The following is a 72,089-nucleotide window of genomic DNA, read 5'->3' on the forward strand; positions in this document are numbered from 1 at the left end:
GGGATTGAGACCTTGAATGTTTCCAAAATGTAGTCATCCAGCATCCATAACATTGTTGACTATTATGACCTGATATTAAGAAAACTCGTCACGACAACTATACACAATAGACGAAACAAAAAAATCAATTAATTCAGTAAACCTGAAAAAAAAGGATCCACGAAACTGCTACTTACCCTTTAGCCTTTGGGTTCTAGGTTCTTCATCAATTTCCTTTCCCATTGTTCTACCTACATACACAACAATAGCCTATGTTAAATATAAGTATATAAATTCAAAGAAATACATCACATGGACCAACCATCCATTAGTCGGATTCTTTTAATAGCTCTACTGCATGCACCCAAACACCATCCGGGACACTTGTATTCTAAATTAGAAAAAAGAAGCATTTTTTTTTACCTCTAGACGGATATCTTCCATGGGAAAAATGAATCGGTACAGCAGCACAAGTGCCTAAGTTAGTTTGGGAATGGTACTTCTCGTTTTCACCATCTTCCTGAACTCTTGGGGGAGAAGCAACGTCATCTGTTCCCTTTGCGCATCCTCGTCGTGCATTGAGATGAGATATCGTTAGTTAATATTTTGCTTTTTTCTCCCGTGCAGAAGTTTGTGGAAAAGGTACCGCGGTCGTAAGTACAACCGTTCGTGAAACATAGACGGATTTCCGCTACGTATGAAAATTATGAATTACTCAAGACAAAACCCAAGGCAATATTATCGAGGTCTGTAGCCGATGACATGTTGTCGAACTTTAATTTAGTGTGTCAAGCCGACTACAGAAGGCGTTCCTTGTTCGGCTAAGTGGGAAGGAGTATCAACTCCAATTTTGTCGGAGCTACCAACGGGTGACGGAATAAAAGTCAGAAAACGGAGGAAGGTAGATGATAGTGTTTGGTTAAATGAAGGTTGGTATGCACTTCCTGAGTTCTTAAGACTAAAGCATGGATATTTTGTGGTTTTCAAGTACATGCTGAATCCGTATACGAATTAATTGTGATCCACTTTGACTGATGCAAAGAATGACTAGTCAAGTTTGAAATGTTTTCATAACGACCAGCAGGAAGTGATACGGAAAATCATTTCCCACATCCCGGTGCTCGTGATGGAAACGGATCAACCTTGAAAATTCAATCATCTATTCACTCAGTAGGATCACAAGGAATTCATCATGGATTTACCAGTGCACAAAAAATAACAAAATACCCATGCCTTAGCGCTAAGAAACCAACAACTCCATACCAACTTTCATTCAAACAGACACAAGCATCAATAATTTTTCTCAGTCAAACCTTTTTCCCATCACCCGCTGGTACCTCCGACAATATTGTGTTAAAAGAGCCTAACCAAGTAACTCTGAAAATTTTATTCACATTACAACCATCACGCCATTGTCTTACCTTCATAGTCAGATTTGTTGGCTGCTTTGGGTTCGGTTATTGAGTGGCTTCACCTGTGAGTTCAGTTTCCAGCATCCGAACGGCGACGGCAACCACATGGCTGTCAATTTCATCGACCAACGTGCATCTTGGATCACAAAATTCCACCCAGCAACAATTGGAATGAACACTGCTTCCCGAACACAATCTAAAATCCCAGACAAACACATCAGGTATAAAACACTCAATAAGTCATTCATCAAATCAATTATATACATTAACAACCATGTTCCAACAAAATCATGTCCAAATACACAACCTAATATAATGACTTCACAAATTATTCCATAAACCGAGAAGAACTTACCATCGTATCGACGATAGAGCCACTTTGATTTAGCGAGAAATAAGTCATCATGTGAGACGATACAGGGCATCCACGATACTACCACTAATTGTGACGATTTGTGGAATTAGGGAAAACCTCACCCGAATGAGCGTTGATGGGGTTGAAGACAATCTGCCCATTTGTAGAACCCTCGCTTGGTGTTGGATAGAGTGATCTTGGATGTGGATAAAGTCTTATCTCATTAGGATCGGCAATTTGTGGTTCTCGTTCTTCTCTTCCAGATCCACCTCTTCTTATCTATGCTCAGGACCTGCAAAATGAAACCACATGACCCCCACTGCAAAGTGAATAAGCCCACACCACCCATTGGCCCAACTACCTTAAACAAGTCCACCTCTGAAGACCAAGACCAAAAACCACAATGCAATAACCCAGCCCACGTACCACGTCCCATTCAATCTGTATCCTTTAATCTGTACCATATAATTTCCCCCTTAAGAAATTAAAAAAAAAGGCACACAAAATAACGCTAGACCAGTGGCCCAGCTGAGATCCAAGCCCAACCACAATAAATTACCCACCCTTGAGTCATTCAAAGAAACTACGGTTGGGCTATTTTACTCATTGATTAGGCCGAATTAAGTTTTTACTATTCTGTTCATGTATCAAAAAAAAATTTTTTCATTAAACCAGATTAAAAAAAAAACAAAAAAAACTGGTGACATACGGCTTCATTTAAATATTACCGGTGTTTTCATCTTTCTCGATTTACTTTTTTTCTTTAACATTTTAAGGTCAAACCAAACCAATTTTTAAAAAGAATCCCCCCCTTAAATTGTCAATTTAAAACCCAACATATAAAGAGAGTTCCACCTACAAAAATATGAGGTTTTGTTGTCTTCCTCACCTATTGGGCCAGATTTTTTTTTTAATTTTTTGTAAAGGCCAACAAAGTAATCAATTTATCCTGGCTATACTTCAGAAAAAAAAATTAAGGCAACTCTGCCATTTGTACTTGGAAAACTAATTTTTCTCCAATCAAGTTAAAATGGAAAAGTCAATTAAAAAACGAGCAGAAACCAATAATATTTGCGAATGCGATTCTGTTTTAGTTAATACCAAAAGTTGTTTTCAACTAAATAACACCCAAAAAAGTCAATGTAATTGTTCAACAAACAAGAAACATATAATACTTTCTAATTTACATAAAAAGTCTTAGCATGATATATTATGACAAAGAGGTCAAACACAGGGGCTAAGCGCCTTCAGCCACTCATCGTTATGCATCCTATCTGCATCGAACCTGGATGATCGTCACTGGCTCCTTTGATATCACCTCGAAGACCCCCACACCACCTGGCTTGAAGTTGCACATTGAAGCAAAGTTCTCCCATCCTCCAGAAATAACGCCGAAGCTACCATCCCTTTTTCCACTGTACCTTGTATATGTAGCTTCGACCTGTATGTGGCCATGTGTGAGGATGATAGGGTGCCTCTGACCAGTGAAGTGACTGAGATGAGGGACGTTCGGCTGATTATAACGCAAGAAATTTTAGTTATTATTAGCTAATTTAATGCTTACTTCAGCAAAACAATATTTCAACCAAATTGTTGCAACAACTTAACGCTTACCAACAATCGCGACGACATCATGCGAGCAGTTAGGTCCATCACAAAAAAAGGCCACTTACTTTTGACCTTTGCGGCAACCGCTCTAGCACTGGCTGAAGGAGGGATGTTGATACACTTTGCAATTTCATAATTATCAGTCCTTACATATGGTGGTTCTTCAGGATCACGGAGTTGGTATGAATTCTCAATGCCACCAAAATAAAAAATTCGGACTTGGAAATTGGAGTTTCCTTTGTGTGTGAAATATAGTATGGAGTCCAGATTGATTTTGTACATCTGATAGAACTCCTCCCAGCCTCGAGTCAATGCAATTTTGCCACTTTGGAGTTGTGTCCAAAAGCACCTACAGGGGTTATTCCTTCTGTCAGGCACAACCAGGTCCAGGTAGGGGGTACGATTTGGTAGCTCATCGGGAGTTATAGGTAATGACTGTTACAAATAGGTCAGGTTCTGTCAAAACATCGATAGCATTGCAAAAACCTTAAAATTAAGAGGTGTTAAGGAAACAGATGTTAATTACCAGTTTGAACATTAAAGGCCTTATTACTGGCTTAAGAAACCTCATCTTGTAGTTCTGTGTCGTACCGTTATCAATCGCTTGAACTCTCTTACCCTTGTCCTTCGAAGACGTCATCTATGGCAAGTGTCACACAGTTGCCAAGTTCAAAAAGGAACAGAATCAGATTTCATTTAAAAAACCTCATACAGTCGAATCTTTTGATTTAAAATCAACACACATGCATATTTTTGGAATTGAAAACAAAGTGGTTCAATTTTTCCACAAACAGTGCAACTATATTTTGTTGAACTGGTTTACTGTAGTGATCTATTAAATCTTTAACAGAACAATCTTAATCAAACCTAAATGCATAAAGTCCTTTTCAGACGAACAAATCAGAAACCCAAATCAGTCACCCATTCATTTAAAAAATGCTTAACTATCTTATTTTGATTTTACAACGATTACATTTTTTATTACATTGACACTACATGCAGATGATGATTAACAACCGATCACTATCAGGAGAAGAGTTAGGATAGAGTTTCACCTTGTTTGACATTTTCTCCGATACGAAGCTGTTGTAGTCGATACCTTCAGCAGCAAATTCTGTGTTAGGTTGGGGTTACTATGCGAAGTGTTTTGTGAAGGAAGATGGAAGGTGAATAGTGATTACTGAAGGATACTTATGTTACACGCTTGTGAATGAAAAGAAAATATAAAGTAAAAAATGAGGGGTTAAAAACGCGGCGTTTAAAAAAAATTTAGTGAGTAATTTAGCTACTTAAACCTTGCGGTTTTCGATAATCTCTAACAAATATTCTGTTCTATCCCAATAACTCCCCGTAAATCCCTCTCCATCGAATTTCGTTTTCAAAGAAAAACTTAATAAAATTTAATTTACCTCCCAAAAAAAAAAAGAAATCCTAGGAAAATGAAATTATTAATTGTTTGCTATTAACAGCATTAATGTTTGCAAAGTTGTTGGAACACATTTTAAGACTTAAATAAAATAATTAATTTGATTAGTCGGTTTATACGTAACTACTACTATTTCCTTTAAAAATTAAATTCTGCAACAATTGTTACTATCTTATTTAATGCTAGATTAAAATAAAATCGCTAGAAACTCGAAACAAACGTTTTAATATTTTTAAATTTAAATTCAATTTTTTAAATAATTTGATTACTGGGTATCTTTTTTTGCAATTTTAAAATGCCTGTGACTACCTATTTTGATAACTATTATTGTTTACATTTAATTTTTTCAATGAAAATTATTAAACAACATAAAACTAAAAAAATCTTTGCACATTTATAAACGACACATTTCCAAAACATTTTGATAATCAATGAATTAAAGGATATTTTACGTTTTTCAAACATTAGGATAACACAGAGTTGGCTAATAATAAAGTACCCTCTACCACTGATTCGACGTTTTGATTAACTTTACATTAAAAGGTTTAATAAATTCTCAACTAACATAGTAACATAGCAAAATAACTGATAAGGAAAAAAGTTACACTCATTAATCAACAATTCTTCGTCTGAAAACTTCCTTGGCATCTCCCTCCTTTCAACCACAGCCATCGTCGAAGTAATTAACCAAGAATGGAGTCTGGATTCCGGTAAGCATCTTCTTTAATTTTTACTACCTCCTTTGATAGCAGCCGTATCTGTAAAGAATAAAATCGAGCATATTTAAATAACTGCATGCATAGAATAAGTAAATAAAGAGTCACAAAATGTTTGTCTCCTCCCTTCTTTTAAGTTTCGGGCCACTGTGTTTTATTTGTTGTTGTTTCTACATGTTGGTTAGGTATGTTAACGCATTAAGGAACATTCAACAATCTTACAACCAGTTCTATGTCTTCGGGCTCTTTGCAACAGATGTACTTATATCCACAATTTTGACTTCTTTCGTTGTTATGATTCTGTTAAAAAACATTTGGAAAACTAAGTTGCCATGGTTTTGTCTTGTTCCGGCACAGGATGATGTTGAATTCCCACCTAATATCGTGAATCTCTTCAAGTGGTACAGTACCACTGATCTTTATTTGGCTGACACTCAAGACAATTGCCTCCACATCACCCCCAAGAGAGACGATAACAGGTTCTGGATAAAGGGAGCTGATTTAGGGAGGATATGGCGCATGTACAGACGAAGTTCTTTGCTGAGTGTGGAGCTTAGGTACGTTGGCTGGGGAGTATTCTACATGCTCGTCTAGGACATTAACCGGAAAGATGAAACTCCGTGTGTTGTTGATGAACTGTATGCGGCGAAGGTTTTGACTGACCAAATCGTTCAACGCTTAGCTTCGGTGTGCGGTGCTTACTTCAACAAAGAAGCCCAACTTAGAGTCTACCAGACCGAGATGTTCCTTAGGAATCACCGCCGGAGCCAACAACAGCAATATTTCGATACTCAGCAGTCAGGGTTAGTAACATCGGACCATTATTTTCTGGTCTAATTTCTCACGTTTTCATGTTTTATGCCTAAATTTTTTTAACTCAACTACAGTGTAAACAAGAGGCAACATGGTGGGGGGGCTGAGGCAGGTCCTAGTAAGCGACAGCGACCCAAGACCTCTCCTGACTCGTCCGTCAACCAGGGGTCAAATTAACAGATTTTTGCAGACCTATAAATTTTCCTGTGTAGTGTAACTAATCAAAATGTTATCCTGAAGGTGTTATTTTGTATGTGATGTAATGTGTTTGACATTTGGTGACCAGTTGAGATATACTATAGTTTGTATTTATGGTGCATATGTTGCTTTCTATTTTATTGCAACTACGTTTGGTTATCAACAGTGTATCGACCAGATAGTGACTGCTACTGCATGCAAATACAATGCTACTGAATGCAAATGATACTGTTTGCACATATCATATATGATAACAATAGTATGTGGGAAAACAATGGATTATGTTAAGCATTACACAGGAAAAAAACTTTTGTGTTAACTGTTAAACAATCAGTTTTACCATGAAAATAATTTTAGAGGTTTAGCTATTCTTCTTGTTTAAGATTTGTTTGTGGCCATAACAAAATCATTGTCACAATATTGTATTACCCCAAGAATGCTGGGTTTATTTGATTTCTTAACTTTGTTATTTGTTAGTCGGAGCACTCTCCCGGTTTTGGGTATTAAAAAAGTTAAGAAAAAAAAGAAACGTACTAGATTTCCAAAACAAGTACATTGTCACTGGCCCACTCAAATGTAATTTGAAATTTTTGGTTATAGTGTATAATCCTTGACGTTTTAGAAAGATTTTTTTTCATAACAACAGCTTTAGGGCCCACGAAAAAAATTAAAACTTATATACAAAGTGTCTGCCACATACACCAGTCCGAATTTAAAATGTCCAACTAAAAAAGGTGAAATTCAAGTAATATATTTCCAAAATAACATTCCTGGTATGTCTCCTACGTTAGTCCCAACAAGTTCAAGTACATAATAATATCATATGTTTGGGAGGTGGATGGTGAAGGACTCCAAACGACATTAACTTAATTAATGGTCATAGGGTTTGTTATTTCCAATTTAAACTTCATGACCACAGCCGAATAAGGAACCGGATTGATCAAGATTCTATCAACAGAATCAAGTAACATGGAAAGATAATCTAACTTGGATATTAAAAATAAGCCTATAACGTATATTTCAGCTCCCTTAACAAGTCAAGATTCTGTTGTAACTAGATTATTTTGAAAAAAAGACACTAACCTTTATCGTATATTGTATGACTAATTCACACAGCGATAATGTGTTTCTGTCCACCATCTGATCCAACATTTCATGCCCTGTATGGTATGATGAACGACATTTTTCCCCCATGATAATGCGCGGGATTGATGCGTCGTTGAAAAGAACGAAAGAAAAATCACCCGAGTCTTTGTCCCTCTGAGGCATGACTGTCACCCTTTGAACCACATGACCAAACATGTTGCAGAAAAACTCAGCAATGCCATCTGCAGTGGGCATGGACTCTCGACCGAAGCATACGGTCAGTGTCTTTGGACGTTCCGCGTCATCCAGCTCCTTGCAGACGTACTTCTGCTTTCCCTTATCTTGCTCAGTTTGCCTTCCTCCTTGTTGCATATGCAATCCTCGGCCATTGTTATGTCTACTTAATGCCTCTGGTGCAACCGATATGCACTGGTCCTGTGTGTTGAAACCCACTAGTTCTTTAGGATTCCTCTGGTACTCCAACCACACGGCATCCATCGTTATGTCGCCTAGAATTCTAGAGCAAATGGTTGATAGGGTATCGGGAATTAGCATTAGAAGGACGGATCTCATCCTATGAACCTGGTATAACGTGAGCTCAGTTTTCAGCACGTGTCCGAGGGTTTCGAGTTTTCTGGACTTCTCCACAACCTCAGAGAACTCCTGAGATAGTAGGCATTGCAAACAGATGACACATTCATCGGCAAGACTGTTCATAAACCAGCCTTCATTTTTTATGGCTGTTTGCACAATACCATTCAGTCCCATTGTCTCCATTGACAGTAGAAATGTCATGACCATCAGGGACTGTTTAACTTCACGGTGAAGGACTTGCGTCAGCATCCTGAATGCAGTTCGATCAATTCCATGGAACATTTCCAAACATTCGATTGCCATGGTTGAGGGCTTCCTTCTAATATCCATGTTGTATAGGTTAGAATTTGTAAGCATATAGTTTGTAGTTGTAGTTTTTTATGCTTAGACCACCAACTCGTTTCCTCCTTCTTGTAGTCATGCAGTATGGTCTCCACTTTATTGCACCATGTTCTTGCTCGTAGTCCTAAACTAACCATCACCTACCTAATTGGAATATTATTTAATGGCCTTAATTATGTTGTATACATGTATATGATTTTATTGATACCACTAGGTACGGTTTATAGTTTCTTCTTGAAAAAGAACACGTGTTAACTTTATCTAGTAAGGCGAAATTGAAATTAAATTGGGTAAACCTCGCCATATTCTATGAATCATAACAGGTTATTTAGCATAAGCAGTAATAATTTTTGTATACCATATTATCATTTTAATTTACATAATTGAATAGATCTTACTAATTAATTCTATAATAAAATTAATGTTTATAGACTAAAATAAAAATAAAATATAAAAAGTCGGAAAATATATTTTTAATTAAAACTAATAAAACATAAATTTTAGAGAGAAATGAGAATCATTAAAAAAAGTTAAATATTTATGTTGGTAGTAATTGAAATAAATGAAAAAAAATTTTCTGATAGGGTTAATGGATGAGGGTCTTATAGTGAATGGTTCTGTGCCTATGGTTTATCGTTTGGCGGTTTCCGATTCAATGTTTACGGTTTAGGGTTCACATTTTGATCGCTAGGTCTTTTAGTGAACGGCTTCGTGTATATATTGTTTTTTTGTTGCCGGTTTCCGGTTGAATGCGCACGGTCCAATGTGTACGGTTTAGTGAATAGGTCTTAGAGTGAATGGTTTTATGCTAATGGTTTATTGTATGGCGGTTTCTGGTTCAACGTGTACGGTTTAGGGTTCGCGGTTTGGTCGTTAGGTCTTATAGTGAATGGTTCTGTGCCTCTGGTTTATCGTTTAGAGGTTTACGGTTCAATACGTACGGTTCAATATGTACGAGTTAGCCAGTAGGTCTTATCATGAATGGTTCTGTGTCTATGGTTTATCGTTTGGCGGTTTCCGGTTCATCGTGTACGGTTTAGGGTTCGCGGTTTGATCGCTAGGTCTTTTAGTGAACGGCTTTGTGTATATATTGTTTATTGATTGCCGGTTTCCGATTCAATTCGCAAGGTCCAGTGTGTACGGTTTTAGTGAATAGGTCTTAGAGTGAATGGTTTCGTGCTACTGGTTTATTGTTTGGCGGTTTCTGGTTCAACGTGTACGGTTTAGGGTTCGCGGTTTGGTCGTTAGGTCTTATGGTGAATGGTTTTGTGCCTCTGGTTTATCGTTTAGAGGTTTACGGTTCAATACGTACGGTTCAATATGTACGAGTTAGCCAGTAGGTCTTATCATGAATGGTTCTATGTCAATGGTTTATCAATTGGCGGTTTCCGGTTCATCGTGTACGGTTTAGGTTTCACGGTTTGATCGCTAGGTCTTTTAGTGAACGGCTTCGTGTATATATTGTTTATTGATTGCCGGTTTCCGGTTCAATTCGCAAGGTCCAGTGTGTATGGTTTTAGTGAATATGTCTTAGAGTGAATGGTTTCGTGCTACTGGTTTATTGTTTGGCGGTTTCTGGTTCAACGTGTACGGTTTAGGGTTCGCGGTTTGGTCGTTAGGTCTTATGGTGAATGGTTTCGTGGCCATGGTTTATTGTTTGGCGGTTTATGGTTCAATACGTACGGTTCAATGTGGAAGATTTAGTCAGTAGGTCTTATAATGGATGATTCTGTGCCTATGGTTTATTATTTGGCGGTTTTCGGTTCAATGTGTCAGGTTTAGGGTTCACGGTTTGGTCGTTAGGTCTTATAGTGAATGGCTTCGTGTATATATTGTTTATTGATTGCCGGTTTCCGGTTCAATTCGCAAGGTCCAGTGTGTACGGTTTTAGTGAATAGGTCTTAGAGTGAATGGTTTCGTGCTACAGGTTTATTGTTTGGCGGTTTCTGGTTCAACGTGTACGGTTTAGGGTTCGCGGTTTGGTCATTAGGTCTTATGGTGAATGGTTTCGTGGCCATGGTTTATTGTTTGGCAGTTTATGGTTCAATGCGTACGGTTCAATGTGTACGATTTAGTCAGTAGGTCTTATAATGGATGGTTCTGTGCCTGTGGTTTATTGTTTGGCGGTTTCCGGTTCAATGTGTTAGGTTTAGGGTTCATGGATTGGTCGTTAGGTCTTATAGTGAATGGCTTCGTGCATATGGGTTAAGGTTTGCCAATTTCCGGTTCAATGCGTACAGTACAATGTGTACGGTCTAGTGACCAAGTCTCAGAGTGAAGGGTCTTCGTGCCCAAGGTTTATTGTTTGCGGTTTCCCATTCGATGTGTACGGTTTAGGGTTCACGGGTTGGTCGTTAGGTCTTATCATGAATGGTTATGTGCCTATGGTTTATCGTTTGGTGATTTCTGGTTCAATGTTTACGGTTTACGGATCAAGGTTTGATCGCTAGGTCTTTTAGTGAACGGCTTCGTGTATATTGTTTATTGTTTGCCGGTTTCTGGTTCAATGCGCACGGTTCAATGTGTACGGTTTAGTGACTAGATCTCAGAGTGAATGGTTTCGTGCTAATGGTTTATTGTTTGGCAGTTTCTGCTTCAATGTGTACGGTTTTGGGTTCACGGGTTGGTCGTTAGGTCTTATAGTGAATGGTTCTGTGCATATGGTTTATCGTTTGGCGGTTTCCAGTTCAATGTTTACGGTTTAGGGTTCACGGTTTGATCGCTAGGTCTTTGAGTGAAAGGCTTATTGTATATTGTTTATTGTTTGCCAGTTTCCGGTTCAATGCGCACGGTTCAATGTGTACAGTTTAGTGACTAGATCTTAGAGTGACATGTTTCGTTGCGTACGGGCTAGAGTTCACGGACTAGTTACTATGTTTTATATTCAATCGTTTCGTGCATATGGTTTATGGTTTGTCGATTACCGCTTCAATGCGTACGGTTCAACATGTACTGTTTAGCCTAAGGGTGTGTTTGGCAAACGCGTTACAAGAGAAGAAGCACCTTTAGCCTTCTTGAAAGCTTCAATTTTTGGTTTGGCAAATTTTTTATTCATGAACGCAGAAGTGATTTTGCTTTCAAAACCATGGTTTTCAAGAAGCTACAATTTTAAGCTTCTGCGTTTCACCAACGGGCTTCTAGCCATCAATACTCCATATTTATTTACCTTTTACAAACTTTATCCTTTATGCATGTTATTATGTTATTTATGGAATTCTTATTATTTTTGTTTACATTAACTCTCTTTTTTTATTATTTATTTTTTTTTTTAATTATTTATTTGATATTATACACTTTTATAATTGTAATTTTTTTGTATTATTTTTATTATTTTTTTATAATATGATTTATTGATTCTATTAGGTAAAGTAAATTAAACAAAAAATTATTTGTAAATAATAATAATAATAAATTATAGCATACTAAAAAAGAGTACTAAGAGTACTAAAAATATACTATATAAAAAATATCATAAAAATTTGTTTGATTTATTTCAATTACTACCAAGATAGATATTTAATTTTTTTTTATTATTTTTAGTACTCTCTAAAATTTATATTTTGTTAGTTTAAATTAAAAATATATTTTGCCAATTTTTATATATTATTTTTATTTTAGTGTATAAATATTAATTTTATTATAAAATTAATTAATAAGATCTATTCAATTATCTAAATTAAATTAATAATATACAAAAATTATTTAAGGTGGTGTCAATTTTAGTAATTTTTTATCTAAAAGTGATTTTGAGTAGTATAATCCAAACAACATTTATTTTACTATGATTCATTTTGATGCGAAGATTGCCAAACATAAATCACTTTAACACAAACTTACTTTTCATCAAGATCAAGTTTACAGAATCAATTTTATTCAAACTCCCGTTTGTAAACTATAATCCAAACACACACTAGTGACTAGCTATAATGTCTTCGAGTTAATGGTTCCAGTTTTATAGTGAGTATATTATGCTACTACTAAAAAAGTTCCAAACACATTACTAATAGTTAGTTTTATGTTTCGTTATTATCTTTCGGGGAAGGAAGTGCTTTGCGATGAGGGATGGGAAGTTAAGTCTCCTATAACTGATAGGCAACGGGCCTAAAGGTGGAAAGCAAAAAAGTCATTAGGCGGGTGCACCATAAATTAGATGACGAGTGTCCATGACAAACGAAAAATCAAAGATCTGTGTGGGAGACAGGTAATGTTATACACATAATTAATGAAAAAGAATATAACTCATAGGAAATGGAAAAAAAATTTCCCTTTTCTCGAGCTATCAGCAAATACGTGTATTATTTTCATGCTAACCTTTTCGAGTGTTTAGCCGTCGCATTAAACTTTGTTGCGGACTAAATCTTTGACCGAGTGTGTGATAATAAGAGATAACAACAAACACAATTATGTTATATGAGCATATTACTTTATGAGCAACTTAATGGAGACAAGCATTCATTACGAAAATTAAAACAAATCTTCCAGTAACCGATTGGTTAAAGAAAAAAATAGACGGTTACCAGAAAATGTTTAATAGCTTTGACTACAGCAAAGGAAATTAAACAAATGTATTGATTTGAATAACTTCAAATAGATCCAAAAGATGGATACCTCGACTAAACGAAAATAATTTTAAAAAAAATTTGGTTGGAGCCTTATCTTTTACCAATCAGAAAAAAGATTTTTAAGTAAATTATTTTTTTTCAAAACTTTAGGAATATAAACTGGAAACGTAAACTGCCTCATATATTAGAGGTCTATAGCCAAATATCAATCAGCTGTCAAAACTCCTTTGAATAGTAGGGACAACCTACCATATTTGTTATTCTTTTAAGAAATTGTGCTTGCTAGTGGAGTGCAACTCATTAACTGAACATTTTGCAGTATTTTTCATGTTTTTTTTTAATAAAAAAATTAAACAGCTAAAACACACAATGGCTGCAAGAGGAAAGCGACGCTCAACACAAAAAATAGAAAAGGGAAACGACGAAGCCAAAAAGGAACAAAGTAGAAAAATCTCAAGAAAAGTTGTCGACAAGGAAGTGATAGAACTGTCATCAAGGTTAGAATTAAATTACATTTCGACAAACTAGTGTAGTCCTTTTAAAGCGATTCTGAATATAAAGTATTCATATTTTTAAGTTTTGTTTCTCATAGTCTCCGAGGAAGCACCATGCATGACCAGCGACTACATGTAAAATTTAACGGTGGAGCCAGCAAAGAGATAGGCGACGACTTCGGTAAAACTACAGTCGTAGAACCTTCCCTAAAAGAAGTGGTAACGCAAATGTCGACGATGATGAATACACTTTCAAACCTGATTGCTTCCCAGACCAAGATGTGTTATCCTGTGTTTGGAACTATGCCACAAATGATTAATCTTCGGAATGGGCCGCCCGATAACTTCAACCCTACAGTAATGCCTGTGATCATGAGCGGATTCAGCATGCCATCCGGTACTCTTGAGAGGAATCTGGATTCCTCCAAAAAGATTAGATCCAACATGTCCAGCATTCATCAAGCCGCAGATTCAATATCGCATATGGCTACAAAGTGTTGTTCAATGTCTCCGAAGTGTGAACAGACACCGCCAGATGATTATGTTATTCGCCGAAGTTTGTTCAGCGATGATGATACTGGAAATAAGACAACTACAGAACCAGTTATAACGAGTAGCTTAGACAAGGCTGTATATGTTAGCTACTTCAACCCGGCTGACAGAAAATTGCCACTAGCGAAGGAAACCGCAAAGATACCTACGGTGGGTTATATCATGTTAAGTGTTAAAGATTTGTTGTGGTAGTTAACTATTAATAACTAACGGCTTAGTTTTCGTTGTATCAGTGGAAGCCTGTTCTGTTCCGTCCCCCAGCTGATATGGCACTGTGCAAGGACGAAGTTTCACTCGTAACCTACGTCTTTGGTTCAGATCTGGAGGATGAAGAATTGAATTCGGAGATAATCTCACAGACAAACTTGTGGCATGCTAATAGGAGAGTCATGTATACTCTACTGCCAAACAAACCATTGGTGGACGAGGTATGGAATTTTCAGTCATTAGCCTTCGTTAATTTAATAAATGAAATTACTAACATATAAAATAATTTTAACAAGGGAATATATGTTTATATTTTTTCTTATTGGCCGTCAATCAACGAACGCTGAAGCAGATCATAAACCTCACAACAAGCATGCTCATGTGTGATGCACGCAAGGACACCAGTTTTCCCTGCTTGTGGTTTTTACCCACTACATTTTCGGTGAGTGAAAACCATTAAGAGGAGCTCCATCTCCTAGTTTCCATTGATCTTATACATGTTTATGAAAAATCAAATTTCAGCGATTTGCCCTTAATTGGACTCACTCCCCAAAGACTTTGAAACGCTATTACGCTGAGGAATACATGGGAGAGTTTGAGTCGTTATGCAAGGTAACTTTCTAATTTAATTCTCGTAATATATGATAATGTAAATAAAAAATGATTATTCCAGTATAACTTATTTGTGTATATTTTTGTTAGATTTTTGTTCCAATGAATGAGGATAACATGCACTGGTACCTGCTTGTAATTGATATAGAAAAAAGACACCTAATATTACTGGATTCTAAACCATCTGTCTCAAGCAGAACCAGGCGCCGTCGTTGTGCGAAGCTAATGGTAGTGTTTCGAAATTTCTAATATGCGGAAATAAATTCTAAATTGCTAAATTGCTTGAACAGACACTAGAGTTGACACCTGAATTAAATTTTACTTTGATTACAAGCACTGTTTATTGAGGAGATGCTTGATGACTCGACCTTCTATGCTAACCAAACAACACACAGACCAGTAATTTCGGAGTATCCTATAATACACCTGTAAAGATTGGCGAGCAGAACGATGACTCGTAAGAAACCTTATAAGTTATTATTGATTGTTGAGTTCTGAATTACTGAGATACATCAATGAATTTGCTAACGTGTGATGAATACATTTTCCTTCTGCACAAGTAAAAGAGACCGCTAACATATTTATTGACATTGTAATAGTGCTATACATTGATTTTCCGGCCAGCCTTGGTTACGGAAGATAATATTTTTTACAGTACCATTTCGTCTGCTATGATTTTTTTTCCTTAGAAATTAAGTTGGTTATAGACTTCAATAAACTTTTTTTACATATACAAGGAATGATTGTGGAGTTTGGGTGACAACCTAGATGAGGGAGTGCCAATGGAGGAGTAACTACAATATTAAGGTAATTATAAAATAAAATTGGTTTCATGGTTTCATATATTATCTCAAAATTTTAATCTAACCTATGCGTCTGAATTTTTTTGTTTTTCCTCTTAGGTAAATGATAGCACTAGATTACGGCTGGCTATTGATCTGGTCATGAATCCCTTCAATTTGAAATTCCAGGAAGTCCTTGAGGCAGCAAAGAAATACTACAACGAAATATCTAAAAAGGAAGAGCGATTGGTTAAGGGGTTAGGAAGTATGCTCTGAGTTATTTATACCTAAGGCATTAAAATAGTTGTGTCCATTGCATAGACTTTTAATACTATAATGCTTGCAATAAGTTATTCTGGTTATGTTATTTGAAGTACTTTATGTTAACTTTTGATTAACGTTTTGTGTTGCGCTTACTGATTGGGAAAAAGCTATTGGGTCGTAAAAATTATGATTATGTTATTTGAAGTACTTTATGTTAATTTTTTAATGGAACCGCACATTCTGATATGTTAATAAAGAAAGGTTTGCATGATTTCGTATATTTTGTAAAACAACTTAGTAAACATGATTTCAATAATTTACCTAAATATGAACACGATATTAAACTTATTATATTTTTTTAATTTTATTAATTGTAACCTTCGTTATGTTTATTCATCTAGTGATACGTATACCAATGAATGGTTATTAAACTACATTTACCTTTACCAAAACAAGAGTAATACAATTCAAATAGAGTTTATTATGTGTATTTATTATTTAGTTTAGATTTACGAAAAGGTTAGATTAGTGATGAGGTTTGAATCCTAATTGATGGCTTCAATATATCCCTTCAACTTCATTTCCAACCGGTGTGATGTCTGGTTTTACCCTCTTTAAAAGTAAAACTTGACTTCCTAGAGAAAATCATTTGACAACACCATTGTAAACCCTCTCCTAATTCACTCACCGTGCCTATCAACTTCAGAGACTAGTCACTAATATTAGCAAACAAAGATGGAGCCAGAATTTCGGTAAGCAGATAACTATTTTTTTCTTTTTCCTAACTATTTTTTCCACACACATGACCATCTGTCTTTGCATTGTTTGTTCTTTTTAACATTGATTACTTCTCAAGTTTCGGTTCTGTCCTTCCATTGTTTCTTATTTTTAACAATTCTGACTTTTAATCATTTGGTTCGTGGTGGCTACCGGCTAGTTACGTCAGTGCCTTAAGGAACGTGAGAAGATGCCCTGACCAGACTTTCGTCCTAAACCTATTCCCAACAGATGTAAGTTTACTTCCGACGCCGCAGACGCTACTTCTCTTTACGTTTTTTTTATCTAATTTTTTTCAAAATCTGTTTAACGTCTAATTTTATTTCTCTAACTATAGGAAGATGTAAGGATTCCACATCACATTATATGGCACTTTTCGTTCTTCACAACCAGTGATCTGTTCTTAATAGACAGACAAGACAACTGTCTCCATATCCACCCAACTAGAGACGGTGATAAGTACTGGATCAAAGCAGCCGACATGGGGAGGATAAGATCTCTCTTTCGACCAACTCCACGGCTTATGCTGGAACTCAGTTACGTAGGTTGGGGTATCTTCTACATGCTTGCATGGGACCATAGTCGTTCGGTAGAAATGCCCATAGCCGTTGATGAGATATATGCCTCAAACGTATTGCCGGACCAAATCAAACAATGGCTGGCGGACAGATGCAACGTAAGGTTATTACGCTGACAGCATCGGAGGCAACAAGGTTCACCACCGCGTTCTCACGAGTCAAGGTAACAATAACTTGTTTACTTATGAAAGTAAATCTACAGACTTTATTATATTCATTGTTGTATAATAAAATTTCCAAAATTACTGCAGGTTCAACCGCCGTCAACAGGGGAGAGGTGCAGTGGCAGGACCTAGTAGGAGGGCAGTCGCAGGACCTAGTAGGAGGTATGGAAGAAATTCACCATCTGACTCTTTCGACTCGTCTGTGAACCAGATAACACCATCATCGTAGGAGATAAGATGACAAATTAATTTGTTTAAGGTTTATTAGTGAACTAATGTTTTGTAATAGTGTTTCGGTAGCCATGTCTATATATACATGTTTACTTTTGTGGAAATCTTCGATTGGTATTCTTTGTAATAGCTTTGATTATCTGAATGTAAATTATGGTGTTGGACTTCGTTATTTTGTTAATGTATATACATCTATGGGTTTATTTTTGATCAAGTCTCACACAAGTCTACCATTAGAAGTATTTTTTTATCCCGGTCATTATTTGTAAGAAAAATTGGTAACAAATACTTTATCATGTGGAAAACTTGAATGTTGTTTACCCGTGGCTACATGGATGAGGGTGTGGCAGTGGTTACTGGTAACAACCTAATTAGGTATTGGAAATACTTTATGCTGAATCTGCGGAAATGATTAAATTGGGAGTAACATGGTTTTCATTAGGATGAGGGGTTGTAATGTGATAAGGCAAACAAAAGTGGAAATCAAGTAAACAGATTAGTGACTACATTAGCAAATTAAAACCTAATAGGGAAAATTTGCGGCTGCTTCTAATTTCAAACTAAAAAAACAAAAAATCAAAGATAAGCTTATTGGAGTATGTTGGAATTCCAACGGAATTTATTTATTAGGGTAGGCAAAAACTTAGGTAGACGAGACAAATTTAATGGTACTAAACACCTAGTTCAAACAGGTTACGATAACACCGGTAAATACAATATTCTGCCTCATCAATTCTCATTGGATGCAACATCTCACACAATTAATATGTTAGACTAATTTAGGTTCATTACTTAAAAGAGAGTAACAGACTTCAATAATTCAAAAACTACAACGTAAACACAACCGAAAACCAAGAATACGAAACGCGCGTCTAGTAAAATGGCTAAATTCCAACTTCCCTTGCCAATTATTCCGGATGAACTGCTACAAGAAATCTTCCTGCGTAGTAGTGCCAAAACTGTAGGGAGATGTATGTGCTTGAATAAATTCTGGCACCGACAGCTACGCCAACCAGAGACATGCATACACCACATGCGAAGGCAGAAAGTGTTAGATCAACATGTTTTGTTTCATGTTGGATACTCACTACTGTTAATGGGTTCAGATTCACTATATATAGTGAATGCTGCTTCTGGAGAAGAAGTGCATGTTCAGCAACCTTTCGGAGTTGGCGTCCATGGGTGGTTTCGTATTGTTGGAGTGTCAAATGGGAACATATGTTTCAAGTTCTCCCGTGAACAAGACGACACAAGACTTTTGGTATGGAATCCGACAACACAATGCTCTAGAGAAATTTCCGACCCCCACAGGGACCACGGTAGATCGTATTTCCCAGTATATGGTTTCGGTCATGTTCCAAACTCAGATGCATACACAATCATACATATGTGCAAAAGGGACATAGCTGATGCCTACGTTTTTTTTCTCTAGATATTGTTCAAGGCATTCTACATGGTTTCACTGCGTTGATTGTCTCCCTGGTGTAGAAAAAATTGACCCTAACTCTGTTTTTAATAATGGTCATGCGTATTGGATAACTGGTACAGGAGATAGCTATGCTACACCCAAGTCTGTTTTATGTTACAGTGTTGAAGATGAATCATTTAGCGAGGTGTCTATCCCAGTAGGTGCAATATATACCATTCACAATTTACTAACCCACAAGGAAAAAGTTGCACTCCTCGCTCATACACACAACGAATTTGGTTATGTCGCAGCAATTTGGCACTTGAATGAAGACACGGATGGAAACAAAATATTAGAGCAATGCTGTAGGTTTGCGAGTCGAAGCATCAGAGAAAATCCAATACTATTCGTGGATGATAACCTACTTTTGTTGGTGAACAATTCAAAGGAAAGAGAGTTACTCGTCAATTACAGGTACAGAGAGCTTGTGTTGACAGAATATGACATCGAACATGGCACTAGAAATCTATTGGTGAGGAGAGCATGGCGATACCCAGAAATGCCACACCCGATCACAGTAAGGTCTACACTCAAGTATTTTGCAGGGATGTTTCCTGTCTAGAAATAATTGACATTTAGATATACTCCGACTACATGTATTGTGGAACTTGGTTGAAACTCTTTGTTTAGTATTCCGGTTGATGTTAATTATGTTTTTTTTTTTTGTTAATGGAATCCCTAGAACTGTTATGACAATGGTTAATTCCTAGTGTTTTTTCTTTCAGTTTGTCTTTACAATTGTATGTTTTACATTGGTTTGAAAGAGCCAAAATTAAGAGAAATGGTTGCATAACAACCTCAATCTATCTAATTCGATGTGTCATGTAGTGTTCCTCATGTACAGGAGATTTATAATGGTGTTATTCTATTTCTAACCATCCTAGTATAGGGATTATGTGAGAAATAACAGTTAAGCTACTAACATTTTACGCGAATATTCAATCAAGAAATGCTATCCCAAAAAAACATTGATCAAATTAACGGTTAACACATACATGAATGGAATAAATAGTTACCTGGAAAAACTTGGTTTTCTTTTAAAATTCTGGAGAGAGTTGGGCTTAACAGGTTTCAAGCCAGTTGCTGCATTAATCCTCACTTGAATTATCCACTAATTGTTTTTGTAGCTGGCCCAAATTGATAGATAGCCTACTTTATTTTTAGATAGACTTGAACTACCAAAAAATAAATGTCTTTCCAGGTTAGTTGACCGAGCCCAATCCCAAGTATGACAGAAAGACTAAATATTCAGTTAATTAAAGTAACAAACGCTGGGGAAAAAAGATTTCGATGACCTTTGATCATATACTATGTTACACCTTAATACCTAACCAGAACTCATACGGGATAATCGTGAATCGAGACAATTCGACTTATAATTCGACCAAAGTTTTCCTATGTAACACGATTCGACCAAAAAAGACGACATATAAACAGACATATAAACGGGCAATGTTACAAGAGAAACTTACATGCTGGCCCTGGGTTTTAGGAGAACAGTTGTATACACCACTGCTTTGTTGGACGATGGCAGAACCCAGCCCAGTGCACAGTAAAACCTGCAATAAGCCATATACTCGTTGAATATTACTTTATAAGAAGAAAAACAGAGCAACCCAGTACATGGTAACCTGGTAAGACCTGCAATAAGCCATTAGCACTCCATGAACAAACCCCAGGTTGCACTCTACCTCCACGGCCACGTCGCTGAAATAATCAACCCGTTAGCACTCGTTCATTTACTTTGGATTATAGAGTAATAGGAATTCAAACAAGTGCATGAAGGGGTGAATAAAGTCAAACAAATTGAGCAAACAAAGGATTCAGCAATAATGGGAAGTTATGGTTTTTTAAAAAGTCAGATCTTTCAATTGGAGTATTATACATCATGTGCAAGGGTATAAAGATGATGATCTACAACTTCAATACCTAATGAGATGAAGCCTTTAAAATCCATTATGTAAACAGACAGGCTAGCTTATTTCAAGCATCATAGCTTGTTGAACAATTTTAGTGTATTAGAACAAAGCAGTGGCCATTCATCATGATCAAATAAACTACAAGTGTTAAGATTTATTTAGGTTCAAGAGATTAGAAATTTGGAAATCTATGCAGGAAATTTTCTGAAAGGAAAGCAATTAAACTTGACTAACAAGTTGTAATTCAACAAATTTCCAAAGCCTAACATAACATTCTAGTTTACTTTCAGCTTCTTCATTCTCTCACAACTTAAAATTTATGCTGCACACTAGTATATAAGAAGAAAAACAGATCTTGTCAATTATCTATTGTGGTGGCTGCATGATTTGTCATGGAAGTCACCAAATCATCGGTGTATATTGTCATGCCCTTCACCTTACTACTCTTACATAATTGTCGAAGATTGAGTTATAACATGACTGCAATCTTAAGCATTCGTTTCACTAATAAAAAGGTTGCTATTTTCTGGTATTCAGGCTGACTTACTACAACATATTAGCCTTCATATGCTACTGAAATTAGTAGGGAACTTTGATAACTAAGTCACAAAAATAAATACCATAAAACATATACGTATCTATAGGTAAAACAAAAACACGTGACTAGAAACATAAACAAATTCCAACCATGTTGCCCAAATCAAATAAACGTCTTCGACAATTTTTGCTTTTAAAGCTTCAAACATTTGTGTCTCTACATTCTAGTAGCAATTTTCAGCAAAGAAGGAAATTATTCTTAAGTTTCTGAACCTAATCGAGGTGCTTCGGGTTCTGGTTTGCAGCTAATCAATAGACATTGTTGATGAAGCCTCCATGTCTCTTGCAGCTGCTTCTCTAGCCTTTTTCCTCAACTCTGCTTCTCTACTTTTCTTGTTCAGCAACTTCTCTAGTTTTGCTATTCTTTCCTCTACATGGTTTATCAAGTTATCCATTCCCAAATGTTCTCCAACATCATTCTGCTTCCCGTCACCCGATCCCCTTGTAGCCTCCCCCGCTCTGACCCTAACAATGTGGTCATCAACCCAGAGAAAGAATTTGCAATGTGCTTCTGTCACCTACAACGAATAGAACACAATTAATGTAAGGGGTTACAAAATACTCCAATTCAGTCTAATCCATGTACGTCACTGTAATTAATCCCTAAATTCTACATCTATAAAATCCTTTCAAATTTTAGCATCCATTTTTAATATCAGATCAGGTACCATGTCAATTCTTGTCACAATCATGATTTTTAATCTAGGTAGATCTATTTTGAATAAATCAACTTTTTTCCAATTCTCAGTCATTCATCAAAATTAACCAGCACCAATATCAAATCATATACAAAATCAACCCAATTTAACATCAAATCCATAACAAAATCAAATCATTTTCATAACCAATAGGCATGCAATTCCCAACAATTCAAAATCACAACCACAACAACTTGAGCAAGGTGGAGAATAACCAAAATATAGAGTCTAAAGCTCCATTCCAGAAAATTCAAATTTTAATCAAATTTTAGCATAATCTTAGTTCTCATACATAAAGAATTGCGTGGTTACCTTCAATAATGGGCATCCAAAAAATAACCTATTTGGGTTGGTGTCTGTCTTCGACATGTAACTGATGGCATATTTTTCACAGAAGCATTTTGGGGCCACACCATCTATTACATCCTTAGGTTGCAGCGAACTTGAGGTTGCATTTCCAGCTCTCAGTTCCCATTGTTCGCCGGCTCCCCCTATTCCTCGTCTCGTGTTTGAGGAGCATGCATCACTGGCCATCGATCTGATTAACATTTAACACCATCATGGACAACTATCATCATCTATTGCACTCGAAATTGAATCAATCTTCTTCGATGAACGGTGATTACAGAAAGTGATTAACAGAACAAATCACGCAAATTGGCTAAAAAAACAAAAAAACGAACGAATGACCTAGATGAAGAAGCAGTAGGGCTTACAAGGGTTTTCCGAGAGCGTTCTGCACGTGGGTCGCCGGAACCTTGCTAGCAAGGGGATGAGTTACGTTCTTCGACGGTAAATCACAGAAAATGATACCCGCGTAACCCTGGACGAAGACGCAGTAGGCAGGGTCTTCCACGGGGTTCGGAAAAATCTGTCGCTGACGATGACTGACCTTGAAATCAGAGGAACGAGGTAGAAAAAGAGGCTGTGGACATTACAGCGGTATTTGGGGAAGGTTTTGCGAGTGGGTCGTCGGAAAAATCAAACGCTTAAGTTAAGGGGAGGGTAGAAGAAGCACTGAGGTAGACGAAGAAGTTGTGGATACTACAGGAGTATCTGGGGAAGGTTTTAGGAGTGGGTCGCCGGAAAAATCAAACCCATAACCCACAGGAAGGATAGAGAAGAAGAAGAAGTGAGATCGTAGAAGGGTAAAAGAAGCAGTGAGGTTGAAGAATGAAGCAGTTCCTTTGAAGTGTCTTTTGAGAGGTAGAAGAAGAAGCTGTACACATTGAAATGGTATTTGGGGAAGGTTTTGATTTGTATGGTATTTGGGGAGAGATTTGTAAAATCAACTATTTGCGTATTGCATCAAATATAAATACGTCATGGGATATAATGTAAATAATATAAAATACAATGTAGTGTGAAAACATTTAATACATCAATTAATGAAAAGTTGAAAATTTTTTTGATCAACGACCGAGATGAAGACACATATGCAAAGATAACTTACCCACAAAATTACCATGGGTTTAGAAGAAATCACCTTTTTATAATACATAGCTCATAATTGTAATTCTCTTTCTATTCCAGAACATAGGTATTGAGAAACATTTATTATTATTATGAGAGTCACTTGTTAGTCACTTTTTCACTGACATTTATCACTTTAATTATTTATTATTATTATTATTATTATTATTATTATTATTATTATTATTATTGAATTAATTTCTAAATACTAACCGTGAAATTTTATCAAATTTTCATGGATTTATGTTTTTATTTTTTAAAAAGGAAATGATTATTTCATGTTGGTGGTGGTTTTTGGTCTGAGCAGATTCAACTTAGGTAGTGTAGAAGTCAGTTAGGTTCTAGAGTGAGTGAGAGGTCAGAGTCAATTCTTCTTCTCCTCCTTCTTCTTGTTTTGATCCAAAGAGTGAGGTTTCTTCTTTCTTTCCTTGAGTTGTGAGCTAAAGATGTCGCAGAGTCAGAGTAAGAAACTGACGCCGAATCTGGATAGGCAGAGCACCAAGGTGCTGAATCTCACCGTCCTCCAGCGCATCGATCCCTTCATCGCCGAGATTCTTTTCACCGCCGCTCACGTCTCTTTCTACGAATTCAACATCGAAACTAATCAGTGGGTCCGTTCTCTCTCTCTCTCTCTCTCTCTCTCTCTCTCTCTCTCTCTCTCGACACATTTCTATAATCTCTCATCTCGTTTCTTCAATTTCTGGATGTATTCTCTTTTTTTTTTTTCAGAGTCGTAAGGATGTCGAAGGATCTCTATTTGTTGTCAAGAGGTCATCAATGAACACTGCTTCTTCCTCTTTCCATATGCTTCGGTTCATGTGCACTTTGATCCTTGACCAATTTCCCTTGTTTTTTTTTTTTTTTTTATTTTGCGTCTTTCAGGAATGTGCAGCCTCAGTTTCAGTTCATTGTCATGAATCGACGAAATACAGGTTCAGATTTGTGTTTCTTTTTTTTTTTTTAATTGAATCTATTTCGTGGTGTTTTAGTTCCAAGATTAACCGCTAAATGCTAATTAATGTTCAATGCTGGATAGATTCAATCATTCAAATATATTTTGCGTTATTGTTGATGTAGATCACATTTTCTCTTTTTGGCAGTGCTTGATTTATTATTTCCTCATTGTTTGGAGAAATATACATGTACTAGTGCTCTGCTCTCATTCATCTGTGTGCCTGATTTGTGCTATCAGTTTTCTAATTTGCAACTTTCTTTGTAATATTTGTTCTGACAGACAACCTAGTAGAGAATCTATTGGATTTTGAGTATGAACTTAAGAAGCCATACCTATTATATCGGAATGCAGCTCAAGAAGTTAATGGTATATGGTTTTACAATGAAGATGAATGTGAAGAAGTTGCAAATCTCTTTAATAGGTATCTTAATTTTTGTTGTTCAAGTTATTTATGTAATCTGTCTTTTTCTTAATGCTTTCAAACTTTAGATGCTAATTCATATCAGGATTCTGTTGATTATATATTTGTGTGTGTGCACACATGTTCTTATTTCCTCTTTTGGGATGGGGGTTTCGTTGGATTGTAGTGTACCTTATGTAATTGGGCAGGATGTTTAACCCTCTATCTACAGGATACTTTCTGAATACTCAAAGATACCTCCAAATGCAGTAATGCCTTCAGTCAAAAGGTAAGGGATATTTTAAGAAAAGCGCTTATAAAATTAATCTCTCTTTGTTAGCGTTACATTCTATTGCAATTTGCTGCCTACATGTTAATTATTACAAATAATACTGTATTTAATATGCCAATTGTCAAGAAAAATTGATCTTTCAATTGGTCAAACAACCTTATTCTAATTGTGTTTTATGGGATGAGAAGGTCAGGATATATTTTCTTCATCTAATGGTTCTTGTTTGTAAATCGTCTTTCTCCAAATTCGGTCTATTTATTTTTAAACTAATTTTCTTACTTTCACTGAATTACTCTTCTATTGGGATTTTGTGTTTAGAAGTGATCGTAGTTGCATGGCTCATGCCTTGTGTTTTGTATCTAATGCAGTGAGTCCAAGGAAGTGCCAGTGTCAGTTGTAGCAGAAAGCCCTCTGGAGTCATCTTCAGCTCCTGCTTCTGCAGCTGAAGCTTTTGGAGGTCCTGTGTTTTCTACCATCTTCAGTGTATGTAATCTAGTTGCATGCCATTTACTTCAACTATGTCTTCTTCCCTAACAAAAAAACTTTTGCATTGTACTATATCATTTCTTTCGCTTTTCAATTTATTTTTATTTTTATTGTATTTTATTCACATAAAACTATTGCAGACATCTAAGACTGCTGGAAATTCAGATATAGAAAATTTTAGACAGCCTTCTGCCACTGTAACTTCCACATCTCAAAGTGGTATTTTGTCCCCTGCACCTGCTATACAAATACCATCTGCCTCTCCTTCAGGTTTATCTTTGTCTGGCTTCCCGGTTGGCCCTTTTGAAACATTCAACAGTGGCAATCAAGTCACGAATCTTGTTAAGCCTTCTAGTTTCTTTGCCTCCGCTTCTTCATCTTCACAAATAAGTGCACCTATTTCTTCTTCTTCATCCCCTAGCACAGCTCTTCAACATTCCTTGAATATGCCACACCAATATGGAAGGACAATGCCGCAACCCTTTCCACCACCTAATCTTTCTCCGTCTATTCCCACTGGTTCTAGCCTCACCATCAGCCGGGACAAAGTCCGTGATGCACTCTTATCTCTGGTTCAGGTACTTTATTTTACCATCTTTGTGACTTTTTATAATTTGATACTTTGAATTGTATTTTAGGGTGTCATTCATCACTCCTACTTTACCCACCAAGCACCTAATGTTGTGAGTTGCAACCCACCTTAGTTTTTTACCATATGATTTTGGAGTATTTCCCAAGGCAGTGTGTCTGGTTTGAGCCATGACTACTGCTCACAGGATTTAAGGGAAGGGTGAAAAATGTTATATACTAATTAGACACTACTTAAGTGCACCAAGTCTTATTTGTACAGTATAAACAGTATCAACTATCTTGAAAGTATGTAGTTAGCGATATATATTTAGCTTTACCCTTAGAGGGAAAGCATATACCATAATCAATTTATCCAAACTAATAATATGAAACTATTATGAGTTAGTAGAAAATTTCAGAGTTTTGCCACCTTGAGAATAATTGGAGAAGAAAAACCTTAATCTTTGAACTCATTATAGCATGACATTAAGTTGTAGTTTATAGTTTTGAGCGGTTTACTAACTTCTTATCTCTACTATATATTATGGGGATATAAGAACGATTGGTGTACAACTTTCTTTTCTAAAATACCCTTCATTATATATAATTTATAAAAAAATATTTTTGTTTTATTATTTCCAAGACTTAAATCCAGCTATAAGTCACTTGTTATTTCATCTAATTTCATTTTTATTGCTTTTACACAAATTTAATAAATAAAAGTGTGTTAGTGCTTATTGATACACTAGTATTTATAATGGAGTGTCAAATTTCCATCCTAGAAATGTTCAGTATAAAAATGAATCTTTGTATTGTATATACTTTGCAAGAGAATTGAATCAGTGCTTTTTCTTTTACCCGAAGTCTTACCATCTTTTTAGCTTCTAGTTTCTACCCCACTTCCTCCCTATGAAACTTTTTAAATATTTGTCCACTGACAAAATTCCTGTGTGCCAGGATGATCAATTCATTGACTTGGTGTTCCAAACATTTCTGAAGCTGAATCATTCTTGAGGAGTTCGAATTTTGAGTGTTGGGTGAAAACCTGGTATAAATGACCGCTGTACATAATAGTTACACTCCCACATTACTAACAGGAGCCTCATATCTCTCATTATAACGTAGTATAGATGTCCGACTGTATGCCTGTTAAGTCTGTCCTCGTTCAGTGCTTCGTCTGTTTGAATCTACTGAGTTTTGGCCACCACTCTTCCAAGTATCTCTGTGATGGCCGATTTCCCAATATACTATGACATAATATAGTGAAATTAACACATAATATTCACCGAATTCATGTACGTATTTGTGGACAATGACGAAATAAAATGATAATGAATATATATGAGAATGGATATTGTCACTCTTAGTTTGATAATGTCATTTTTTATAAATTTATGCAAATATACAATATAAAAAAATTATGTATGATTATATGTGGAGTAACATTATAAAAAATGAGTGACAATATCATTTCTCTATATAGAGATATAAAAATTTAATACACTAAATACTATTGTAACCGTCCATGTGTACGCGAGATTTAATGGTGAAATATTATGGAGAATTCATAGTCTCTAATTCCGGTGTATTGAAGTGGTCATCTGTAATGATCTAATGGTAATTTGGTGGTTCGATTTTCTTCTTTCTACATTTTATTTTCAGTTTGCTAGCACCTATGTTCCTTTGTATAAACATGGGGATCCTATGTAATTTAGTTTTATATCAGGTCTTCTGTCTTGGAATAAATACATTGCAGTGTAGTACTCTGCTTTGCTTATTACATTAGAAGTTTAGAACATATCTTTCGAGTTTAGACGGATCAAGCTGTTTAGCTTATTTTACATCATGTTAAACATTGTTGGAGTGCAAGAGGCTCTAATTTCTGTGGATAATGCCACACATATGGGTAGGTACAATCTGCACTCAATATGAGCCAAACCAATAAAAGATTAGTTGATAGTTTAGTTGATGATTCATTATTGTTAATTGATGAAATCACATTTACTATTTTGAAAATATAAATAATAAAAAGAAAGGTATAGTACTATTTTAGTCCCCAACCTTTGAGTCAAATCCTAATTTGGTTTCTGTTCATATTCTGGTCTACTACTTAGCCATACCTAAAATGAATGAAGCCCAATCAACATATATTATCCGGATTGACGCCTACTCGACCTCATAAAGGTCGGACATAGCGACGCTATCCTAACCTTGTTTGTCCGAATAAGTAACTAACTGTTACAATCTCTCCTACTCATTTAGAAAGGAGATCTCAACAATCTCCCTAATAAAAGGAAGTAACAAACCCACCATCGAAGATTGAACTATTTCAAAGGTGGAACTACTTCAAAGGTGATTATTGACTCTATATCTACACTTATAAATACCCTGACACTCTCAAATATTCTTCGAACTTCAATTTATTAAAAACCTGCCTAAAAACCCTTGCTAAATTAAGTATCGGAGTTCCTTGCAGGTACCACCCCCCACGAGGAACTCGGACGGCCTCACCCCTACAGGAGAAGACGTCGAACCTTTCACCCAAAGGCATTTAGACCTCACGTTCAGGCTCAAGCCACCCTAGTTCTAGGTAAGTCTCAGAACATTGTCGTCGTTGCCAAAGATCTGGTAATCAATACCGTACGATAGCGGACGACATTTCGGAAGATGGACACACGACTTCCAATTCGGAAGCCTGAGAAGAAGAGCCACATAATGATAAATGAGTGTTAGTCATACCTTTTCGAATGGATAAAGAAAAAGGTGTTGCCAGAGACACATATCAGTCAAACCCGAAAGGACACAAGATAAGCTCAGAAATTCATCGATCTAAAAGATCCGGGCCAAGAGCTGCCTTAAGACAAAACACTTAGAGTCAATAACTTCAAACATCTTTCCTTGGTTGAATTGTAAACTTCAAGGATCCTCATAATACAATTTGGAATTTAGTTTTTGAAAGATCCTTGATTTTTAAGTATACAAAATCCATAAAAAATAAGAGAAGTCTGTATGTAATAATGGGAGATCATTATAAACTCCACCTTTACTTGGACTTGAATTCACAATATCTTCAATTCTTTAGTTATTTTTAGTTTTTTTATTAGTTTTCTTAGATTTAAATCAAAGTTCTTATGTTTTTAGTGAAGATTTGATGTAATCATATGCTTGGAGTTGTTTTAGAATGATTGTATTTTCAAACTAGGATGAATTTTATGAGAAAACACAAGTGCACTTCCAAGAAGGAACATAAGGTTGGTGCCAGGCTTGAAAAGACCAAGCCCAGCACCCTGGACTGGCGCCCAATGCCCCTGCTCCAAGTTGGGCACCCAACCTTCAAGCTCAACACTAAGGAAGTGGCGCCCAGCACCTTAATCCCATACCCATCGCCCAACTCTTCCATCACCAAGCCTAGCGCCTTCGTGCTTGGGAGAAGGCAAAGTGGGCTGGCGCCCAGCGCCCAAATCCAGAGCCCAATTCCAAGTGCAAATTTCACTCCCAATGATTCAAAATGTTTCAAAGTCCAGTGCCAATTCAAGGAGCCCAGCATCAAGACCAAATTCAACTCTCAGAAAGCTTCAATTCAATTTAAGATTTAAGATTTAAATGATTAGTTATCAATAACTTCTTCTAGAAAGATAGGATATGGTTTGTTAGGATTTAGATTACATTACATTTGAATTTGAATAGGTTGTTATCTTTCTTTTCGAGAGATAAGATTAGTTTTTAAATTTCAAAAGTTAGGAAGTTAAGATATAAATACGTGAACAAGGTTCACAAGAAGGATCGGAGATATTGGAGTCTACAGATCAAAACTCTTTAGTCTTAGGTTAATTTTCTTTCTACTATGAGTAACTAAACCTCCTCTGTTAAAGGTTAGGAGTTCTATTTTATTTTTATGGATTAATAATACAAGCGTTTTCTTTATTTTAATTCATGCTATTCTACTTTTTCAAAATTGAGTTTCGTTTTTCATATTTAATGATTAGAAATAACAGAAAATATTCTAACTTTGTTTTAGATTCTGTTATTACTTTAGAAAATTTAATATCAAAATTAGCTTGAAACTCTTTCTCATGGTTTTCAACTTGACTAGGAATAGTATTTTGAAAGTTGTGTGGTTTTAAATCGAAACCGTTCTTTACCTTTCTCTTAATTAGTTGACTAAAAAATTGACAATTAATTAAGAGAAATTAGATTGCCAAGAAATTGGAATTTAATTATAAAGGATTTGCTGTGAAAAGATTTTTGCATGAGTTTAGAAAAATCCAAAGTGTTGCTATTTCTAAGAATTTAACATCTGCGAAGCCTTTGACATCCTCCCTATTTTTGATTACCTCTCCAAAATTTCTAAGCTTTCTCTCATGTATAATAACAATCTTTTTAACTGTTCTTGCTTCTACTTCACTATCAAGATTCCTCTTACCAAGGTTTGATTGATCTGATTAGAGATTTAATTAGACGTTGCTTGATTCAATCCGTTAATTATCGTGTGAACGATATCCACTTACCGTGGTATTACTTAATACGATTTGGTGCACTTGCCAATATCCAAGCGTATTAGTTTTGGCTAATTAAGTTTTTGGTGCAGTTGTTGGAGATTAATTGAGATTGACAACAAACAAACATCCTGTTGAATTACTAACATAGATCTTGTTTTATTTTATTTTCTTTATTCCATTTAATTATTCTTTCCTTATTGTATTTTTCTTCTTTACTCCACACGGTACATTTGATTTCTTGTTGTTTTTGTGCATGCAAGGGGAAGAGGATTGTATTCTTTTCGATCTGAAAATTGAGAAGACGCTTGCACAAATAAGAAAGAGATCAAGAACTAAGAGAGGAGAGGTAGAAAGAATGGCAGAGGAGAAATCGTCCCAAACGTTAGGGACGATCTCGGATCTAAGCTCCATTTAAAGATTTATCGCTGGCCAATGAGTTGCTGCATGCATAAGGTGGGATTCAAATCCCTGATACTTTCTTAAGCGGATATGAGTGAGTTGACAACTCGACTAACTCAAGTTGGTTAATTGGTAGCTATATATTTTTTTTTTTTTGGTTTGCAATTGGTTGCTATATTTGTGAGTAACCAAAGCAAAAAAAAATAATTAGATGTTGATCAAGTTGTTGCAAGCTAGCCCACATCAAAGCTGGGCTTGCTGTGGGTGTTAAGCCCACTTACAACTGAGAGGAGACTATTTGGTAATTTGGGTGTGAGCTTGGAAACTGGTCGGCACTGTTTCCGTTATTGTGTGTTGGAAGCTCCAACTCGATGGCGGCTTTTCGGAGAATGATTAGCTTAGGATCGAACAGAACTTTGACTCCACCCTCTCTTCTCACTTTCCGCAGAGGAATCGCTTTCAAGCTCTTCGTTGGAGGTCTCTACTCTCAACTCTCAAAACCTCTTACTTGTTCTTTCTCTTGCTACTTCTCTATTCATTGGAGTTCTCTCGTTTTTGATCTCCTGCAACCCTATTTATATTATTTTCTTATTGATTTATTCATTTATTTTGATGAAGCGTCTGAAACCTGTCTTCCTGTATCACTTCTTTATATTAAGTGACTCCAATGTGAACCCATCCAAAACTAATTCACTGGTTTGAATAATTTGAAAACGAGATGATTGAACAACCATATGTTAATTCAATATAATTGTCAACTTACTTTGTGCAAAACAGGATGTGTATGTGAAAATTAAATTAGGAAAGTTAGAGTGTTTATTTCTTCATTTATTTTAAATGAATGTTCACTGAGTTGTATGTTGTCACTGTTATGTGTTATAGAATCATTTCCGTGTTCACTTTGTTGCTCAATGGGATCTAGCCATTCATCATCATCTTGTTTGGCAAACAATGGAACATCACATAACAAATCAATCTCAGGGCTTTATGCTGCTGTCAAAATATTGCCCATTATTGCTGTTTTCAACATCTAGTTAACTTGAATGCATGAATTTTGTGTTTTATTTTAGCTTTTGGGAAAGGGTCATTCATCGTTAGAATTGTGCTGCGCGGTTCATTATTTTGCAGGATTGTCTGTGCACACGACGGAGAAAGGATTGACTGATGCTTTCTCTGATTGCGGACAAGTAATTGAAGGTAGCTTCAGAATAAGAAAAATGCACTAACATTATTCATAGCTAGTATCTCATGGTTTAGGCTTCTGGAGTTGTGACTGTTTTAATTGTGTTTACAGCTAAAATTATAACAGACAGGGTATCGGAGAGATCTAAAGGGTTTGGGTTCGTCACCTTTGCTTCACGGGATGAGGCTGCGAATGCCATTTCACAGATGAATGGGAAGGTAAATTTATCAAACTTGCCACACACCTCTTCTGTTGTGGGAGGCTTAGAATTTAGTAGAGTGAAAATTGGCACTAAGTTTTTACATATTGCAGGCACTAAATGGCCGCGATATCTTTGTTGATTATGCGAAACCAACTTATTCCAAGAGTACTGGAATGCCCATTGCAAGAGGACCCCCTGAACTCCCCACAGTTGATAGTTGATTTTCCATATGAGATATTGTATTTGATGCAGCTGAATTAAGCCCACAATATTTTGCAGACCGAGTAGGTAGCATGTGCAGAACTGAGTATCTTTTAGGATCATGGATGCACACAATTACAACAATTACAAGAATTGCTCAGCAGAACAAAGTAATAGGTGAAGGATTTATGTAATAGAATACTGGCGTTTGGAGAAATTTTTTGGCCGTTTTTATGTTCTACTTTGATTTGATTAATTACATAGATATATAAATAAGGGCCATGGATTCCTTACTCCCACTTTTATGTGGGAGTATCATTAGCCAACACTAAAATAATTATAAAAAGAACCCTATTTTTTTGTTTTTAAAAAAATCAATAATTAGATATTGACCCTTTAATTACTTTTTTTTACACATTTTTCTTTTTTCTCTTTAATTTCAGATTCAACGTAGCGGTGAGGGTGAGACATTTGGTCTGCTAGGGTTTTTTTTCCCTCTTTCAATCACTGTAGCGGTGTAGCCATTCTCTCTTCCTCTCCCTCCGCAGTCTCTCTCGTTCGCTTCAGCCGCCGCCGCAACCCGCTTCAGCCGCTGCCGCAACAAGCTTCATCCGCCGCTGCAACAAGCGTCCGCCGCCGCGCAACCCGCTTCCCCTGCCGCCGCGCAACACGCTTACCCGCCGCCGCAACCTAATTTTCTATTAGGTGTCGTTTTTTCCCAATCTCTTGTATATGATATATTTTATTGTTAATTGTCCCTTTATGTGTTTTAATCTATGTTAATTGCTTTCATATTTTTTGTATAATTCAAATGTGCAGTTGTCCTTTAAGCTTTTGATTTTGTTCTTCAAAGTCTCGCCTATTTGTTTTTCTTAATATTATACAGTAATTTTCAATTCTCTTTGAAGACGTGTTGTTATGGCTTACGAATGAACTTGTGTCAATTTTATATGAGAAATAAAAGGTTCCACAGGTCTAGCATGCACACACAAGTGGTACTAAAGCTGCAAAGATAATTCTAAATTTTACTGACATTCAATTATATTTTTGTTTCTGAAGCAGTGTCTCTTTTTTGTTTTTGTCATATTAATTACAAACACAACAACACTACATAATTCAATTGAAATACTCATTGCTGTATATTTACTGGAACATTGAACATGAAATCATTCTCAATTGTATTAATGTTGATCACTGGTTTTAGAGTTCCAATAATTTAGAAATAGCGGTGATCTCAAAATGAAAATAATAATAACAAATATATAAAGTTGACTACATGTGTAATTTTGATTTAGTTAATTAGATCAGTTACTGTTCGAGTGCAAACTGAAAAGGTGTAATAGCATATAAAATTAAAGTATAATAATAAGACAATATTCATTAATTTTGAATCTTAGAGCATAACAAGTAGTTAATAAACAAAATATGAAAAAGTGTAGGAGAGGAAAGAGGCACACAAAACCCAACGGCTGCTGTGCATCTTTTAATTAAGGAGCTTCTGCCTCATCTGTTCTTGTTTTTTGAGGTAACCTTTATCTTGTATGCGGAAGATTGTCATAAGAAATTGCTTGTTGAGATTTGTAGCACCTGTATTTGTGTTTTTTTCCTTCTTTTTTGTTATTTAGAATGAGGCAATCCAAGCCACAAAATACTTACTTTTATTTAGCCTTTAGAAGTATTATAGAAATAACCTTTGGGGATTTTTGGTGCTGACTTTATCTTCTTCCAATCTCTGTTATACTATAATTTATTCAAGCAAAAAAAAAAAAAAAAACAAAAAACAAGAAATAAGGAGATTGACTTTAGTGAAAAATTCACTGTGGCTTGGGGTAATGTTTACGTACATACTTTTATGTTGTTGAAAATATCTAATTATCAATTCTTTCAAAAATAAAATAGTTTGTCTCAACTTGTTAGTATCTTTTAATATGTTCAGCCTTGTTTTTCACACATAAAGAAGAGTCTTGCTCCACTAGCTGACCTCATCTAGTGGGACAAGACTCTTCTTCTTATCTTCTTTCAAATTACTTAAGCAACTTATTTAAATAGTATTAGAAAATTGTTATTCGAATTAAAGACGATCTGTTGTCATTGTTGCTCTCTTGTATATTATGGATTCTCTTTCCTGTCATAGGGCAAGCTGCCAGATGTTTCCTAGAAAAACACATTGGGAGATGGATATTGTAGGAGCTAATTGTTTTCTTATTTTTTTAATTTTGCCTCTTTAATAAATCCAGTTTCACCAAAATGAATAAATAAGTAAACTACCTGATGTCTCCTGATATTTTTATCCTTTGTATCCAGAAATGTTGTTAGTAATAATGAAATTTGAAATTTTAAAGGTTTTATTGAAATTATATGTTTGTGATAACTACAAATTTAGATGTTATATTCTTGTCGAATCACAGAAAATTATATTTTACACACTGTTGAACTGTATCATGCTTGTTGATTTTACATTTATTTGACAAATGCAAAAGCAACTTATCACATATAAGAAGCTAATTAAGCATTCTTGTATGTCTTGTCTACTAGTAAAGTAGTATATACTTATATTCAGACATGTTTTTGTTTTGAGATGTAGTGGATTTGAGTACCATTTACTTTCTGGTTAATCTCATTTTAATTGAGCTTTCCTTGTAATTGTTTTTAACTTGATATTCTTTTTCTGCTGGATCATTTGACGTGAATACTTTATGCCTTCCAGCCTCTAAAGAAATAATTAGTTTTCCAGCTCCTGCCATATTAATTGTTTTTATTTTGGGTCTTAAACAGGCACAGGTAAGACAGCTAGGAGAACATAAAAGTGTCCACCGTGACTTAAATGTTGCATTTGGGAAGTGGGAATTCAGTCCTTTGGATTTGCAAAATCTATTTCCAACTAATGAAGGTTCAGCCCATATTTAGCAAGGAGATGACAATTTGATAGTGCCTGTTCAAGTGCAACGTTACAAGAATGAGCTGGTGAAAATTGGTTAACCTTTTTCTGTTTGGTACCGAAGATTGGTTATCTTAGAGAGTTTTTTTCTTTATATGATTGAATCTATACCTTATATAGCAGTTTTTTTATACAAGGTTTTGTGGAAACGCTACCTAAATAGCTATACCATTCAGAAGTTGGTTTTCTCTATATAGAAGTATATTTTGCATGACTCTACTGATTCAACCAAAGTCTTGAATTAGATAAAAGTAGTTGGCTAGAGACCTAATATTTTGAAACCAATTCTTAATTAAAAGATTGGTTCTTCTAATTTATTTCCTCCTTACCCTATTCTCGAATTTACATTTATATATCAATAACTTGGACTTTCATTGTACCTTAGTTAAAAACAATCAAGGCATCCTATTATTCCGATCCTTGGACATTAGCTTTCACTTGCATGTGATGTCGAACCAGTTGTAGAGGTGGAGTCTGGGTGTTCCACTTGGAGAGAGAGAAATCGATCCTTGGACATTAGCTTTCACTTGCATGTGATGTCGAACCAGTTGTAGAGGTGGAGTCTGGGTGTTCCACTTGGAGAGAGAGAAATCAAGGTCGTCAAGGATAAAATTTTAAGAACTAATTTGTTATTGGTGTCTTTTAGACATAATTATTAAATTTAATTTGACCAGACCGTTGAATGGTTAAATAATCAACTCGGTAAAAATCAGTTCAAATTTGGTCAAAATTAGTTAAAATTAGAAAAATTAATCTGGTCAAACTCAGTCAAATTATAAATACATATATAGTTTAATTCATTTTTAGTGTGTATTTGGTATTTTTTTGCATCATATATTAATAGTTAATTTTAATAACTGATTTTAATATACATATAATATAATTATTTTTTAAATTATATATTTTTTTTAAAAGCAAAAGAGCTCAACACAATTTAACCATTAAACTATAATTTTTTGTTTTTTATTATAATATATAACAAGTAATAATTAATAAAAATTTTGATTAACGGATATAAAATGTTCAACAAGGTTGTAGCACAAATAATTATAATAGAAAATTATACAAGGCAAGTTACATAAAAATAGAGGATCATGTAATATGTATTATGTATTATATTATTAATTATATTTTCTTTTTATGTAGTTGTCTTGTATAGTTATACAAAATTTATTTGCGTAATATTATTAATAGAAATATGAAATTTTTCATCTTTTTCCATGCATGATCTATTAGAGGTTAGAGTCTTAAGAGGGATATGGGTTGTGTGAAAATTTGTGCGCCATGTTCTCCTGGGTTTAAATTAAAATTTCTTAGGTAATGTTTTAAATTAAGTTTTTTAATTAATTTAAAGCTTCCTAATAATTAGATGTAAATACAGTGACAACGAAATTGTGCAAGTAAATGGTTTAATGGTTTACAACCGGATAAATGCTACTGTGTAAAAAGTAAAATGTTTTTATAGTTATAAAATATATATACTATACACATTTTTTATTTTAATAAAGAAGAGTTTATCATACACACGAACATTCTGCTTTGTACAAATAAACACTCTGTACAAATAAAGAAAATGGAACGAGATGAATAGAAAGTTGATCTAACAGCAAGTCCATGAAACTTGAATGGAAATATTTGTGTAAGCTTCTTCGATAATTGGTGTATCAGAACTGCTCTTGATTCACCTAAAAAACAAGTCAAGTAATAAAAAAAGCAGCCAAGCCTGATTTTAATATTCAATTCCTAGTTACTTTTTATCCAATTAAAAATTTAAGATATACTAATTATCTAACACTTTATTGAACAAGAACCAGCATAATACAGTTAGTTTTACATAAGATCCATCAATCAGATAATCACATAAAACACAGTCATAAATACCAGCAAATAAAACACTAAACAGGTGGAACTACATGACTAATTATTACCAAGCCTAGCTGGTTCTATTCATAATCATTAGCTAAAAACTCAGGCAGATATGAACAGAAAAATACAGAAATTAAGCATGATAAAGTGAAAATCAAGTCATCATCATACTAGTTGCAGGCTTGGAGAGCAACCACTATGAAACTGGGCCATTGAGGACAGGGACAATTTCAACTCCAAGCCAAACAAAAGAAAATAGATACTCAATCACAATGTTAATAATCTAATTTGCATAAACACATGAAAAGGCTAAGAATTGTGTTTTAAACATAATGATACACTAATGTGGTAGGACAATGTCAGATACAAGAATCAAGAACAGCATAATCCTAAGCCAAGTAATCGCTTGACAGTAATAAAATATAATACAAACATAATAGATTGAATTAACATGCAACAACTTCTATGAATATGCTATAATATCTTCTGAACTTGAACCCTAGTCCATGCATAATAATGGCATAGCAATGTTTCTCAACAACAAATGTAAACGGTTTTGCAAAATTTTTATCTTCCACCGACAAAAAACATAACTAGTCAAAATTGCTAAAACTAATCAATGCTATCTGAAAGTAAGAAAAACATAACTCTCTGAAGTGCTAAAATTGCTAAAACTAACCAATGCTATAATTCCACACATGTTAAAAACCCAGCAATACTTTTATATATTTATTATTGTTATTTTCATTTTCATTTTGAGATAACATCTATTTCTAGATTATGAACTCTAAAACCAGCGATCAACATTAATACAATCTTCATGTAGTATTGTTGTGTTTGTAATTAATATGACAAAAACAAAAAAGAGACACTGCTTCAGAAACAAAAATATAATTGAATGTCAGTAAAATTTAGAATCATCTTTGCAGCTTTAGTACCACTTGTGTGTGTATGCTAGACCTGTGGAACTTTTTATTTCTCATATAAAATTGACACAAGTTCATTCGTAAGCCATAACATGTCTTCAAAGAGAATTGAAAATTACTGTATAATATTAAGAAAAACAAATAGGCGAGACTTTGAAGAACAAAATCAAAAGCTTAAACGACAACTGCACATTTGAATTATACAAAAAGTATGAAAGCAATTAACATAGATTAAAACACATAAAGAGACAATTAACAATAAAATATATCATATACAAGAGATTGGGAGAAAACGACACCTAATAGAAAATTAGGTTGCGGCGGCGGGTAAGCGTGTTGCGCGGCGGCAGGGGAAGCGGGTTGCGCAGCGGCGGAAGATTGTTGCGCGGCGGCGGAAGCTTGTTGCAGCGGCGGATGAAGCGGGTTGCGGCGGCGACTGAAGGGAACGAGAGAGACTGCGGAGGGAGAGGAAGAGAGAATGGCTACACCGCTACAGTGATTGAAAGAGGGAAAAAAAACCCTAGCAGACCAAATGTCTCACTCTCACCACTACGTTGAATCTGAAATAGTGAAATTAAAGAGAAAAAAGAAAAATGTGTAAAAAAAAGTAATTAGAGGGTCAATATCTAATTATTGATTTTTTTAAAAACAAAAAAATGGGGTTCTTTTTATAATTATTTTAGTGTTGGCTAATGATACTCCCACATAAAAGTGGGAGTAAGGAATCCATGGCCATAAATAAGTCCGTTAACTAATTATATATATCTTTTCAATATTAAATGAAACATTACAACAAAAAATTAGTTTTTTTTTTATCGTCTAATTATGGGTAAATAATTAAAACCGCACCCAATTTTTAAAGATGACAACAAAAATAACCTTCACTTCTTGATAAAGACAGGAATATACTCAAAATATCATAAAAAGTAATAAAAATAAAAATATTATTTTATAAGTAGCAAACGATTTTAATTTTTGACAAATCATTTATGAATTTGATCCAAAATTTTGTAACAATAATATATTTAGATAATTATTTAAAAAGTATATAAAAAAGAGTAAAAAATTTGATATTTATTTTTTTTATTTGTCAAAAGTATTCTTGGTTATTGATAAAAAAATATAAAAGAAATTACTTAGCATAAAATCACTAAATTTTAAGAATAAAATTGTCTTATTTTTCTAATTATATTTAAAAAAAATCACATCAATATTCAATCTTTAAAATATTTTTTACAAATATATATTTAATGTTAGGTATTTTTATGAAATTGAGAATATTTTTATCTTTAATAAAAATGATGATAGTTTTGTTAGGGCTTTAAAAATTATTAAATTAGAAACGATTTTTGTAATTTATTCTCTAAATATATAACCAATTTGTGAATTCAAACTTTTCTATGCATGCTGCATGCACGGGCTTAATAGTAATACAAATAGAAACTTAATTACTTGATTTTTAGATACCTTTTTTTTCTTTCATGAAAATTCAAAAAAAATGTTCAAACGCCGTCTGTGGGGATCGAACCCACGACCACGTGGTTAAAAGCCACGCGCTCTACCACTGAGCTAAGACGGCAGATATGTTTCAATGAGATTTATTTTTTTAACTATTAATTTACTATTGAAGCCCGAAAATATCATATACAAGTTTAAAACACGTAATTTTAAGCATGAGGACATATTTGGTTTAAGTGTGAGGAGGTTTAATAAACTCTAATTTTATGGTTTATCTTATGCTAATTTAGGGTGGTTTTATCAACTTATCACACACTTATTCTTTGAAATTGTCATGTTTTTGTGATTTCTTTGCGATTGAGCTTAAATGATAAAAGTATGTTTTTTGAAGTTTAAATCGGTTGATTTTATTTCACTATTTCATCCCATCGGTGCCCTGATGTGTGCGTTTAATTGTTTCATGTCATATAGGTCAAAAAATGGCATAAAAAGTGAAGAGGAAGCATATTAGAGTGAGGAATTATGAAAAAAAATCGAAGCTTGGAGTGCTGGCTCGTCTGCGTACGCAAGCATAGTATGCGTACACATACTGGAAAAAACATTTCTCATTAATGAGAACACGTGACCCGCAATTTCTGAGGGTTTTGGATCCCATTCCAAGCCCAATTTAATTCCAACTGAAGGGAAATTGATAGAGGGTCAACCAAGTTACAATACACAACATCGACAATGGAGAATTAAGTAGTTTTAGAGAATTTTGTTCTTTATTTTCTAGAGAGAAAAACTCTCACTTCTCTCTAGGATTTAGTGCATTTTGATAATCTCTTGTAGAAATTCTGAATTGAAGCTTGTTCATTCTAGTTTATTAGTCTTAATTTTAGTTTCTTTAGCTCTAAGTTTGCTTACTTTCATTGTTATTGTTATGTCTTCTTCTAGTTCTCTTTTGTTTCTCACTTGTGAACCTTGTTGATCTTGAGTTTTCATTAATGCATTGATATTTTTCATGTTTTATGGTTTTGATTGAGTTATTTCTCTTGATAATTGTTAGTAGGTATTTTTAATTTCTAGTTAATTTTGCAATTTAGTTATGTGTTTAGCCTTTGTACACCAAGTGTTTGACAAAATATTTTTACCAATTATGGAGTAGTTTCTCATACTCTTGGCCAAGGTAAAGGAGATTGAGTGACCTTGAGCAAGGTTTTAAGAACCAGACCGGTCATCGAACTGCTCTAGTCACTAATTCACGAACTGCTCTAGTCACTAATTCACTCGTTCACTAGTCTAACCAGTCTAACCGTGGTTCAACCGAAAAAACCGTTTTAAAATAAAATAATAAATAAATTATAAATATACATCCTAAAATATAATTATAGCTTTTGGTGAAGATTTTCCTACTAATCTAGTACAGTCAACAAGCACCAAACTAATAAGATGTAAAACTGATTTCACTCCAAAATGGCTTCTTCTTCTAAACTAACATCAAGTACCAAACTAACATCAAGTGAAATGGCTTCTGCTTCGTGTTTGTCCAATCCAAAATTCCAAATATATTTCTCAATTGATTTAGTGCAGCAATCTGAAATAAGTTGTAAACATATTAATGAGTGTTTACACAGATCAAGTTTCCATCTCAAACCAATAACAACTTTTAGAGTAATGAATATCATGCTTTTGAGCACAAAGTTATGTGGCTTTGCTTGACTAAATGCTGATTCATGAAAACAAGAGACTAAACAGAGCCAAGAATCAAGAACAATCCGCATCCAGCAACAAACATTATAAAACAAGCATAAAGTAACCACACTAAACCTGAAATCAATAAAGATAAACAAAAATAAAAAAATTTCAATAATGATTTGATTTCTAATTTTTGCAACAGCAAGAAAATTTCAACAAAAATTTTAGAAACTGAAAAACAGCAGTAGCACAAAATCAATGAGGAGAAGCACAAAACCAGTAAAACACTATCAGAGCCATCGAGCAATTATAAACAGCCACAGCACAATGAAAAATAAAAAATATGAACCAGTAAAAAAGCCTAAGTCACAGAAATTATAAACAGCTACAGAAATCAATGAAAAATAAAAAAGTATAAACCAGTAAAAACAGTCTAAGCCACAGAAATTAAAAACAGCCACAGCCACATCCCATGAGCAAATATGAAGAAAAAAGTTAGGAGCCATCAGCAACTGGTGAACCAGTAAAACACTATCAGAGCCATCGAGCAATTAGAAAACACTAAAACAGAGTAAAAGAGTAAGTATTAGGTGTTCTGGTTAATACAAATGATATGACAGAGTAAGTTTATTTTAATAAACATGATTTAACAGAGTAACAGAGCAATCAGAAGTTCAAAACCATACGATACAAATTTGCAAATTTGTAAAATTTCAACCATCAGCAACCAGCAAAATCAAGAGTACAAGACAGATCCATCAACAACAGGAAATTACAATTTACAAAACATTCAGAACCAAACTTCAAACCAAGACCGAAGAAGAAGAATTGAAGAAAAATGGAACAAAAATTGAAGAAGAATACCGAAGAAGAAGACCGAAGAACAACAATTTCGAAACTTCAAACCAAGAAGACCGAGCCCTCAGTGAAGATGAAGATGAGAAGCCACTAACCTGGGTTCCGTGCCGAGAAGCCAGCAAAGATGAAGAGGACGTGCCGAGCAACTGGGTTCTGGACACGGAGAAGAGGAAGAAGCGGCGGCGCTGACGACCTGGGACCGGCGGCGGCTAAGAAGGGCTAGGGTTCCCTTTGCTTCAGAGTTCAGAGTTCTCCAGTCCAGAGTGTGAGTGAGACGAATGAATTGGGGGAATAAGGGGGGTTGGTTCACACTTCATGGATCTGTTTCTTTTTTTTTTTTTTTCAAATAAAAGCCGTTTTATTCGAACCGGCCGGTTATCAGTCCGGTCCAATCAACCGGTTCTTGGCCGATTCGACGGTTTTTGAACGATTTTTTTTCCAACGGTTTTGAATAGTGGATCGAACCGTTTGTAGCGCCGGTTTTTAGTTAAACTGGTTTGATTGGCCAGTTCGGTCCGATTTTCAGAACCATGACCTTGAGTCATTGGATCTAAGTGGATTGAAAATTTGGATTCCTTGTTAATCAATTTGATATCCATTAACACTAACCTACTACTATGTTAATTAGTAGTTAGGTTGGGACTTATGGTTGATATTGATTAGCTTATTTGAATTACTTTAAGCATAGAAGTAGACTTGATGGGGTTGGCTCTTCTTAATTGTCAATATATGGTTGTTAGACAAGGATCACACCTAGCCAAGAGTTCTTTTGCACATAATTGAGACACCAAAAATCTCAATTGTTTAATTCTTGCTTTAGTTGCTTTCAGTAGTTTAACTAGTTCTAGAATATAATTAGATTCATATCCTGCCTTGATAAATTGCTATTTAATTAGACATTGCTTGCTTATTTAGATTTAGTTTCTTGTTAATTAAGTTTCTTACATGTCAAGCTTATTAGTTCAATTTCTTGCTTATGCCTTTCAACCCCAGAATTCTAATCAACTTTAATTCACACGCTTGTCCATTCTCTTGAGGACGACCCGGGAGTAATACTCTCGGTTATTTTCGTTGGATTGAACCTGTGACAACCATATTAAACTTTGATTGCGAGAGTTATTTGTCGGTTGGGACTATACTAGCAACGGGATTACTTTGTAAAATTCCTAACCGGCGAATTCCCTCCCATCAATACCTATTTTAGTTTTGCTCTGTAATATGAGTCACTAATTCTCTCTGTTAAGGGAATGAGCTCTGTGAAATTCTAATGAATTTATTATTTTTTTTCTCTTCTAAATTCATGCATTGTTATTCTAAGAGAGAGTTTATGTTCTTCACTACAAGGATTCAATTTTATTGAAAAATAGTTTGAATCTCACTTGATTTTCATGATTAACTTGGGAAAGTAATCATAGAAATTGAGTTTGAAAACTTCTTTCTCACAATTCTTATTATTCTTGATCTGAATTTGATAAGTGATATTGAATCAACCTTATCTAGATCTTGAGAATTGTGTGGTTTATGACCAGAGAGTATGCTTCATCTCTTTTCATGAGCAATTGATCAAAAAATTGACAATTAATTAAGAGAAATTGAATCACCAAAAAATTAAAATTCAATTAGTTATGATTTGTCAGAGATCATTCTTTGTATAATTGAGAAGGAAGTGAGAATCATTGATCTTGGGGAATCCACATCTCCAAACCTTAACCTCTTTATTCAAATTACTCTCTCAGTCATTTAATTGCTTTATTTTAATTCATGTCATTTACTACTTTCCTCTAATTCTTGTCAATTAATTATTCTTTTTTAATTTCCAGCTTTCAGTTAATTACTGTCAATTGATTACTCTCAGTTTATTACTTCAATTTACTGTTTTCCTTCTTTTGCTTCATTTACTTATGCTCGTTTAGTTGCTTTCCTTTAATTTCATTAGTGTTTCATTTAATTGCTTTAATTTCTACTAGATCGTTTCTTTCAATTATATCTTTATTTTGCGCACAATCCTTAACCACATTTTGAATCTTTTAACTAGACTAATTTATTAATCATTGTTGCTTAATCTGTTAATCCTCGTAGAAACCATAACCCATCATGGTATTATTTGATACGATTCGTATACTTGCCAAATTGTGGATTTGCTTAAATCCGCATTGTAACATTCAATCTTCAGGTTTAAAGAGAGCTGCTAGGCTTTATGCTGCAAGTTGGGTTCATGACATTGGTCCTGATCTTCGGCCAGAACATTATAAGAAGGATGAAATGACCGAAGAACATAATGGTGAAAAGAAACCTGCTACAGGAAAAGAGCCTTCAACACTGGAGGATCTTGGTACCATCTCTGTCCAAAGTTTATATCAACATCATTATCCAGCTTGGAATCTGATGGCTTGCCAAAACTAAGATTACAATTACATACCAGTTTCTAGTTGTTGTAATTGAGTGAATTATTTACACTATATACATAATCTGTTCTTGTAAATTAATGAATTATCCCTCAGAGGGAAAAATTCATAGTGCTTAGAAGCCTAATATACCAAGAGAGATTTGTTATAGTAATCAATGATGCTTTTGAGTATTAGCTGAAAGGAGCTGCAGGTTTAAACAAATAAAAGAAAAGAACGATCTTCAATAAACATTAACTAGCGAGCCCTCCCTTGCTTATTCAGCGTTAGAACTCTCTGCTCTTGCTATAATTGCAAATTTGAAATGGAGAAGAAAGAAGATTCCAAAACTCAAGAAGATGCTGATGTGCCCAAAAAATTAACTTGAAATTTCTTGTATCAAGCATTATGTTATTTTTCACTTTCATTTACGCTTAGGCACCCAGCTTTGCAGAAATTGGTAACTTTTCCTTGAACTAAAGGTTTTGATGTACATTGTACGGAACTGATATAATTAAGCATTCCGAAATACTTGGTGTATTTTGGTACCAAAATCCAGTGATGCTCCTGAGTTTTTGTTCTTGCAAATTTGGTACTTACTTTAAAATTTTCTGTGCTCATTTATGTTAAATTTGTTAATAAAATGGTTGCATTGGGATATATTGATGCCGTGCTACTTTAACAGCTATATAAAATGGTATATTGTCTGTGGTTGTGTGGATTTATTATTAAATAACTGTTGACAAAGCCGTCATTTGCAGAGGATTGCACATTATGCCAAGGATTACAGAAATCTAAGTGGTTTATGAGTATCATCTTGTATGTAAATTCATTTATTTGCAAGTAATCGCATCTTCAAACCATGATCATCTTGTAATTTGTGATTATGAGCTTGGTCATCTGTGCGAACATCACTGGAAAATATAATCAGTGTAAGTTTCATAAACTAGGATGTTGCCATTGCTTTGTTTTGCAGAGAAAATGATCACAGGGAAAGGTTCCAAAAGAGTAATTATGAGATTTCCATAACTCTGGAAACCTTCTCCTTCCCTTCCAAATCTCAACTCACAAACACCCGTAAGATACTCGAGTTTACGTGTCAGAAGATGATTTAATAAGGTCAGCCTTTTTTGTGTTTGTTTATGGATTATGTTTTATTGTATCCTTACTCAATGCTAATTACTGTAAATTTTTGGCAGCATGAAACTATTTGATTCGCTTGCACATTCTCAAACTTGATCCCATATTTTGCTTTGAGATGTTATGGCAGACATGAGATTCCAGGTTGAATAGTTTGGTTTCATTGTGGAGGCTGAGAATACTGAAAATGATGACCCTGCATAGTGTGCAACATCTGAGATACAAAATTTAAGGCCCCACCAAATATTGTTACCCTATATATACTATATCTTGTGGATGGTAAGCCATTAAACCTGCTGTTGTATCTGGCATCTACTACAGTCCAGCTCGAAATTATTGGAATATTTTATCTATTTTAGGTAGGAGTCTAATTAATAGATTTTCTTTTTATAAAAATTTGAATTTTGATAGGCTTATCTATATTGTGGGTGGGGATTCTGTTTTATATTCACTCCTGTATGATAAGCTAATCTTTTGAAGCACATATTGTGACAATGGAGGCATAATCTAAGAGATTGACATGTCATATATTTTGTTGTTCTGAGGCAACATTCAATTGAGACATAATGAACGTGATGACTCACATGGTATTTTTCTTCTCCCATTTCCCCTTTTTATATTGTCAACTGTTAGATTTTATACATAGATATATGCATAATCATATTACACCTGCAGATCAAATCCTTTGATTTCTTTCACTGGCCATTATGTGGAGGCTAATGATAAACACCACATGTATATATTTGGGGACCCTCCTTCCACTTGCAGGGTCAGTTTTAAGACAACTGAGAGAGACATAAGAAAATGGAGGCCTTCTTAAGCAGATGTTAATGGCATCTTGTTTCTAAATCTATATGGGTCCCCATTGATCACTTGACACTGTATTTGATTACTCGTAAAGGTGTTCTGCACTCCTGTCATTCTTTTGCATAATTAACCGTTGGATTTTGCTAATGAGTATCTTAAAGTTTATGTTTGGAAAATGTTTCATGATAAAAATATAAAACAGTAGATAAAATATCTATCTCAAATAAATTTCTCTGTTTTTGGTCTATTTAAATATGAGTTTAATTTTAATGCACAATTGGATAAAGTATTTTACATAATTATTTATTTATATATGTAGATGACTTTTTAAGTAATGTATTAAAAAATTAGTTATTTTTGTTGATATGATAATACCTTATTGGTTGTATGTATAAAACTTTTTAACATTGACCATGTATAAAAATTAAATTCCAAAAACATAGCGACAATAAGAATAATTTTTTTGTTTAATTTTTTTTATATTTATCTATGTCTTTGCATTTATGTCCTGAAATAATTATCAAGTATGGCCTAAAACACTTGTTAAGTTTTAAAAGTGAATATATTTTTATAGATGATGTAATTTAAAAGAATAAACTACCAAATTATTTGAGGCTATTTTAGCGGTAATATTTTTCAGAGACTTTTTTGTTAGTGGTTGTATTTTTTGGGTATCAAATTAGTAATTAACTCAATTTAAAATTTTAAAATTAGCTATGCTTTCAATGCCATTATAAAATTAAAAAAGTTTATTATTGAGTACCTATTAAGTACTGTATTGGTTTTGGTTAGTAATAAAAACCTTTATATTTTAGAAGCATGAGTTGTTTGTAGTTGCATTTTGATCATGTTGCCACTTATGAAGCCACTGTTCAAACACAGTGATCTATTCAAGATCCTCCCTCCTCCCCTTTGGTCCTCAAATATTTGATTATTATTTTTTCTTCCTGTGTGGTAGAGGCAGTGGTGAAGACTTGTAGCAGGTGGATATTTTGTTCTGTGGAGGGAATCATTTGATAAAAGAAAGAAGCACTTAATTGAGGGGTCACATCCTCTGATCCTCATTTATCTTTAACCACCTATTTGTCGTCTATAGAAGCGGTTAGTTGTACGGCAGCTAAAACTTCTTAGTTCTTAGACAGTGAAGTGACCTTCCTTTACCTGAAATTTGGAACAAATAAGACGCACTTCAGTGTCTAAAGACGCACGAGGGTGGAACAAATAAGACAGAGGAGAGCCTTGTCTATGTAAATCCTTATCCCATATTTGTTACACAATATTGAACATATCCATAATGTTCGGTTTGTTAATTGTCTCACTGTAGAAATCTATCTAAAATATTAGAAAGTGCAAATTAATTTGGAGTAATCAAAATTATATTCTAGGGTTAATTTCTTATTCAATAAGAAATTATGTTTGTCACCAAAAAAAATTAGTCACCAAAAAAAAATAAGAAATTATGTTTGTCAATAAGACAAACGTAATTATTTCTGCTTTTATTGTTTTAATTTCCTTGCATTTTCTATTTTGAAATATTTAGCAAATACGGTTAAAGATTTTTTTTTTAAATTTTATTTTGTTTGACAAATTTTTTTAAAATAAAAATACTAGAAAAATAAAAAATATCTTTTTTAAAAAATTATAATTCTCATTTTTTAATGTTTTTTATTTTAGAAAAATTATTATTATATTCAAATATAATTGATTGATACAAATTTTTTATATAAGATATTTAAATATTAAATTATATTTTAAAAAAATATATTTTAAAAAAGCATTTAAAAAATATCTTTCGTCCAAACAAGATCAATATATTTTTTTGTCACGGAGTGAAGCCAAGTTGATCAAATTCAAGTTGGGTGATAATATTACAAGGGTCCATCTAGTGTACAGATGCATTTTGGTACAAATTTACAGATTTTTGTTTTTATTTGGTTTAAAAGCGTATCACTAAAAATGTTGCTTAAAGAGAAAGTGTTACCCTTAATCGTTAACTTGGCTCTGATACCAATTTTACTCTTCATATTTTACTTCGAATAAGTTTATAATTTGTATAATTTGTAAATTCATAAAAAATGTTGACCATTTCTACTAGTATTTATAATTCTGATTTCATTTGTGTAGTTTTTTTTTTAATCTTGTTTTAGTTTATAATATTCTTTTTTGCAAGGATTATTGTATATAAAATCTTTTATCTGTTTGTCTTTTTCTTTAATATAATTTTTCAAATCTTCAAAAACTTCTTTTATTTCTACACTTTCTGTTGTTTCTAAATATCTTTTTAATTTTTCAACCTCATTCTCCATTTTTTCTTTCAACAGCTTTAATTCTTTTAAGTCATAATATGATTTTCCAGGCATTTATAAATTTTTTAAGTTTAACTCCAACTTGTTTATATTTATTCTTATTTCTATCCTTTTTATTATAAGGTCATCAATTTCGATCTGAAGATTATTTAATTCCCTTTTATACTCCTTTATTTTACTTTTTAATTTTTTCGCTTTTTTTCTTTTTATTTTATTTTCTGGTCTTTCAATCTTTGTATGCTTCATTATTTATGATAGAATTTCTGCAATTTCTATCATCGCTTCATCACTATTTTCTAGAGATTCTATTAATTTTTCTAGCTCTTCAACTTCTCTTTTTAACTTGTCATAGATTATTTTTAGAGCTTCAAATGCTCTTTGATTTATTTCAGAAAACTGCAAATAATTCAAACGATTTTCTCTTTCAAAGAGCTCTTGTTTCTTATCTTGATAAGTTACATATATTTCTTCTTTATTTATTGTCATAATTTAGTATTTAGGGTTTCATTTAATTTTTCGACCTTTTTTGTTAATTCTTTTATTTCAGAATTTTCTTCTTTAATCTTTAACTTAGATAAACTTAAAGGGCTATTAATTTTAGATTCTCTTATTTGAAAATTTGATGAAACCAATTTTTCTGATGGTTCTTTTAATAATAGAACTGAGTTTTCAATAGCTTTATATTTTGGTATTTCTGTTTTTACAATTTTCTGAAATAGTTCATCGACATAAATTCTTTCTCTGTTTTTAAATATTATACTATGATGACTATTTGTTAAAGCATAATTTATTGCATATGTTATTGAAAATGGTTCATCATCTTGTTCCATTAGATTCTTTCTATGAAATTTATAAGCCAAACTTATAGATCTTCCAAGATTTTCAGTTGATAAAGGTATAGCATATCCAAGATGGGCATTAAATTTAACATTTACGTTTGCCAAATTTCCATGAACAATTCCAATTATTTGATCTATCGGGTCATCAGTAATTCTTTTGTCACAGATTGCTAAACTTATTGGTGAATTAATTCCTTTCATATATGTAGATTTGATTAAGACTTGTATAGTACTAATATGAATCCATCCAATTTTAGATCTTTTTTGTTGATCCTTAATTTTCTCAATCTGTTTACTTAATTCTTCATTATTTATCAAAGCTATTTCAAGTTCTCCATTAGCAGATTTTATCTTTATAGGAGCTTCAAGTTGAATTTTTCCATAGTATATTATATTTTTTCTATTAAAAACTTCTTTTAAAAGATTTTGTTTATTAAAATTTTTATTTGATTTGAGATTTAATTCTGTTTTTAGAACAGCCTGCTTTTTATTATCTAATAAAGCAGTTAATCTATAATAATCAGATTCTTCTGTTAATTCTAAACTTTCTAAATAATTCATAATTGAAAGACTAGAATGAAGATGTACCTTTCTGGAGAAAAACTTCCTTTATTCAGTATATTTTACATAAGGGGTTTTTATCTCCAGAGGGGAGATTGTAGATACTAACTCCAGAAGGGAGTTTAGAACTATTTTTTCCTAAGGGGATTCTTCCTCAGACTATAGAATCGCCTCGGCAGCTTCCTCCTTGCTCTCCTAGCATATGAGTACTCTTAGCCTCCTGCTTCCTATTGTCTGATGCCTTTACAATTGCCTAAGCAACCTATTTATAATAGTTGGGTTTGATGGACAATTCCCATCCTTACCCTTCTTATGACGTCATTGCTTACGTCATTGTTTGTTCTCTTTCACCAGCTACATTGTTGGTGCTCTATGACCTAAGTGCTTACGTCACTATGCAATAATGTTGAGAGATGCTTCAGATGCGCTGTCCTCTTCTTTTATCATGTGACCGTCAGATGCATTGTCTTCTTCCTTCATCATGTGAGTTGATTCCGTTTCATTATTGCTTTCTTCAGATATCTCTGAGGCACATAGCTGGCACTTGTGGTCTTCTCTGTCTTTTATCAAATAGCAGAGATTCCTCTTTATCCTTTCAGGGAGCTTTTCTAAAAGTCCAGATAAGTTGTAGAATGCTGATTCAAATTCCACCAAGAGTCTCATCTCTCTTTCTTCAATTTCATTTCTTTTACTGGACACAAGCAGAGTATTTCTACTTTTATAATTAATCCTTGTGTGAGATTCCTTCGTTATTTTTTGAGTTCTTTCAAAGACCCTTGCTAATGTGCTGGCTAGCCTTCCTTCATGACTGTAAATTGTTAAATCTTGAATCTGATCAATTGGTTGAAAATTTCCTGGGAAGACGGACATGAATATTACTTGGTGTGCTGGAACCAAGCATTCTTCTTCTTCATTAAAAATAGGTTGACTGTTTGTAAATTTTAGGGATATATCCCTTGGATTTACATTGTCAATCATATTTTTAAATCTCTTTACTGCATCAACGAATCCTGCAGGAAACTCACTAATAATTTTTAGATCATTAAAAATTAAGATTGTATCAATTAATCCATATTGAAAAAACTGATAGGTGTCAGATGGGGAAGCATCTGGAAATATAACCAGCTTTGTTAGCTGTTCTTTGGCAATAGGATAATATCCCAAAATTGTCCTTTTTTCTTCAGTCCAATTCAGGACTATGTTAAGGGTTTCTCTGAGATTTGATCTACAGACCCTTTTCTTTTTCTTGATTTCAGCCCTTGTAGGAATGTTTCTGATTATCCCTATTCTCTGGGTTTGAATTGGAGCTTTATCTGCTCTTTTTAGGGTTTGCTCTGGATGGAGAGTTTCATATTCCCTGAAGGATTCTTTTGCTTCTTCCAGTGTTAGAAACCCTCCTTTATGAATTATCCTTGATTGATGTGTGAATGGTGCTGCTTTTTCCCAGGCATCATATACTCCTTTCATGGGGCCATTATAAATTACATAATATTTTTTATCTTGGGTGGATTTTTTAATGATTTCAGCAATTGTTTTATTTTCTGAAATTTTTTCTTCACCTGATTTGTCCACCACGCTTAGCTGGCTGAACACTGATGGTTTTGCTTGTTGTGTTGATTTCATTGCTTCGATGGCCTTCTTGAGAGATTGGATTTGTGTCCTTATTTGCTGACAATGCTTGCATTTTTCGAGTTCTTGCTCATATTTTTGAATTTCTTGATCTAATGCGTTGTAGACGAACTCCATTCTCTTGTTAATGTATCTGCAATAACATTTTTGTCACCCTTAATATATTCAATTTTTATTGGATATTGTAACAAAAATAATTGCCATCTTACCAATCGTCCATGATTATAATCAACTTTTAAATTATATCGTATGAAACCTGTTAGGTAACTTGAATCTGTCCTTAATATAAATTCTCTGGGTAGTAAATCAATTTTCCATTTCTTAAGAGATTTAATTGCTGCTAGAGTTTCCTTTTCATGAGTGGTATATCTCTGTTCTGTTGGAGTAAAAGTTCCTGAAATATACCTGCAAAGTAATTCCTTTGGGGAATCTTTAGAATCTAGTGATTCTTTTTCTTGTTCCAAACTTTTTATAACTTTCTTAGCTTTTAGACATCCTGACCAGGTTATGTCTGAAGCATCTGTTTCTACTATTAAGTAGTCATTTTCTTCTGGAATATAAAGTTTTGGAAGTTTTTCACATAATTCTTTAATCTTTTGAATTTGCATACTATCTTTTTCATCCCATTTCCATTCTTTTTTAGTACTTATTTTTGGAAATAAGCTTTTAGTGTATTCTGTTATATTCTTTAAAAACCATTGATCAGAAATATAATTTATACATCCTAAAAATCTTTGTAATTGTTTTCTATCTTCTATTTTACTAGGAAATAAATTTACCTTTTCTAGGACATTTGGCTGAAGTTTTAGCTTTCCTTGAGTGGATAGAATTAATCCAAGAAACTCTATTTCTTGTTTTGCTATTCTTGCTTTCTTTTTGCTAAGAACTAATCCTTTTTCTTTACATCTTTCTAAAACTATTAATAATTTTTGAAGATGATCTTCTCTATCCTGTTTTGTAAAAATTAGTATATCATCAATGTACACTAAAACAAATTCATTTAACTCTTTTAGATTTTCTTCCATAAATCTTTGATAAATACCTGGGGCTTGTTTTAATCCGAATGGCAATACATTCCATTCATAGAGCAACACACTTGTTGATTCTTTTGTTGGGCAAGTAAAAGCAGTTAATTTCTTTGTTTCTTCGTCTAAACGAAGTTGCCAATATCCTGATTTTGCATCAAGAGATGAAAACCAAGTTGCTCCTTTGATTTTTTCTAAAATAGAATCTTTTCTTGGAAGTTTATGAGCATCACCAATAGTTGCTTCATTTATCTTCTTATAGTTAATAACCATTCTTCGTTTTCCCCTTTTAATTTCATTATTGTTTTCAACATAAAAAGCTGGAGCCGCATGAGGACTTTTACTTAATCTTATAATTTCTTTTTCCAAAAGATCTCTACATTCTAGTGAAAACTCTTCTCTACCTCTTGCGGAATAAGGAATTTTATTTGGAACATTTATCTCTTTTGTAGGATCTTTTAATTTAATACTTACTAATTCGTTATTTGTATTTTTAATATCTAAAGGATTTTCAGCACAAATTTCATCTAAAAATTCTTCTATCTTTATTTCAAGATTATTTTTTGGGATATTTATCTGAAAGTATAAATTTAAATAACATGTTTCTAATATAGAAAATATTTTAAATTTTAAGATCTTATCTATAGTAGTAGTCGGTATTTTTATACGTTTTGATTTTTGATTTATTGAAGAATCGTATGGAGCTTTTAAAACTATATATGTTAATTCTTAAATGAATGGATGATATAGCTTTAAAAAATTATTTCCTATGATAAAATCCATTACAGAATCTAACATATATATAGATGGAACAATGAACCTATAATTTTGAATAAAAATTTCAACCATCTCTGCTTTTTGGTCAATTTTATGTATTGCTTTGTCAGCTATTCTAACTCTTAATGGTTTCTTTAATTTTTTCCAATCAAGTTTTATATTTGAACTAGCAAAGCATTGTGTTGCTCCAGAATCTATGAAAACATTTATAAACTTTTCTGTTATTTTTATAGTAATAAATGTAGCATTATTACTCAGTCTCTGAGTCTGTTTCCGAAACATATTCAAAAATATAGTCTAAGTTATCATCAGATTCTTCTAAAGGTTCCATGAAACAAGACTTAGCAATTTCTATTTGTTTAGTAAGATCCTTTTTATCCTTCTTTTTCGGACATTCATTTGCATAGTGTCCTTCTTCTTGGCAATACCAACATTTACAATTTTCTTTTTTATTCGGGCAATAATTATTTCTTTGTCTTTTGTTTTTATTATTTTCCTTTATAAAATATCTCTTTTTTCTCCAGTTTGGATAGTATTTTCTTTTTCTAAATTGATATTTTTTTTCTTTGAAAATTTTTATTAAGACCATATTTTTGAGGTATTTCTTCATTATCTTGACAGCAAATTCTAATTATATTTGCAAATCTTTTTTGAGTTGCTTCTTGCATACAACGTTCTTTTATTTCCTCTCTTATTGCAGAGGTTGCTCCACCAAAGTTATTTTCAATTGTTCCTCTATTTATTTCTCTTATAAATCTTCCCATTATAAATTCATTAGCAGGATATGGAAGTTTTGTTATATACATGCTAAGATAATGATTTTTATCTTCTTCTTTTATTTTGTAATAATGTATTCTATATTCACATATATAAGACTCCACATTACATAGATCATATATCTGAATATTAGCTAAATGGTTTTTTGCTTCTTGATATTCTTTATTATAAACTTCTTGTCTATGATCTATAATATTTTTTCCAAAAAATTCTTTATATAGAATCATCATTATATATAATATCTTATCATAAGCTGTGGCTTTTGTTGCTAATTCTTCTATTATTTGGTTTTCTATTGATGTCATATAATCTCTTATAGTTCCTTTAGTATGAAACCCTATGTAATTCCAAATGTCTCTTCCAGACAATTCACTAAGTTTTGGATTAGTAAAGGCTTCTAATAAGAAGGAATTCAACCAGTTTTCGAAAATTTCTTTTTCATTCTTTTTACAGTCTAAATCGAGCATTCTTTCTCCTTCCATTTTCTGGATTTTAGGAACGTATTTTGATGGTATTTTTGTATATTTTGAATCTTTATTTATAAATCCTTTTTTAAAAGCATAATTATCAAAACCTGTTTCCCATTTAAATTGAGATTGATTATCCTTAGATGTTCCAGCTTCATTTTTTACTTGTATTGGAATTACTGGTTCTTCGTCACTTGAATAATCTAGGATGCGTTCTTCATTTTCTATATTTTCAGAATTTACTAATTCTTCTTCTATCTGAAAACCCTGTTCCATAATATTATTTTCTTGAGCCATTTTTAATTGTTTAAAAAGCATTGTAACTTCTTCTAATTTTTCTTCAATATTCATAATTTTAGTGGTGGTTTTACTTTTAAATCTGTTATGTTGATTATATTTTGAAATTTTTCTTCTTTGGGATTCTCTTTTTCCTTATTTCTTTGAAATTTTATGGATACTAAAATTTCTTCAAGCATATCTACTATAGAATTTAATTGTGGGTTAAAAGTATGATAAAGATGTGGGGAATCATTTCCATGGTAATATTTTTTAGAAATTCCGTGTGAAAAATAAGTTTTTTCAGGTTTTTGAAATCCTTCAATAAAACTTATAGTAAAATAAAGATTTTGAGAAAAATCATTTTGTATTGATTTTAAGAATTCGGTGTCATTACAGTTAACATTAGTTAAAATCATTAATTTTTGATCTATTAATTTTGATAACTTAATTATTTCTTCTCTTAAATCTTCTAATTTACTTTTTTCCATTAGGTGACACTTTTCTTTGTGAAGAGCTACGATTTTAAGTGAAAAGTGTGGCTTTGAAAAGTGTGGTTTAAGTAAGTAAATCTTTAAATCTGTACAGATTTAGATCTGTACCATATAATTTTCTATATTACAAACATATCAAATTTCTTTTAATGTAACCTAAAAAGTTTACATAATATAAAGTTATAAGCCAACATATATATACGAGTAAATTTTTCATTATTAAATGACGGTTTTTTTAAATAAGTAAAAAATTTTCATATTTACCACTTTACACCAAAATACAAATATTTACAATTTTATGTAGTTAACAATTTATTTACTCTCTATTAACTTTAAAAAATAAATATCAATAAAAAATAATCCCATTTAAATTCAAATACAATATCAAAAAAATCAAAACGAATAAGAATAGAAATTTAAATTTTGTATTTTAGTACAAATTTTAGAAAATTTATTTTTTTACAAACTTATAAATTTAAAACAGAATGATAAATGACGTCTTAATATTGATTAAAAATCATCTTTCAACTCATTAGTATCTAAAGAATAATTGTCGAGACTTTAATATTAAAAAACTTAATATAAAATATAAATTTTTAAGGTGAAATAAAAGTTAAAATTTAGATTTTTCAAAAGTCATAAGTAACAGATAAATATATAATATAAAGAGATCAACTATATCTATACAATATATAATATGAGAATAATTAAAATATTATATCAATAAAATTATTATTTAATTTATCAAATTAAGTATAGAACAAAAGTTTTGATGGCATTTTCTATTATTTTTAACTATGAAATATCTAACTTTGAGTTTTTATACTATTTTGGAGAGATATACTTTATATTAATTTTTTTAATATCAAAAGTCCAGATAATGATTCTTTAGAAGCTAGTGAGCCAAACAATAAATTTTAATGAATTATAAGAAATCGTTTATCCTTCCGTTTTAAATTGATAAGCTTGTGAAAATATAGATTTTTTGAAATTTAAAATAAAACACAAAATTTAAATTTTTATTCTTATTCGTTTTAATTTTTTAATATTTTATTTGAAGTTAAATGAAAATATTTTTTTATTGATATTTAATTTACATTTTAAAGTTACTGTAGAATAAATAAATGATTAATTTGAGAAATGTCAATAAGTTGATTTGTGTTCAACTATTCTAATTTTGTTGGCAGCACTTTCTGCGAAATTGAAAAAAAATTAACTTTCTATCTTTATTTCGCATACATTGATGGTGAAATTGAAAAATACTATGTAAAAATGATAAATATTTATATTTTGGTGTAAAGTGATAAATGTGATTTTTTATTTATTAAAAAAAAAGACCATTCAATGACCCATTAATATAATTAATAACAAGAAGAATATAACAGTTATCACTCAAATGAAGGGACAATGTATTTTCTCTTAGCATTACGACATTACCTTGAAGGAAATACTGTATTTCATGCATACTCTTTAAGGATATGCCATTTTCCCATCTTTGTTTAACATTTTACGTAACTCGATTAAATTGTGAGGGTTTGTCCCCCATTTTTCTTCTTTCTTTTATTCATCGCGTGTTCGTTGTGGTTATAGTTTGGCAAAAGGACAAAAATGGCTTCAGTTGCAGGAAACATGATTAAGAACATATCTGGCAAAAGCAGAGTGGGGGAGGTGGACCATGGCTTTTTGGCATGCCAAAATTTAATTGCCTTATGCTTTTCCACGCTTACATGATTTTTTTCCACAATGAGTAGTAACAAATTTAGATTAGGGATGGATAAACATACAATTTTTATATGGTTCTATTTTATAATATTTTTTCTGAACATTCATATGTACATGTATAGTTAGGAAAATCGAATTGAACCGGTTGATTTAGCTACATTAATTGAAATTTGGTTGAAAAAATCGGTAAAACTATTTGGTTTTTATTGACAAGCCTGTTTAAAAAAATTAATCTTTTGAAAGAGAATTATTTTGAATATATAAGTTCAATTTCGGTGAACCTTTATTAAATCTTTAAACATCTGAATATTTAATTTTGTCAATTCAATAATTAGTCCAATTTTCAGAACTTTATCTATATGTATGTTTATGCTATCTAAGTTTGTGGGTTTTATTTTCGTGTAAGACTGACAGTACCACAATTCTCAAATATATACTTTTATGTGACAAATTAAATGCATGATATTTGTTTAGTCCGTGTTAAAAAAAATAATACAAACTAAAAATAATTAACACAGATAGTAAAAGTGTGAAAAGTATTCTATAAAAACACAAATTCGACTCCTCTCTATTACAATAAGACTTCTTTTTCATAAACATAGAATTTATAAGTATTTCTATAATTACTAGTTAAAATTAGACATATCCTAACTTGAACATAATATATAGGGCTGAGGTTGAGGTGGGGAAGGAAGTAGCATGTGGTTCTGTGTTGATTTGATTCAGTGAGTAAAAATTATGGTTCCGGGGGTGGGGGCATTGTGTCATGTTAAAAAGTCAAGGGCACACATGCACTAAGAAGCCACCACCAAAATTAAAGCCAAAAAATTAAGAGCAGCACACAAATTCACTACTCGGCTATGACCCCAGTATATCATTATGATTAGGCTTTGAAAAATCTTCAGGCAGAATCCCTACAGTTCCAAATAAATTCCTCGTTTCTTATTTTCAATGACCTAAATTCTCCATTTACCACTGTCATCACCACCTCACTCACATTTTCCGACAAATTTCTTATTCATTTAAATATATTCGAGAGTTAAGTATAATTTTTATTTTTATAGTTTAATCCAAAAATCAAATTCGTGTCCAATATTTTTTTTGTTAGAATTGTCTAAAATTTAATTTAATTTTAAAATAGTCTTTTTTCTAAATTTTAGACAAAAATACTCTCTCATAGAAACACCATTTTTCTTACTCTTTTTATAGATCTACCATTTTTGCACATTATACAAAAACAAGATAGAACAAAACAATAACAACAAAAAGACAACAACAAAAGCAAAATAATCTCAGACAATCTCAGATTCAAACATCAGCAACTGTTGCGGGCTCGCTTTCTAGCCTCAACGACCTAACGAGAACTCGCCCCCCCCCCTTTGGCCTAAAATCCACCTCCTTGACCCACGATCTTGGATAACTCAGCACAGATTACCAAAGGAGATTCGAATTTCAAATACAAATAAAATCTTGCCTATTTTAAAAGATTGGAGGAGGGAAAAAAGGCATATATAGAGGGAGTCTTGGACTCCCCCCAGGTATGACAGACAAAACCCTAAAACCCTACCTCTAAAATCCATTCTGACTTGAGTCTCGGACTATCTTTGCAGATCACCTCCATCACTCACTCCAAAAGCCAAAATTCGTGAATCTCATCAACTTCGTCAGATCGCAGATCCCCTTGTTCTAGGTAACTCCTGAACATTGGTGTCGTCGGTGGGGATTTTGCTGACAGAAAGCCTGATGGCTTCCGTACCAATTGTTAACCAAAATCTACTGGAAGAGAATGGGGAATACCAACCCCGCCTCCAAAAAACCAACATGTACCGAACAGGGCAAGATTTCCGACCGTGGTCCACACGGCGGTGACACTCAGTCACCAACCACGAAACAACCAAAACTTGAACCCCGAAACCAGCTCGCGTCCCTTTGTTGAGACAGGGTCTGATAGCGCTTGGATCATCCTGGAGCTACACCATAGGTTGCAGAACCTTGAAAGAGAGGTCACTGCTAGGGATCGCTATGAGCCAAGATCCAAGGTGCACTCGAGAACGCAACCTCAAGAGAGGCGTCGCTCTAGGTTGCAAGAACGGCAAACTAGAAGACGGTGAGGGAGGACCAATTCAAACCACCCCCACCTAAGTTACGAGAAAACACGAGCGCCATGATTGGGGACATGAAAGGTCTCCAACAGGAAAAAAGAGGCAGAATGAAGCAGCTGTTGTCATAGGGGCTACTTGAAAGAGCGTTACCGTCAGTTAAGAATTTCTTCTCGGTAAAAGAGAATTAACCTCATTGCAAGTATAGTTCCAAATCCACAAGTAACACAAGCAAAGTTTAATTTTGGTTGTCACAAGTCCAACCCAATAAAAATAACCGAGAGTATTAATAACCGAGAGTAATGTTAATGGATACAAGACTAACTAATCACTCTAGATCACCAATCTAAATTGGGTATTAATAACTCAACATTGCCTAATTTCTCTTTCCAAGACAAGAATGCTCAAAAATCTACTCTAACATCCAACCAAGCATTTTGTCAAACACTTGGAAGGCATAAAAGGAAGGTATGATAAATTGTAAGAAATATAAATTCTACAACTACCCAATGCAAGAGATTAACAATAGCAACTCAATTAAACATCAAAGAAACATAAAACATAAATTGCATTAAAAAGAAATCCAAATCCAACAAGAGTGCATCAACATAAAAAGAGGCATAAAAAGGAAAATTAATAAGAAAACTTAAGAGAACAAAGAGGTAGGAACAAGAAATTGCAAGGAAAACTAAATGAGAACAAGAAATTAAACCTAGATCTAAGAGAAAAATTAACCTAAAACCCTAATTCTAGAGAGAAGAGGGAGCTTCTTTCTCTAGAAAACTACCCTACATGATCCTAAGCTAATTTAATTGCTCCCCCTTGACCTCCTCTTGAGTTCTGCATCAAATAGTCTCAGAAATAAGTTGGATTTGGGCCTAGAAAGCTCAGAAATCGCTCCTAACATTTACTTTAATGAGGTCACGTGATCAGCGTCACGCGTGCGCGTGGACGACGCGTGCGCGTCGCTGGCAAATTTCCTCCTCACGTGTACGCGTGAGTGATGCGTGCGCATAGACTTGAATTCCTTCTCATGCGTACACGTAAATGACGCGTGCGCGTGGCCCTTAGGCTTCGTTTGGTTAGTGGGTGGAGATAAATAAGACACAGACACAAATACACAAAATGACATAGACATAATGACACATGAAATTTGAGAACTTGTTTGGTACTCAAGGACATAACACTATATGTAATTTATCATTCTAACAAAATGACAATATTATCCCTGCCACAAACCATCAACACCACCTCTTTACCATTATTTCAGTTCAAATTACCACCATTAAAACCACCATAACCACCTCTCTAGCACCATTTCAATACAAATTATAACTATTAATAATAACAAACACAGAATAAATAAAAAATTCAGATCTAATCTAATTTAATATATAAACACAATTTTCAATCAACATTTAAATAAAAATAAATAAATAATATATGAATTAAAAAAAACAGAGAACTAAATAAATCTGACAACGAGGAAGAGAGGCGGAGAAATTGTAGAAGAGAAGCGGAGGCGAAATTGGAAGAGTCGGAGAGACCAAGATAGATCTATGAGGCAGATTGAGAGAGGGAGAGGGAGGCACGACAGAGGCGGCGACGAATCTAAGCAGAAGGAGACTCAAAGAAGAGTTGAGGCAGTGGAGAGGAGGAGGAGGAGGAGAAGAGGCGGCAAGTAAAGACAAAGGAATGGAGGTGGTGAAGAGAGACAGAGAAGGTGAGGCGGTGGTTGGGGTGGGAGGCATGGAGGAAAAAAGAAGGTAATGAGGAAGAAGGTGAGAAAGAAGAGAAAAAGAAGTGGATTAGGGTTAAAAGGAGAAGGGTATAAATGAAAATAAAAAAAGATAACAAGGATAAAAGTGGAAATAAAAAATTGTGTCTTAGTCTCAAATTTGTGTCACAAGTTAAAGGTGAGACACAAAAAACATGTATTTTCTGTCCATTTGTGTGTCACCGTGTCTATGATAATTTTGTGTCTCATTAAACAAACAATATACACGTGTCACCGTGTCCATGTCTCTGATGGACATCGACATCAACCAAACGGGCTGTTAATTCTCCAAATGCTCATTTCTTCATGAATTCTCCACTTGCATTCTTTTCCCTTCACTTATTCCATCCAATACTTGCCTTATGAATCGGAAATCAGTCAACAAACATATCAAGGCATCGAATGGAATTAAAGTGAATTAACTTTAGCTATCTTAAGGCCTAAAAAGCATGTTTTTACTCTTAAGCACAAATTAGGAGAGATTCACAAAATCATGCTATTTCATTGAATAAATGTGAGATAAGTTGATAAAATTCCCTAAATTATGCACAAGATAAACCACAAAATTGGGGTTTATCAAACCTCTCTACACTTAAACTAAGCATGTCCTCATGCTAAACTCAAGAAAGAGATAAAGGGTATCAACATTTATTCAATGCAAACTATCTATATGTACTCTATCTAAATACAATCTATCTAAATGAATGCAACTACTTGGTCAAAATAAATCAATTCCCAAGAAAGCATATATGAACATGAGGGCTAAGGCAATAGCAATCAAATCAAACCCATAATTGAATTGAGTTATTGAAAAGATTTTAACAACTTACAAGAAAGGAGATGATCATAGGTGAAAACATATAATTGAGCAATCGAACCGTCACAGGATGTGTATCCACTCTAGTCGCTCAAGTGTATAGGGTTAATTCACTCAATTCTCCTCTAATCATGCTTTCTAAGATTTATTTTTCATCTAACAATCAACAATTATTCAATGCATGCATACAAATATCATGAGAACTTATCCATGTGTTGTAATGGGGCTAGGGTCAAGGTAAGATTGTATTTGGTCAAGTGGACTAGAATTTTGAATCTTTGATTGACTTAAGCTCCCACCTAGCCTACAACCTATAAAATTTAATGCTAACCTAATGATAAACCCCGATTTTATGGTTTATCTTGTGCTTATTTTGGGGGATTTTATCACATTTTCTCACATTTATTCAATGAAATAGCATGGTTTTGCAATTCTCCCTTGATTTGTGCTTAAATGTGAAAACATGCTTTTTAGGCCTTAAAATTGGTGATTTTAATTCACTTTAATTCTATTCGATGCCTTGATATGTTTGTTGAGTAATTTCAGGTTCATAAGGCAAGTATTGGATGGAAGAAGTGAGGAGAAAAGCATGCAAAGTGGGAGAACTCAGGAAGAAATGAAGGAACTGAAAAGCTGTCAAGCCTGACCTCTTCGCACTTAAACGACCATAACTTGAGCTACAGAGGTCCAAATGAGGCGGTTCTAGTTGCGTTGGAAAGCTAACATCCGGCGCTTCGAAATGATAGAAAATTTGCTATATTTTGCTTCACGTTCAGGGGCGTGCACGCGCCATGTACGCGTGCGCGCCGATGCTGCACATGGACCATTAAAAGTGAAATCGTGGCCAGTGATTTGTAGCTCATTTTGGGCCCAATCCAATTCATTTCTGATGCTATTGAACCCAAGGATTGAGGGGGAAATGAACAAAGTAGTCATAGTTTAGTTTTCATAATGTTTTAGGGTAGAATTCTAGAGAGAGAGAGAGAGGCTCTATCCTCTCTCTAGATTTAGGATAAAAATTAGGGTAAAATTAGGTTAATCACTCTCAAATCTCTCTTTCAATTCTTGTTTTGATTTTAATTCTCTTTACATTTTAGTGTTCTATTGTCTTAATCTTCTTAGTTTCTCTTGTTAATTTCATGTTTTGCTATCTTTTATGTTGATGAACATTGTTGGATCGAATTTTCTTTTAATGCAATTTCATGTTTCTATGCTTCTTTTATGTTGATCTTGCTTGCTATTATTGATTTCTTGCTTGTGGTAGTCATGGGTTTCCACTGATTCTTGCATTTTGTGATGTTTACTTTTATCGCACATTAGGTGTTTGATAGAATGTTTCCTTTAGTCTTTGAGTAGTTTTCTTGACTCTTTGCTTTAAATCGTCGCTTTTTATGTTGCGGTAGCCCAATTGGGATTAGTTGAACGGCTAGTAAATTTTCCCAATTCCTATTGGAAATCTCATCTTCTTCGTCATTATTAGGAAAGAGGAAGTATTAAAGCCATGCAGGACCAGAACTTTGATGCAGAAAAGGGGTGAAATTGAGGTCATCATTGTTGAAATTCTTGCAAGAGTGGAAAAGAGAGAGAATAGCCCAAAAGCGATCCTCATTCGTTTGAGTATCTGGGAAGTTTGGTTGAAAAGAGGCTAGTCAAAAACCTTCGATGTGTTATTTTCTTCCGGCAAGTGCACCGGATTGTCGTCAAGTAAAAAATCACAAAAGAGTGAGGTCGAATCCCACAGGGATTGGTAGATCGATCAATTATAATTGGAGAATTTTACTAGTTGAGCTAAATCAGAATTGAATTGGGAATCGCAGAAAGTAAAATTGACGGAAAACTTAAATTGCAAGAAATTAAAGAAGCTGGAAATTAAATTGCAGGGAATTAAAGTGCAGAAGCTTAAATGACAAGAAATTAAATGGGAAGGGATAATTAGCATGAAATTAAAGAGCAGAAAGTAAATAGAATGGGTAGATCAGAGAATGGGGAGTTCATTGGGTTTTAGGAGATATTAAATTCTCCAGATCAAATCATTTTCACCTCTTCCTCAATCAATGCATTCATTGACATTGCTTGGCAATCTTAGATGATTGGATCCCAATATCTTGGCTCACCAATCTCTCTAAGCATGAACAATTGCCCAATGTCTTGATTTAATTGCTCATGGAAAGAGTTGAAGTTCGGTCACTGACTATATACCACACAAATTAATAGATCAAAGTGTTGATAGGATTACATGTCACTATATTCATCCAAACCCCAATCTAATCCAATGTGATAAAGCAATTCTAGCATGAATTCTTCATTCCTCTCTCAAGGCTCCGAAGAATTCCAATTATGGATAGCTTCTCTCTCAAGACAACTATCCAATTGAATTAAGACCGAAAGCTTTCTAACAAAAATCAAGAGAAAAGAAAGAAAAAGAAGATGAAAACTACTATTAGTCCATTGAATTACAATAGAGCTCCCTAACCCAATGAAAGGGGTTTAGTTGTTCATTGCTCTCAAAATGGAAATTGGAATTGTAGAATACATTCTGAAATTCAAAGTGAAGTGATAAACCACTATTTTATGGTTTATAATGTGTTTAATTGTGTGGTTTTATCATGATCTTTACCCACATATTCATATGATTAGCATGCATTTATATTTTCTTCCTAAAATTATTACATGATTGAAAACTTGCTTCCTAGAGACTTTTAATTATGTATTTTAATTCTCTTTTATTCCATTCGATGCCGTGATCTGTGTGTTAAGTGTTTCAGGCTTTATAGGGCATGAATGAGTTGGAGATTGGAAAGGAAGCTTGCAAAAATGGAAGGAACACAAGAAATTAAGGAGATGACCAGCGAGAAGTGACGCGGCCACATGGCTCACGCGATCGCGCGGAAGAGAGGAAATCGCAGTGACGCGGCCGCATGGCTCACGCGACTGCGCGGATTGGAATAGCACAAGTGATGCAGAGGCGTGGACGACGCGCCCGCGTGGCAAAGCAAAACGCCGAATGACGCGATCGCGTGACGTGCGCGATCTGTATAATTGATGACATGTCACCATGTCATGTTTTTCTATGCTTTTTCATACAAGAAATTTATAATTAGTGCTTAATTATTGCATTCTTTTGTGCTTAAATGGTATATTTCCTTGATCTTTTGATTTTATAAATTTTGTAGGAAATAAGAAGAAAAAGAAGTAAAAGAGCACAAAATAAGCTAAAAAGAAGAAAAGAGGAATTTTGGGCATATTTTGGAGTTGAGAGTTAGGGAGGCATGAATGAGCCACAAAAAGGTGATCGAGAGCGTTGCCAGGCAGGGAATGAACTGGCGCGTTCCCTGGCAACGCCCACAACAACGCCAAAGCCAAGAACTTGGGCCAGAGGAGGTTGAGCACGTTTTTGGTGGCGTGTTTGCCAACAACTTCACCAAAAACGCCCAGCCAAGGCAGCCTGACCTTGCCCTCTTCAAAGGAGAATATCTTGAGCTAAAAAACTCCAAATGAGGTGATTTCAGTGGCATTCTAAAGTAGACATCAAGAGCTTTCCAACCATATATCATAGCATGGGATTGGAGTTCATTTAAAAACTCAAAAGCTGGCTTTATTTAGAGCCTCAGACACTAAAGGCGTTGTTGCTGGCGTGTTTGCCAACAACTTGGGCAACAACGCCAGGCAGCCTGACCTTGCTTTCTTCAATGGAACATAACTTAAGCTACAGAGATCCAATTGAGGTACTTTTAGTTGCGTTGGAAAGCTGACATCCAGAGCTTTCCAACGATATATAATAGTCCATAGTGAAGCATGAAATGGAAGCTCGAATCAGAGTCATCTTTAGACCCCAAAAACAAGGAAATGAGGTTGAGATTCAAGGAGGTATGAATGAGCAAAAAAAAGGGGGTCGAACAAGTTGCAAGGCAAGAATGAACTGGCGTGTTCCTTGGAAACTCTAGCAACAATGCCCAGGCCAAGAAATTGGGCTAGAGGAGTTATTGAGCACGTTATTAGTGGCGTGTTTGGCAAAAACGCCCAACCAAGGCAGCCTGACCTTGCCCTCTTCAATGGAGCATAACTTGAGCTAGAAAGGTCCAAATGAGATGATCCCAAGTGTATTGGAAAGAAGACATTCCGAGCTTTCCAATGATATATAATAATTTATATTAAAGCAAAGGATTAAAGCTCAAAGTTCAGGCAATATCAAGCATAAAAAGTGAAGTAAGAATGAAGAACAAGCCAAGTGTTTGGCAACAACTTGGGCAACAACTTGGGCAACAACGCCCAAACACCATGTCCCACTCCCAGGAAATCGCCATGCACATTGGCAATGTGTACCAAGGCTGGCGTGTTTGCCAGTAATGCCAGGCCATTGGGCCAGAGCAATGAGAATGTGCCCTGTTTCCTCTGTTTGACAAGAATTCTCTCATGAAGCAAAATCAACAAGGGCAAGGCCCAAATTGCTAATCCAAAAGGAGAATTTCAAGAAGTTTTAGGAATAGTATAAATAGAGAATAGTTTTGTACTAGAGGGCACTCTTAGACATTTTTACAATTTACATCATAGTAGTTACTTTTACTAGCTTTTCACTCTGCTTGGTGCTACACTCCCAATTGGGAAGCATAGCAGGGAGGAAGTTAGTTTTCTTTTGCAATTTTTGAATTTCAGTTTTCAAGAACTTCTTCTTCATTCTTCATTATTCTTCTCTATTCAATTGGAATGTTTACTTTTGGACTTGTTGAATTTAGAGCTATGATTCACTAAACCCCATTTTCATTAGGGGGAGGAGCTCTGCTCATTTGAATGGGTTGATAACTTTTCTTTTCCTTCTCAATTCAAGTGGTTCATCTAAGAGAAAACTCTTGTTCTTCACATATTTAATCACCATCGAGAGAGGGATTGAATCTATATGAATTATGTGGTGAACTTGAGAAAGGAGTTACATAATTCAGTTTAGAGTTCATCCTTTCATGATTTCTTTGATCAATACACTTTGGGTTGGTATGTGAGATGTAACCTCCCTTAGTTGAGATTCTGGAAGTTGTGTGGCTTGGATTAGAAATTGAACTTCATCTCTTCTCATGAACAATTAGATCACGAGAGTGGCAATTGGTTGTGTTGAGAGAAATTGAGTTACCAAGAGATTGGGACTCAATTACCCACAATTTGCCATGGATCTATACCCATGATTGAGAAGGAATTGATCAACATTAATTCATGAGAATTTACATCTCTGATCCCTAATGATCTCTTCCATCATTAATTCTCATCTCTTTTGTTCTTTAGTTATTTTGAATACCCATTACCCAATTCCCTTTTTCATTCAAGCAATTTAACATTTCTGCCATTTACATTCTGCTCTAAATTACTTGCAATTTAATTTCTGCACTTTATATTCTTGCACTATACTTCCTTGTAATTTATCTTTAATGTCATTTAAGTTTCTTGCACTTTAAGTTTCAGTTATTCACTTTCATTTTCTTTCTCTATTCTAGTTCTTTAAATTCCTTGCCATTTAAATTTTTGCAATTATGTTCATAAATCAAATCTCATGAATTCAAAATCATGTTTGCTTGACTAAAATTACCATTTAACTAAAGTTGATTAATCTACCAATCTCCGTGGGATCGACCTCACTCTTAGTGAGTTTTATTACTTGATACGACCCGGTATACTTGCCGGTTGCGCGTTAATATTTCTAATTTTTGCGTATCAAGTTTTTGGCGCCGTTGCCGGGGATTGGCAAAGATTAACAATGATTAAGTGAATGGTGGTCTAGATTAAGCATTTTCTTTGTTTTTGCTTTGTACAGTTCTTTTAATTTTTTTTATTTCTTTTTGACACTAAAGTGTTTGAGTTATTGCCTCACTAAGAAATTCATCTCTGAGATATGAATTTCAATTTTCCTTGGTGTTGTGTTTTACAAAATTCAAATGGAGTTCAACTCATCTTATGATCAAACAAATTTTATGGGATATTACCCACCATCACCAATCTCTAATGGTGGCTGGGAATATCACCAACAAAATACCAATTCTGAGCACTCCAATTCATGGAGATTTGCTTCAGAGACACAAGATGAGCAAGAGAATCATATGGGATACTTCCCACCACCACAAAATGATTCAAGTCATTATTCTAATGGTGGCTGGGAGTATCACCAAGGAATGAAAGAACATCCACCCTCACGTCCCAGTTTCTCATTTGAAAGTTCTTCATCACTTGATTATACCTCAACACAAAGTTTCTTCCAAAATCCATACAAGTCATCCCATCAATTACACAACTCATTCCACATCCCTTAACACAACTTCACCACAATACACCCATGTCACCAAAATTACTCTCAACCTTCATCTCTTGAACCAGCAGATGAGGGTTACCTTCAAGCCATTAAAATACATAGAAAACTCGTGGAAAGATACACACAACCCCAATCCTGGAAAGAAATCATCCTCAAGAAGATGAATGGGCCCTTAGAGAAAACAAGGGAGAACTTAAAACCATCAAACAGTGAGGATGAAGACCAATTTGTGGGTGAGGAAGTGAAAAAACAAGAACAAAAGGTCCCTATGTCAAGTGAAATTGCAATGAAGGATAAGGAACATGAGCCAAGGATTCCATGTCCACAGAGGCTAATTGAAGTGACAATGGAACATGAAGATTCCTTGCCAAAGGACTTAATGGAAAATCATGAAGAAGAAATGGAGGAAGAAAATCAAGGAGATTCACATTCAATTGAAGCAAAAGATTACAGGAAGGAAGCGGCCATTGAACCATCAATTCAAAAAGCTCTTGATGAAGAGAACACTCCAACAATCACACAACCACCAAGACTTGGATTCAATGAAGTGAAGGCAATTAACAAAAGCACCAAGAAGAGGATTGTGACCAAGATATCAAGGACAACATTCAAGAGGAGGTCAACCACAAGCAATCCAACCCCTGGATCACTAGCAAGCAAGCTCAATCAAGCCATGTACAAAAAGAAAGCTTGCTGAGAGGAAACCAAGAAAGGGGACAATAGCTGAAACCTCTTCCCCCTTGAGGTCATTCCTCTTAACAAACTGGAAGAAGAGGAAGAAAGTGAAGAACAACATACCAACAGTAGGTAACGTTTCTCTTCTTTGCTTTGTTTTCTTTCTTTGCTTTGTTTAAATTCAATAAATAGGCACATGGTTATATTCTATGTTTGGTGTTGCCCTGCAACAAATTGTTTTCAATCCCTTGGGATGATTGCATCAATTTTACATGAAAGTGTCACACTAAGATTCTAAGTTTGGTGTGCCACTTATTTTTATATGCAAGTCATCCAGTAGCACCACTTGTCTGCATAATCACAATGCCTCTGCAAATTTATCTTTCTTTTGGTTTGACACTTTGTTATTCTGTCTACTTTAGTATTTCTCTGCTTTTAATGTTTTCACTTATTTTGCTTCTTAACTGTTTTTGTTAATACAAGCGCCAAGAGATCCTTATTCATGACAGATTTTTGGCTTGGTGATTGTATTCAACATATAACAGTTCCTTTTGTTTAGTTTTAATTCAAATAAATTGACATATGTTTGCATTCTAAGTTTGGTGTTGCTATGCAACAAAATTTGCTTCCAATCTTTACTAGATACTTGCATTAATTTCAAGTGAAAGTGTCACACTAAGTTTGGTATGCCACTTATCTTTTATGCAATGTATTGTGCTCACCGTCTTAAGTTTGCAATCACACTGTCTCTGTCTCTTGTGCCTTGATTATTATCTTTAATTTTGCTTGCTTAGAACACATGTACTACTAACATTTCATTGTGTAAGACATTCATGATCCATCTTAGCCCCATAGCCATTGTTCTAATTGTTGCTTGAGGATGAGCAAGCATTCTGAGTTTGGCAAGGGAAGAGGAAGAATAGACGAAAAAGGACAACAATGATGAAGATGAACTACAAGGTTGTAAAGTCCCTTTTCCTCTCATTTGTTTCTAGTACTCTAAATTGCATGATTGTCTTTATCTCTCTGTATGCATGTGTGGTATGAATAAGCATAGCTTGAATTTTGATTTGCAACATGTTGCTGTGACATTATGACTACCAACTTGAGTTTTGTGAATTCAAAAGCAAAAAAAAAAAAAAAAAAACGCATCATGATCATAAACAAACAAGAAATTAAAGAAGAACTTAGCATGTGCATACAAGTATTGAAAGGCTAGTCTGGTTAATTGTTGCTCAATCGCATTAGATTTTATTTAATTAAAGTTTTCATCTAGGACATTTTGTGAAATCTTTTGACAATCATGAAAACCTTGAAGAAGCAAATACAATTAAAGCAAGAAAAGAAAAAGGGAAAGAATGAGAAAGCTGAAGGCTCTGAGTACCAATGACAATTTCATTGTTAAGTACTTGTGGTGTTTATGTATCAAGTAAAATGCTTGAAAACAAAACACTTAGAAGTCAAGGCTAGGCTCAAGTGCAAAAGCACTCCCTCAAAGCTCAAGGCTCTGAGCATCAATGATTAGAGAATCAAGAAAAGAAACAAATGAGCTTAATGAAGTCCCCTAGTTAAATGCTTGTGGTGCTTATGTATCAAGTGGTAATACTTGAAAACAAAGCATTTAGAGTCATAGCTTTATTATCAACTCATGGGGCAAAGCACCTAAAAGGAGAAGCTAATAAGAAAATCAAAAGCTTGTTTCAAGGAAGGAATATAAGACAAAGATTTCATAAATTGAAGTAGATAGAAGCATCAATCATTTACATTTCTTTTGTGATTGTAGCATCCTTAGAAAACTAGCTTACCATAAACATTGAGTTGCTATTCTTTTTACCTTGGATTGTCAATCTTTATTGCATGATTCTTTTCTTGCTTGGGGACAAGTAAGGTTTAAGTTTGGTGTTGTGATGACATGTTACCATGTCATATTTTTCTATGCTTTTTCATACAAGAAATTTATAATTAGTGCTTAATTATTGCATTCTTTTGTGCTTAAATGGTATATTTCCTTAATCTTTTAATTTTATAAATTTTGTAGGAAATAAGAAGAAAAAGAAGCAAAAGAGCACAAAATAAGCTAAAAAGAAGAAAAGAGGAATTTTGGGCATATTTTGGAGTTGAGAGTTAGGGAGGCATGAATGAACCACAAAAAGGTGATCGAGAGCGTTGCCAGGCAGGGAATGAACTGGCGTGTTCCCTGGCAACGCCCACAACAACGCCAAAGCCAAGAACTTGGGCCAGAGGAGGTCGAGCACGTTTTTGGTGGCGTGTTTGCCAACAACTTCACCAAAAACGCCCAGTCAAGGCAGCCTGACCTTGCCCTATTCAAAGGAGCATATCTTGAGCTAGAAAACTCCAAATGAGGTGATTTCAGTGGCATTGGAAAGTAGACATCAAGAGCTTTCCAACCA

General features: G+C 34.0%; 4 protein-coding genes, 1 long non-coding RNA gene and 1 other non-coding gene across 10 annotated transcripts; 2 read left to right on the forward strand and 4 right to left on the reverse strand.

Annotated features, from left to right (window-relative positions):
• Positions 1–6,666: 6,666 nt before the first annotated feature.
• Positions 6,667–8,517, reverse strand: LOC107647038 (uncharacterized). The gene is made up of 2 exons (XM_016351170.1): positions 7,591–8,517; positions 6,667–6,735 (listed from the first exon to the last, which is right to left on the reverse strand). Exons 1-2 carry the CDS (start codon positions 8,515–8,517, stop codon positions 6,667–6,669), a joined length of 996 nt encoding a protein of 331 aa, XP_016206656.1.
• Positions 8,518–21,981: 13,464 nt separating this feature from the next.
• On the reverse strand, positions 21,982–22,968 carry LOC148562106 (uncharacterized). Its single transcript, XM_088489976.1, has 2 exons — positions 22,747–22,968; positions 21,982–22,254 (listed from the first exon to the last, which is right to left on the reverse strand). Exons 1-2 carry the CDS (start codon positions 22,966–22,968, stop codon positions 21,982–21,984), a joined length of 495 nt encoding a protein of 164 aa, XP_088346102.1.
• A 1,167-nt stretch (positions 22,969–24,135) lies between these two features.
• On the forward strand, positions 24,136–28,387 carry LOC107604651 (mRNA-decapping enzyme-like protein). The gene is made up of 8 exons (XM_016306279.3): positions 24,136–24,518; positions 24,637–24,677; positions 24,790–24,839; positions 25,142–25,283; positions 25,495–25,551; positions 25,923–26,037; positions 26,181–26,618; positions 27,568–28,387. Exons 1-8 carry the CDS (start codon positions 24,354–24,356, stop codon positions 27,622–27,624), a joined length of 1,065 nt encoding a protein of 354 aa, XP_016161765.3. The 5' UTR covers positions 24,136–24,353; the 3' UTR covers positions 27,625–28,387.
• Positions 28,388–31,826: 3,439 nt separating this feature from the next.
• Positions 31,827–36,363, forward strand: LOC107604650 (small RNA-binding protein 11, chloroplastic). Of its 5 annotated transcripts, none has more exons than XM_088489330.1 (7): positions 31,827–31,985; positions 32,637–32,705; positions 32,803–32,909; positions 33,004–33,271; positions 33,538–33,799; positions 34,529–34,619; positions 35,870–36,363. In XM_088489330.1, the coding sequence occupies exons 1-4, from the start codon at positions 31,880–31,882 to the stop codon at positions 33,112–33,114; spliced, it is 393 nt and encodes a 130-aa protein (XP_088345456.1). In that variant the 5' UTR covers positions 31,827–31,879; the 3' UTR covers positions 33,115–33,271; positions 33,538–33,799; positions 34,529–34,619; positions 35,870–36,363. The 5 variants fall into 5 exon arrangements, with proteins under 5 accessions (XP_088345456.1, XP_088345455.1, XP_088345454.1 ...); XM_088489329.1 differs by having other exon boundaries at positions 34,534–34,619; XM_088489328.1 differs by having other exon boundaries at positions 33,538–34,619.
• Positions 36,364–37,476: 1,113 nt separating this feature from the next.
• LOC148562107 (uncharacterized) lies at positions 37,477–39,521 on the reverse strand. Its single transcript, XR_015885779.1, has 2 exons — positions 39,124–39,521; positions 37,477–37,717 (listed from the first exon to the last, which is right to left on the reverse strand). It is a non-coding gene; the product is annotated as an uncharacterized LOC148562107 (long non-coding RNA).
• An 810-nt stretch (positions 39,522–40,331) lies between these two features.
• TRNAK-UUU (transfer RNA lysine (anticodon UUU)) lies at positions 40,332–40,403 on the reverse strand. Its single transcript has one exon. It is a non-coding gene; the product is annotated as a tRNA-Lys (tRNA).
• Between the last annotated feature and the right edge of the window lie 31,686 nt (positions 40,404–72,089).

Source organism: Arachis ipaensis, chromosome B6 (genome assembly GCF_059453495.1).
Source record: "Arachis ipaensis isolate K30076 ecotype BB chromosome B6, ASM5945349v1, whole genome shotgun sequence".
Taxonomy (NCBI): Eukaryota; Viridiplantae; Streptophyta; class Magnoliopsida; order Fabales; family Fabaceae; genus Arachis; species Arachis ipaensis.

What these genes read in the sequence shown, in the direction of transcription:
- LOC107604651 (XM_016306279.3), top strand. Translation starts at nt 24,354, where the DNA reads ATGTCGCAGAGTCAGAGTAAGAAACTGACGCCGAATCTGGATAGGCAG. An exon ending in TCTCTATTTGTTGTCAAGAG is followed by an intron (nt 24,678 to 24,789) that starts GTCATCAATGAA and finishes TGCGTCTTTCAG; the next exon opens with GAATGTGCAGCCTCAGTTTC. An exon ending in GTAATGCCTTCAGTCAAAAG is followed by an intron (nt 25,552 to 25,922) that starts GTAAGGGATATT and finishes TATCTAATGCAG; the next exon opens with TGAGTCCAAGGAAGTGCCAG.
- LOC107604650 (XM_088489328.1), top strand. Translation starts at nt 31,880, where the DNA reads ATGGCGGCTTTTCGGAGAATGATTAGCTTAGGATCGAACAGAACTTTG. An exon ending in TTTCAAGCTCTTCGTTGGAG is followed by an intron (nt 31,986 to 32,636) that starts GTCTCTACTCTC and finishes ATTATTTTGCAG; the next exon opens with GATTGTCTGTGCACACGACG. An exon ending in TTTCACAGATGAATGGGAAG is followed by an intron (nt 32,910 to 33,003) that starts GTAAATTTATCA and finishes TACATATTGCAG; the next exon opens with GCACTAAATGGCCGCGATAT.
- LOC107647038 (XM_016351170.1), bottom strand. Translation starts at nt 8,517, where the DNA reads ATGGATATTAGAAGGAAGCCCTCAACCATGGCAATCGAATGTTTGGAA. An exon ending in TCATACAATATACGATAAAG is followed by an intron (nt 6,736 to 7,590) that starts GTTAGTGTCTTT and finishes ATGTGCAAACAG; the next exon opens with TATCATTTGCATTCAGTAGC.
- LOC148562106 (XM_088489976.1), bottom strand. Translation starts at nt 22,968, where the DNA reads ATGGCCAGTGATGCATGCTCCTCAAACACGAGACGAGGAATAGGGGGA. An exon ending in TTGGATGCCCATTATTGAAG is followed by an intron (nt 22,255 to 22,746) that starts GTAACCACGCAA and finishes TATTCGTTGTAG; the next exon opens with GTGACAGAAGCACATTGCAA.